The sequence below is a fragment of the Pelophylax lessonae genome (genome assembly GCF_965119305.1).
Source record: "Pelophylax lessonae genome assembly, contig: HAP1_SCAFFOLD_613, whole genome shotgun sequence".
NCBI classification, from domain to species: domain Eukaryota; kingdom Metazoa; phylum Chordata; class Amphibia; order Anura; family Ranidae; genus Pelophylax; species Pelophylax lessonae.
This window is the reverse complement of record NW_028119732.1, coordinates 8,368-75,000: the sequence shown is the minus strand read 5'-3', so window position 1 is coordinate 75,000 and position 66,633 is coordinate 8,368. Positions and strand designations below refer to the sequence as shown.

Sequence of the window (66,633 nt, the reverse complement as noted above, 5' to 3'; positions counted from 1 at the left end):
ACATTTTTTGTCCATATGTTGACCAAGCAAAACCAACACCTATGTATAAGAAAATAAAATGCTGTGGGTGGAGGAGCACATAGACAATGCAGAACTCCAGGGGAGGAATGCTAATCAAGGATGGGATGGTGTTATGTGGTCACTAATCATGTAGACCTTTTGTGTTAAGTAAAACCCAAAACATTTACACATTTAATCCCATTGAGAACCCTGCAGGGATGGTCTGGCTAATACCAAAAAACAATAGTGTGCAGTGGCCTACATAGTAAGGTTATAGTCATGGTCAAATGTAATCCACATTGATTTAACCACTTAAGGACCAAGCCTATATTTTTTGCTTGAAAATTACTTAAACCCCCAAACATTATATATATATATATATATATAATATATATATATATATATATTTTTTTTTTTTCAAGCAGAGACCCTAGAGAATAAAATGGAGATCGTTGCAATACTTTATGTCACACCGTATTTTTTCAGCTGTCTTACAAATGCAGTTTTTTTTGGGGAAAAAATACTCTTTTTTTATTTAAAAAAAAGAAAACCGTAAAGTTAGCCCAAATTTTTTCATATATTGTGAAAGATAATGTTACGCCAAGTAAACTGATACCGAACATGTCATGCTTTAAAATTGAGCATGCTCATTGAATGGCGACAAACTTTGGTACTTAAAAATCTCCATACGTGACACTTTAAAAATGTATACAGGTTATCCGTTTAGAGGTACAGAGCAGGTCTAGTGCTAGAATTATTCCCCTCGCTCTAATGATCTTGGCAATACCTCACATGTGTGATTTGAAAACCGTTTACATATGTGGGTGCGACTTGTGTATGCCTTCGCTTCTTTGTGCGAGCTCGGAGGGACGGGGCGCTTTAAATTTTCTAAAGGTCACCAGTTTAGAAACACAGAGGAGGTCTAGTGCAAGAATTTATGCTCACGCTCTAACGATCGCAGTGATACCTCACATGTGTGGTTTGGACACTGTTTACATATGTGGAAGTGACTTGCGTATGCGTTTGCTTCTGTGCGCGAGCTTGGACAGATGGGATGCTTTAAATTTTTTTTTTCCTATTTATTTTACTTTTTATTTTTTACTTTTACACTGTCCCTCTTAAAAAAAAAAAAAAAAAAATTTAGATCACTTTTATTTCAAGGATGTAAACATCCCTCTTTAACCACTTTAAGACCGGAAGATTTTCCTGCTTAATGACCAGGCCCTATTTTGCAATTCAGCACTGCATTAATTTAACGGACAATTGCGCAGTCGTGTGACGCTGTACCCAAATAAAATTGACGTCCTTTTTTTCCCACAAATAGAGCTTTCTTTTGGTGGTATTTGATCACCTGTGCAATTTTAATTTTTTGCTCTATAAGCAAAAAAAGAGCAACAATTTTGAAAAAAAAAAAACAATATTTTTCACATTCTGCTATATAACATTCCCCCCCCCCCCCCCCAAGAAATGTAATAATCACATTTTTTTAACATTTTAGGCCAATTTGTTTTCCGCTACATATTTTTGGTAATAAAAAACTCAATAAGCGTATTTTGATTGGTCTGCACAAAAGTTATCGCGTCTACTAACTATGGGAAAGATTTATGTCATTTTCATTGTTTTTTTTTTTTACTAGTAATGGCGGCGATCTGCGATTTTTTGTGGGACTGCTACATTGCGGCGGACAGATCGGACCCCTAACTGACATTTTTGACTCTTTTGGGGGTACCAGTGACATTACTACAGTAATCAGTGCTAAAAATATGCACTGTTACTGTAATAATGCCATTGGCAGGGAAGGGGTTAATACTATTGTTGATCAAGGGGTTAAATGTAAGCCTAGGGGAGTGATTCTAACTGTGGGGGGGTTGGGCTTGTGAGATGATCAAAGAGACCTGCGATCCTATATAGCAGGATCGCATAGCCTCTGTGATCATTGCAGGGAGAAGGACGGACGGCTGTGTTTACATCAGCCGTCCGTTCTTCTCTGTCAGCGGGGAGAGATCGCCGGTGTCAGGCGGCAATCAGACACCATTGATGGGGCACTATACCTCCCACTGACACCAATGATGGGGCACTATTCCTCCCAATGACACCATTGATGGGACACGATGCGATGCGATGCTGTACAGAAATAAAATTGATGTCCCTTTTCCCCCACAAATAGAGCTTTCTTTTGGTGGTATTTGATCACCTCTGTAATGTTTATTTTTTGCGCTATAAACAATAAAAGAGCGACAATTCTGCGAAAAAAAAAAAAAACAATATTTTTCACATTCTACTATATAACATTCCCAAAAAAAAAAAATTGAAAATCAAATTTGTTCATCCTTTTAGGCCAATTTGTATTCTGCTACATATTTTTGCCAAAAAAAAAAAAATCACTATAAGTGTATTTTGATTGGTTTGCGCAAAAGTTATCGCGTCTACAAACTAGGGGAAAGATTTATGTCATTTTTATTTATTTTTATTTTTTATTAGTAATGGCAGCGATCTGCGATTTTGCGGCGGACAGATTGGACCCCTAACTGACATTTTTGACACTTTTGGGGGGACCAGTGACATTACTACAGTAATCCGTGCTAAAAACATTCACTGTTACTTTAATAGTGAAACTGGCAGGGAAGGGGTTAACCCTAGGTGATCAAAGGGTTAAGTGTGAGCCTAGGGGAGTGTTTCTAACTGTGGGGGGAGGGACTTGTGAAATGACCATAGAGACCTGCGATCCTATATAGAAGGATGATTGAAGTGATCATTTCAGAGAGAAGAAAGATCTGCTGTGTTTACAACAGCTGACCGTTCTTCTCTCCCAGCGGGGAGCGATCACAGGTGCTCTGCAGCAATCACGGCTGCCGGCCTTGTGCATCAGCATCCCTGCTGCCTAGTGGGGATGGGAGCACACTGGCGGTGGCATGTGCTTGCCCTCCAGCACCACGTGCGTGACCGACATAGTACTACGTCATTTGGCGCAGCCGAGCCAGCCTGCTGCAATAAAACTGCGGTGGGCGGTCAGCAAGTGGTTAATATAGGCTGGCTGTAGAAAAAACTTATATATTTCTGACTAGCCATCTTAGGTTTTACTTTTGACCTCTCTGTTTTTTGTCTGCTTTAAGGCCCGTACACACGATAGGAAAATCGGAAGTATAATTTCGTCCGATGAAAGATCTGCTGATTTTCGGATCGTTATTATAGTGCTTTCGACAGCCAATTCCGATTTTTGGGACGACAAAAACCGGAAGTGCAGGCTATAGAATTTTTATTGTAGGTGAACACAGCGTCCGATTTTTGTTTAATTAGTACAGTTTTTGTCTGAAATAAATCGTAAGAACAAGACTAGGCATGCTCAGAAATGAAAGAATACATACAGAACATTTCAACACATGACATCACTTCTGCAGTTGAATTCTGTTGTACGGGAAATTTCGTATGTTAAGTAACCTCTTCACTTTCCATATGAGATTAGCATGCAACAAAAAACGGAAGAAAATTAGTCCGATAATCTGATCGTGTGTACGAAGCTTTACCCTGAAGATGGAGATTCTCATTTTTTTGGAGTCTCCACCTCTTGACACCTATCAGAACCCTTTGAGGAGGGGAGGATTTAGTAAAACTGGCGCACACAGAGTCTGGTGCAGCTGTGCATAGTCACCAATCATTTTCTAGATTTTAGCCCTGGTTCACACCGGCGTGACTTGTCATGCGATTTGACAGGTCCAAAACCCTTGACAAGTCGCACCGTATTGTCGGCAATGGAACCGTTCAAATCGGAGCGATGCCGACTTTGCGGTGCCGCAACAATTTGAAAAAGTAGTTCCTGCACTATTTTTGGTGATTCATGCGTCCGGCCCCCTAATCTACATGCAGGGCCCTGGACACATGGAGTTCAATGGGGCTCTAATAGGCTAAAAAAAAGGGTGGGTTGGGGGCGCAGTGAACCCACCCAGTTGTGTGACAATAGCGAATGAATATTCGCTATTGTCACACGGATCCTCCTCCTGGCCAATCAGGGAGCGGGTCCTGACACCCGTTTCCCGATTGACCGAAAGGAGAAGCCATGCCATTCGCCATTGAGGAAAACGAAGCAGCCGTTTGCTGCTGCTCCCTGCCTTCCCTCTATATGTCCAGGCAGGGTGAGTGAGCCGGCGCCGGGGGTGGGGGGTTATGGTGTGTGGCCTGGTGTGGTTCGGGGGGGTAGTATGTTGCGGTCCGTCTGACGCCCCCCCCCGCGCCCATGGAGCACCAGCCGCCACTGCTCCTTGACATCTATCAGGACTCCTCTGCCTGGCCTTTTATGTGCTAAACATTTTTCCAACTGAACACCGGCTGGCAGGATCTGATACTACTAGCTGCAGGTAGATTTTAAATCCTGCGGTCTTTCCTCTCCCATTGCAGTAGTGAGTGCCAACACTTCAACCATCAGCCTGATTTGACATTTCAACAGGTGTGCAGGGGGTGATAGGAAATGAAAGATGAGTTCCAGGCAACCAACTAAACACGGTGTTGAAATACCGTTTTAACTGTAATTCAGTCGGTCTTGTAGACCAGACATCGCAGTGGCCTTACTTTGCTCTACTGCAATTACCCAGTTTAGGTTCGCCCTATAGCAATTATACTGCTACAGGACGGCACCTGTGTGCCGAATCACGTATATATACAGGATCCGACACTTCCAGGTATGGGACGCACATGCACGCCGCCGGGGGCTTGCTCCCTCTTACACACAGCGAAAGCTGATCAGCATGTATCCCAGACTCGATCTCCGCCGGAACCCACATATTGTGAGAAAGTGCCGGTTCACACATATACCATGTGATGTCTGTCATCGCATTCGCAGTGCACTGCTCTGCAAATCACATATAATATCTGAGCGTTGCAAATTCAGCCATACAGATTGTATGGCTGAATTCCCATTGCATTTGGACCAAAGTCACACAGGACACTTTTTTTGGTCCGCACCAGAATCGGATCACATGGGTGTTCACACTTATGCGATCTGATTCATGTCCGAATTGACAGTTCGCACTGCCATATGCGAACCAATCTGGGGGTGTTGTTAACTTCGTATTGACACCCCCAGCGATTCGCATATGGCAGTTTGAACTGCCTGTGAGTTGAGTGCGATGCGGGAACCCTCAGCGGATTTGCAGGGTTCCCGCATTGCATATTTGTCAACCGACACGAAAAGACACAGAACTGCGATCTTCTATGTAAACAAGGCAGATCGCCGTTCTGACAGGAGGGAAGGGATGGAATTTGAGTCCCTGCATAGCATTTCTTCCCCTATTAACTTCCACAGTTTAGAAAAACACCAGCTAGGCACACTGTTAACCCTTTGATCGCCCCTGATGTTAACCCCTGTCATTAGTACAGTGACAATGCATATTTTTAGCATTGATCACTGTATTAGTGTCACTGATGCCCAAAAAAATGTCAGTGTCAGAATGTCTGCTGCAATATCGCAGTCCCACTATAAGTCACTAATTTCCGCCATTGCTAGTACAAAAAAAAAAAAAAATTGCATAGTTTGTAGACGCTATAACAAACCAATCAATATACACTTATTCAGATTTATTTTTTATTTTTAACAAAAAATATGTAGTAGAATACATATTGGCCTAAATTTATGAAGACATTTGATTTTTTACAATGTTTGTTATTGGATATGTTTCATAGCAAAAAGTAAAAAATATAGTTTTTTTTTTTTTTTTTTAAATTGTTGGTCTTTTTTTGTTTATAGTGCAAAAAATAAAAACTGCAGACCCTCAAAAGAAATCTCTCTTTGTGGGGGAAAAAGGGACATACATTTTATTTGGGTACAGTGTTGTCAGTTAAATTAACGCAGTGCCATATCTCAAGAAATGGCCTGGTTAAATCTTCCGGTGGTTAAGTGGTTAATACAACTTGGTCACCAGCCCATCGTCAAGTTGCGATTAGAAACTCTACAAAAATATATATTTAGCCCCGGTTCACACTTGTGCTTGTGCGGGGTTCGCATGTAATGTCGGAGCGCACTGCTCCGACATTACATGCGATTGGCTGTGCGGTGCGAGTTTAGCCATACAAACTGTATGGCTAAATTCGCATCGCACCCGCAGCAAACACGCACAGGAGGCATTTTTGCAGCCGCATCAGGATCGGATCGCACAGCAGTTCACACTTGTGCGATCCGATCCTGTGCGAACTGCACGATCGCACTGCGATATGCGATCAAACTGGGGGTGTCGTTAAGATTACATTGACACCCCCAGCGGATCGCATATGGCAGTGTGAACTGCCGGGGGTGCGTGTGCGATGCGGGAACAGGCTGCGAGTTCGCAGCCTTCCCGCATCGCATCAGTGTGAACCGGACCTAAAGCTTTTATATTTTCCTGCATTTTTAATTGTTTCATTACTGATACAAACTTGGATACCTTTAAAAACAAATAAAGTAATAATTATTTTGATGCAAACAAAAATCTGGAAAAATCTGATAGAAACATTTATTCGGAAGTATCTGTTTGTGCCGTTGGGATGCTGATAACTGGGATTGTAGTATGAGGGGCTGTAAAGGTACCAGATTTTTTTGTTTGCTCTTTGCCAAATTCATGGACAGGACTTTTCATTTCAGGATTCCCAAGCATTGGAGATGACCATGATGAATTTATGACGTGTGAACTCACGTTGTTGTGTTCTGTTGTCTTGTCTGGGAGAAGACGTTATCTTCTCTGCTTGGTGAGTCTGGATTTCGACTCCCTGTGGATGTATTTCCTCTGGCAGGTAACTTTGTCTTCCTTTTCTGGCCTCCAACACCAGGGGTCTCGTGGTAAGAGTGTTGGGAGAATTATCACATCTTCTCCCAGATCTTGGAGAATGTTTCATAAGGTGAGACTCTACAGCTGGAAATAAACTGCCAATCTCTGAAGAGCCTTGTTGGTGTCCTGGTGGCGATAGAGGTTTTGAGATAGTTATGTAGCTCCATCTTTGCATTTCCACCACACTGTTCGGCCTTGGCATGGATCATCTTGCACTGCTTGAGCCAGAAGGCTTTGAGACTTGCTGTGGCCTGGAATGGGAACCTCGGTCATAGTCTACTCTCTTCTTGGGGTTGACTCCATTTATGACTGTTCCCAGCTGACTAAGCTGAGCCCTTTCCTCCCAAGCCAGGCCAGGTTTTGGGCATTGTTTGCTTTCCTGCCAAATCTTTTTGACTTCTCTATACCTGAACTGTCTGTCTGTAGGCTCTTTCTCTTCCCTCACTAACTCAGCCTTCTGTTTTGTCCCATCTGAAGATAAAAATTGTATATTAAACTTCACATTAGCCGACAATGACCTTTTAACGGTTTTGTTCTTTAAAGTGGAAGAGGGTGACTTAGTTTGTCTATTAGTCATTAGGTCCTTGGAATAGTTCGTATTGTCCTGAGTAACTGAACTCGTTCCCGTTGTAGGCCTTACACTATCTGCTGGCCATTGGCTGCTGAAGAAATGGATTTGCTTTGCAGGAACAAGCTTTTGTAAGTCAGACACTGTACTGTGTAAGATCCTGGTACCTGCGGTACCCTTCCAGCCTATTATTTGTACATTACGTTCCACCATATAGATAGGTGGAACGCATCTAGTACCTGTCCCTTTTAAATTCCATGACCTCATCAGTGAGTGCCGCTCTGAGCGGCTATTTCAACCGCCGGCATTCACTCACATGTGTTCGTGCTACAGCATTACCTAACGCTGCCGAATCCTCCAGCTATTCCCTAATACCTGGATTGACCGAAGACTTGCTACAACATCTTGTATCTCGCTACAAGATCATTACCTCACCGCCGGAACCCTCTCCTTACAAACCTACCAGTGATAAGTACCCCACAGGGGAATACCTTCCTAATCTACTTTCACTACTACTCTGCTTACTAAAGACTATTGCTACTATAAGAACTATACTGTTACATCTAACATCTGCACCGCTACTTAGATTGCAAGCTCTTGAGCCTATTACCATCTTGTCACTGCACTAGCCTAGCATCTCCTGTACACTTCATCTGCTCTTCACTACCACCTGTTACCTGTACATGATTGCTATCCTAAGTGCTTACTATCACCATCTGTTACCTCTTACCATTACTATCACTATCCACGCCTGTCCCCTCAGTATCACCTCTATACTTTCACATATAAACATATCACTCCAGGAACATCTTTAATGAGTGTCTGTGTTTGTGTATGTGCTTGCTGAGACAGGCTGATGCACAATGATGAGTCTTGAGAGTTGGATATGGTAGTTCAACACATCTCTACATGACTACTGAGTTTAACTTCCCCAGCTGCAAATCCACACCACACAAATAAACGCCGGAGAGTTACATACTGAAGAAGACAAACATGTTTTCCTTCTGGTATGTTTCTGGCTTTGTGTCAATTGCAGTCTGGAAAATAAGGATATACGTAAATAAAAGTATGATTTCAGTGAGCATTTAACAACCTCAATATCAATTCTGACACTTCTCTCATACATGTGAATATTTGCATTTTTTTGTTTTGCTAGAAAATTACTTAGACCCCCAAACTATCTATTTCTAAGCAGAAGCCCTAGAGAATCAAATGGGGTTTTGCAATTTTTTTATGTCACACGGTATTTGTGCAGTGGCTTTTTCAAACGCAAATTTTTGGGAAAAAATGCAAATTAATGAATTCTAATGTACAAAAACACAATTAATAGCCATTTTTTTTTATAAACTATGAAAAGATGATTTTCCACTGAATAAATAGATACCAAACACCCGTTGAATAGCGACAAACTACAGTACTTAAAAATCTCCATAGTTGAAACTTTTAGATGCCAGATCTCTCATCTGCCCTTAAAAGCATCTGGTCAAACTGAGATGAGTTTAATCAGATCCTGTTAAGCTGGTAATGGTTTGAAAACCTCAAACCAAAACTGGAAAAGCATCCTGGTCGTTTCCAGTTTCATAGACCATAAAGATGATTGAGGAAGTTTTGGTCCTCCTTCATCTCTATGGTCAGCCGGTGGCTTCAGTCTCTGGCTTCCTGGTGGAATGGGAGAGCCCAGAAAGGCAGCGGAAGGTGGTGGGGACCCTTTCCACCACATGTAAAAGCAATTAGATTGCTTTTACATGATTCAGCATTACCGGCTGAAAAGCATTGTAAGTATACATATTCCATACCTATGGGACTGCTGTGGAAGCAGAGAATCACAGTAGTACTCATTGCTTTTACAGTGTTCAACATTATTTTCCAGGTCCAATACTGAGCAATCCTCTCTTTTGCATAGTGAACAAGGGTTGTTGCTCACTCAGCACGGCTGCTATTCACAGAACACTGTTTATTTTCAATGATAATAAGGCGTTCTCTGATTGGTTAGGTGGAGAGGTGGGGTGCTAACATCATGATCCCCACCTTGTCAAGTCAGAGAATGCCTTGTATTTATTGAAAAAACACAAGGTTTTCTGTGAATGGCAACCATGCTGAGTGTTTACTATGCAGAACAGCAACCAATCGGCACAGGACCTGGAAGACCACAGTAAACAATGAAGTGGCGGAAAATACAACAGTAGTTCTCAGCTTCCACGGCGGTCCCACACCTATGAAATATTGCTATTACAGTCTGGAAAATAGTTATTTGATCCCCTGCAGATTTTGTAAGTTTGCCCACTTGAAATTAAGAAATGAAGGGTCTATAATTTTTTTTATCATAGGTGTATTTTAAATCATACAGACAGAATATCACAAATAAATCACATGATACAAATGTTATGAATTGAGTTGCAGTTCAGTGAGTAAAATAAGTATTTGATCCCCAAGCAAAACATGACTTAGTACTTGGTGGAGAAACCCTTGTTGGCAAGCACAGAGGTAAGACAACGGCTTGGGGGCCACAATGTATTGCACTCGGAACAAGATTAGAGATTTTTTTTGTATAAATTGTGGTGTCTCTTTTGCAGACTTTGGATAGAAGTAGCAGGTGCAGAAAAATTGGGCTTTGGGTGTTGGTGGTGCCTTTACACTGTAACCCTATGGAGGTACTCTTGATTAATGCAAGAAATGCCTTGCTGTAAAGAATTGAAATGTGATGGCCCCGTCAAAAACAGTTGTGGAAAAATTGGTCTTTGGTGGTGCCTTCATCCCACAACCTTCTAGAGGCAGAATAACCTGCTCTGGCAGCTGCAGTGGACTGCGCACTAGTGTCAACTTGGGTCATAGAGGATGAGGATGGTTTAGTAAGCCAGTCCACCACCTCCCTTGCATGCTGTGGCGGGATAGCATGGGCAACATCACTAAACAGAGGAAATTATGCTTTGTCTGAGGACAGACCATGTCCACCTTTGCCTGTGGACACAGACACTGCTGGGCCCCTCATAGTGGCATGGGAACATCTGCCTCTCCTGGTTGGCCTTCCAGACATGATGAGGGGGGAGGGGGGGAGGATCTTATTACCCACATTTAATAGAAACTGGGAAATGTATGATTGTATGCACTTTATTGAATGAAAAGTGGTGTTTGGTGCACTTTAAATTGAGGACTGACGCTGACAGAAATGAAAAAACTATTAAAAATAAATAAATAAATAAAAGGGGAACACCAGCGTCATAGTCAGAAAACTCTGGCTGACAATTTAAAAAAAAGGGGGCAGGCAGGGGACAAAAAAAAAAAAAAACATGCAGCTACCAAAAAAATAAAGGTGTATAAAGCACTGTATATAGCACTAAAACACTGCACTACACTAACACTATACTGACAACACACTATACTGACACTATAATAGCACTACACTAACACTCTACACTCAGAGTCACAATCAGTGTACACATTAACTCGCTAGTAGCAAACTGAGCCCTGCTCTATCTATCTTCCACTCCAACAATGCACTGCAAAAGCTTCCCTTGGAAAGGATCCTTTTATAGTGTGGGGTGGGACTATAATCACTGAGTCGTGATTGGATAAAGTCATCATCACTTTGTCCAATCAGGGCTCTGACATTGCTCTGTGCCCTTATCAGTAAAGCGGTGCAACACTTCATCCAATTAAGGCCCTAGAATGCACTGTGCAGCACGCAGTGCATTGTGGGTCGCTCGGCGAGCAAACAATCTGCCAAGCACCCCGAAAATTAAGGTGTTTGCCGAACAGGCTGAACTATCGCTCGGCCCAAACCATTCGCCTAACACTAATGATGACTAATTACCAATAGGTGTGCAGTTAGAAGCATCCCTCTGTGATATCCTATCAGTACCAGAATGCATACCGGCGATGTATAAGTACCTTTAGTCTGCACTTATATAAAAAACTCAAAAAAGAGCTTTTAAACAAATACAAAAATGAAGGAACACTATCATCATTTAAATGTTACAAAGAATATAATAGAATATGTAAAAAGGAAATCAAGGATGCAAAAATTCTAAAGGAACGACAGATTGCAAAACATAGTAGGACAAACCCTCAAAAATTCTTGAAATATATTAACAGTAAAGAAAATCAAGTTTGAGCATGTAGGCCCTTTACAAAATAATCTGGAGTGGGTGACTGTGGACAAAGAGAAGGCACATTTATGAAATACTTTCTTCAGCTCTGTGTATACAAAGGAGCATGGGGGAGTTTATAACCATAATGGGGATGGTATTGACACAGCCCTAAATGATCCATAATGGCTCAAAAGTGATATGGTCTAGAATTATTTAGACAGAATAAAGCACCTGAACCTGGATGGCATAAACCCACGGATCCTAAAAGAATTGAGCTCTGTCATTTCAAAGTCATTGTTTCATTTTTAGGGACTTTTTAATGGGACTTTTCATTTGACTAGAATAGTACCACTGGATTGGCGTATGGCCAATGTGGTGCCTATATTTAAAAAAAGGATCACAGTCTTTATCAAGTAACTATAGACCAGTTAGTTTAACTTCTAAAGTCGGGAAGATACTGGAGAGTTTAATAAAAGCCCACATAGATGAGTTCTTGATGGAAAAAGTATTTTACATAACAGACAGCATGGATTCATGAAAGACAGAAGTTGTCAGACAAATCCGATTTCTATTTATGAGGAGGTAAGTAAAACCTTGGACAGAGGGATGGCTGTGGACGTAGTATACTTGGATTTTGCAAAAGCGTTTTACACAGTTCCCTACACACGGCTAATGTGTAAGGTAAAGTCTATAGGCTTGGAAAGATCAGTTTGTAAATGGATAGAAAACGAAATACAACTAAAAGTGTATTCAGAGAGTAGTGGTTAACGATTTTTATTCTGAATGGTCTAAGGTTATCAGTGGTGTACCCCAAGGTTCAGTATTGGGACCCTTACTTTTTAATATCTTTATAAATGATATAGGGTCTGGGATTAAAAGTACCATTTCAGTCTTTGCAGATGACACCAAGCTTTGCAGTGGAATAAATTCCTTACAGGATGTCTCCAACTTACAAGTTGACCTCAATGCATTGTTTCATTGGGCAACTTTATGGCAAATGAGGTTTAATGTTGATAATTGTAAAGTTATGCACTTGGGGGCTAAGAATATGTATGCATCATACATACTAGGGGGAGTGCAACTGGGGGAAGTGAATGGTGAAGAAGGATCTGGGTTTTCTGGTAGATCAAGCGCTGCGCAAACTGTTGGCGCTATATAAATCCTATATAATAATAATAATAATAATCATAAGCTTAATAATAGCATGCAATGTCAAGCTGCGGTTTCCAAAGCAAGCAAAATCCTTTCTTGTATTAACAGAGGCATGGACTCCAGAGAGAGATATCATTTGGTCCCTGTACAAATCATTAGTAGGACCTCATCTGCAATATGCAGTTCAGTTTTGGGCACCAGTTCTCCAGACATCGGGGAGCTGGAGAAAGTGCAGAGAAGGGCAACCAAACTGATATGAGGCATGGAGGAGCTCAGTTATGAGGATAAATTTGAGGAACTGAATTTATTCTCTCTTGAGAAGAGGAGTTTAAGAGAGGATATGATCACCATGTATAAATACATAAGGGGTCTACATAGTCCCATCGGGGGTGTTTGAAATCTTGTCTCTTTCAACCAGGGACTTTTTACAAGCGCTTGCCAAGGCGAGTATGAAGAATAAAAGCCTTAGAAATTCCCTTTCCTCATGCCTTAACTAATATGCGTGGCAATCATTGTAAAAAACAAGCCCCAGTGGCCTAATGGATAAGGCACTGGCTTCCTAAGCCAGGGATTGTGGGTTTGAGTCCCATGTGGGGTGTTTGAAATCTTGCTTGTCTCTTTCAACCAGGGACTCTATACAAACACTTGCCAAGGCGAGTATGTGGGTTCAAGTCCCATCTGGGGTGTTTGAAATCTTGCTTGTCTCTTTCAACCATGGACTCTATACAAGCGCTTGCCAAGGCGAGTATGAAGAATAAAACCCATACCGCTTCTATTGAAGCATAAGGATGTTCAAATGTTGAACAGAGCTTTCTCAAAATTTATTTGGCAAGGCAAACCCCCGCGAATCTCGCTGGAAAAGTTGCATCTCCCGAAGAATATGGGGGGGGGGGCTGGTCTTTCAAATGTTAGACTGTATAATCTTGCATGTTTGTTGAGGTATGGGCTGGACTGGCTTGGGGAGGGAAATTGTTACACTAACAACACTTTGGAGGAGCAAATAGCTCATCCTCTGAGTTTGGCGGGCATTCTGCATAGCAAATTCTCATCTTTACCAAAAACTATACAACAACATGTTTTGCTAGGAGATACTTTTATAGCCTGGAGGGAAACCCGCAAGAAATTACATGTTCCACTAGGCATTTCAAAGTATCTATCATTGATGGGAAATCCAATGTTTCCCCAGGCAAGGGACCATCTAGCCTTTGAATAGTGGAAATCTAAGGGCTTGGTGAAAGCATACTCTTTGATACAAATGGAAAGCGGGACCTCCAGACTTAAATTTAAATCTTTTCAGGATCTTGCTGCAGAATATGATCTTCCTAAATCTCACTTCCTGGCCTACCACCAAGCAACTTCGTATATATCTTCATGTGCGCCAAGCCTGTTAGAGGGCTTTCAACATACAATGATTGACAATCTGATACAACAGAGGTCCTACTCAATATCAGTGTTGCCAACCCCAGAGAGGGAAATTTACTGGCAGAACGTCCAAAATTTACGGACGGCACCAATTTTTTACTGGCAGTGCAAAAATGTACATAAACAGGCTGTTTTCAGTGCTAAACCGTGCAAATATCAATACTTAAACTATAAACATGTAGATAGAGCTATTAGCAACGTGTTTAGGTTAAACAAAAGTCAAAAACCATATTTCTCCATTAACATGAAGATCAGGTTAATATAACCCAGCCAGCACAGCGTTCCCCCATATATCAGAGTCCACTGCATTCTCCTTTACATCAGAGTTCCCTTTTAAATCAGGGTCCGCAGAGTTCCCTCTTCGCACTGTAAGGGGAGAATCCTGCAGACTCTGATGTAAAGGGGAACGCCAGGAACTCTGATGTGGGGGGCAATCTTGTGACCAGAGACCACCTTACACAGTGGAGTGAATACATTAAGATATGGGGGGGGGGGGTTACTAATATAGAGGGATCTTTATATCAGTGCCCCCTTACATCAGTGACCCCCCCCCCCCATCAGACTGGTCTGGCGGCTCTGTCACTGACCTCCTCTCAGGTGCACTGTGCAGGGCTCAGTCAGATGGCCCCTGTCTCCACTCCGCAGGCCCCGCACATCTGACTTCTCCTGTGACCCCCCATCCTGGCAGCGCTCTCACTCTTGACTCCTCTCCAGAGTCCAGACTCCCCTGCAGACATGATAAAAGACAAGAGATGGTCAAAGACTGCGGACATGGTACAGGAGGTGGTCAGAGACTGCGGACATGGTACAGGAGGTGGTCAGAGACTGCAGACATGGTACAGGAGGTGGTCAGAGACTGCAGACATGGTACAGGAGGTGGTCAGAGACTGCGGACATGGTACAGGAGGTGGTCAGAGACTGCGGACATGGTACAGGAGGTGGTCAGAGACTGCGGACATGGTACAGGAGGTGGTCAGAGACTGCGGACATGGTACAGGAGGTGGTCAGAGACTGCAGACATGGTACAGGAGGTGGTCAGAGACTGCGGACATGGTACAGGAGGTGGTCAGAGACTGCGGACATGGTACAGGAGGTGGTCAGAGACTGCGGACATGGTACAGGAGGTGGTCAGAGACTGCGGACATGGTACAGGAGGTGGTCAGAGACTGCGGACATGGTACAGGAGGTGGACAGAGACTGCGGACATGGTACAGGAGGTGGTCAGAGACTGCGGACATGGTACAGGAGGTGGTCAGAGACTGCGGACATGGTACAGGAGGTGGTCAGAGACTGCGGACATGGTACAGGAGGTGGTCAGAGACTGCGGACATGGTACAGGAGGTGGTCAGAGACTGCGGACATGGTACAGGGGGTGGTCAGAGACTGCGGACATGGTAAAGGGGGTGGTCAGAGACTGCGGACATGGTAAAGGGGGTGGTCAGAGACTGAGGACATGGTAAAGGGGGTGGTCAGAGACTGAGGACATGGTAAAGGGGGTGGTCAGGGACTGCGGACATGGTACAGAGGGGTGGTCAGGGACTGCGGACATGGTACAGAGGGGGGGTCAGGGACTGCGGACATGGTACAGAGGGGGGTCAGGGACTGCGGACATGGTACAGAGGGGGGGTCAGGGACTGCGGACATGGTACAGAGGGGGGGTCAGGGACTGCGGACATGGTACAGAGGGGGGGTCAGGGACTGCGGACATGGTACAGAGGGGGGGTCAGGGACTGCGGACATGGTACAGAGGGGGGGGTCAGGGACTGCGGACATGGTACAGAGGGGGGGTCAGGGACTGCGGACATGGTACAGAGGGGGGGTCAGGGACTGCGGACATGGTACAGAGGGGGGGTCAGGGACTGCGGACATGGTACAGAGGGGGGGTCAGGGACTGCGGACATGGTACAGAGGGGTGGTCAGGGACTGTGTACATGGTACAGGAGATGGTCAGAGCTCTCCACATGAGTGTCCTCCTCCTAAGTCCCCTTCACCTCTCCACAGCCACAAACATCAGTGACATTACTAGTGCAGAGTGAAGCTGTGACACTGCCTGTGGAGAGGTGAAGGGGGCACAGGAGCAGGACACTGATGTCCTCTGCCCCCTGACTCATCTCTCTACTCCAGTCTGCTCCTGCTAGCTGTCGGAGGCTCGGAGCCCCAGCACTTACCAGTCCTCTGCCTCGGCTGTCAGTCTGTGACTGCTCTGTCCACTCCACCAGGCATCCATTTAGCGGCAGCATCTCCTAGTCCACTCCAGATAGAGTGACTCTGCATGGCCGGTGCGGCGGCGGCGGCGGCGGGAAAACTTAAATTATGGCGGGGGCGGACTTAGGGGCGGGCGCAGGCGGGCAGTGCAGTGACACTCGTCCAACGAACAGTGCGAGTCTGGCAGTCTGCATCGTTGCGAGTGCGAGAGTCGAGAGAAGAACTCGGGGATCTCCGGAACTGCGCGCCGCGCATGCGCAGTTCTGACAGTGCCGCCACCGCAGTAGATTTACGGGCACTTTTCTCCTGCTACGGGCATTTACGGGCAGGAGAAAAGTGCCCTTTTTTTACGGGCTGTCCGTAAATCTACGGGCGGTTGGCAACGCCACAATATTTAAATTATTGCAAGATGAACTGCTCCCCCCCTCTACAGATAGAATGTTTGAAAAGTGGCATATCGATTTTCCTGGATTAGAGTTTTCACATCTGATATTTCAGGGCTATAGGCTTATCAGGACACTTACGGTGAACGAAATATGGAGAGAGACTCAATTTAAATTTATTCATAAAGCCTATATTCCAACCCTCTTCACCAAAGATAAGAGAACTAAAGCTATATGTTCTCTCTGTAAGTCAATCAGGCCTACACTGGCTCATAGATTTTGGCACTGTCCTAGAGTGATTCCGTTCTGGGATAGAGTAGTGCACTATGCCAATGGGGTAATGAATACCGACCTACGGAAATCTCTGCATCTTATGCTATTCGGAATAAACTTGCCAAATAATACCTCTCAGGCAAACTTATCATCCACTGTCCCGCCGTGGATACATCTATCTTTTTTGGGGGCTAAGAGGACCATCCTAAAATCATGGATCCAGCCTAGTCCCCCTACTCTATCTGCTCTTAAAAGGGAGATTTGGTCATTATTGCATAAGGAACGAACGGATACGGTTTTACATTATATCTCCACAAAAACGTTCTTTGACAAATGGCAATCCTTTATAGATTAAGTATGGAATATAACTGCGCTAACTATTGTATTCCAGCAGCGACTTAAATTGAGACAAACAATCAAAAACGTATGAAATGGGTAAGTCGCGCTAATGAGTGATGTTGTCAAATATTTACATAAATGTCAAATCATATAAATCGCGAAGAAGTGTCCACATGGACTATTTAATGGTCAACTAAATGTCCCAAAACTCAGGAGTTCTTCCAAACTCTTCAACTTGAAATATGAGCCACCAGATGAGTGATCTCCTTACCAGATAGATAAAGGAAATTAGCCCTCAAAACACCAGATGAAGTGGATCTGCAGCCTCGAATCCAAAAATTGAATCGGTTCCCGGATATTGTTTGCATGTGGAGAGAAATTAAATATCCATAGCGTGACACTGTATGACAATCTCTCAAACACCCAATATGTGAACCTTCACTAAGAAGGTGAAAGGAAAGGCCACCACACCAGTGCAATTAACACTGCCAACGGCCAGGTGATACGTGAATAAGACAGCCCAATAACCACCAAGAGGATATAGAACCGCCACCAAAATCACTGCCTCTTACCAGAGTCTGATTAATACAAGCCAAACAATCAATGACTTCAGTGTGTGCCAAACGCCATATGGAAATAGATGCAGAAATGTGAAGAGACACTCAGAGGTCTGATGATCTAGACCAAAATCACTGCCGCTTACCAGACTGTGACAGGTGACAAGCAAAGTACCTTGAAAACGTCATATTTGACGAAACGTGCGTCGGTCGCGGCGTGCTGACGTCACTGCTTTGAGTTTGAGGACGGGCGAAGGAGCCCGACCGGCCGGCGGCTCGCATCTTATCCACGCTTTCTCCATCTACATTTTTGTAAGTTGCTCTTCTTTTTTGAATTAAAGTTTGTTTGGTTTTACACTATGGAGTGCTTTTTTGTCTCCCTTTTTGGCTTGGTCGGCTGGACTTGGAGCAATTGACATCAGTTATCCAGAGGATTGTTTGAGACCCTTTGCTTGTCACCTGTCACAGTCTGGTAAGCGGCAGTGATTTTGGTCTAGATCATCAGACCTCTGAGTGTCTCTTCACATTTCTGCATCTATTTCCATATGGCTTTTGGCACACACTGAAGTCATTGATTGTTTGGCTTGTATTAATCAGACTCTGGTAAGAGGCAGTGATTTTGGTGGCGGTTCTATATCCTCTTGGTGGTTATTGGGCTGTCTTATTCACGTATCACCTGGCCGTTGGCAGTGTTAATTGCACTGGTGTGGTGGCCTTTCCTTTCACCTTCTTAGTGAAGGTTCACATATTGGGTGTTTGAGAGATTGTCATACAGTGTCACGCTATGGATATTTAATTTCTCTCCACATGCAAACAATATCCGGGAACCGATTCAATTTTTGGATTCGAGGCTGCAGATCCACTTCATCTGGTGTTTTGAGGGCTAATTTCCTTTATCTATCTGGTAAGGAGATCACTCATCTGGTGGCTCATATTTCAAGTTGAAGAGTTTGGAAGAACTCCTGAGTTTTGGGACATTTAGTTGACCATTAAATAGTCCATGTGGACACTTCTTCACGATTTATATGATTTGACAATCCTTTATAGAGCAAGAACTTGCAGACGTGGACATTCAATACTTTATGAAACCTTTCAGATACACGGACTGGTACTTAAAAGCAGAAATAGAACGAACTTTGGGAAAACTAAAGATAAGTGATTCGTAGGCCTGAATAATGCAACCACCTTCTTGTTTAAATTGATTTCCCCGACTTATTCTCTGCCTATATTAAGGTATTATATGGACGTATGCAGTGTTGACGGACCAACATTTTAGGATATATATGGGAACACCCATCTCCAATAGCAATAGTAAAAAATAAAAATTAATCAATCGGACCAGCCCATGTTAATATGTTAAGATGTTGAGAAACGATATTCTTTCCCCCCCCTTTTTTTTTTTTTCTATTCTTTATATTACTATAGAGGATAGATTTTGATATTATGATTATTCTTCTTTGTTATGTTTGTATGACTTGTTGGCTATAAATTTTTTTTTTATAAAAAGAGATTTAAAAAGGAAAAAACAAAAAAACAAAAAGAAAAAAAAAAGAATAAAAGCCTTAGAAATTCCCTTTCCTCATGCCTTACCTAATATGTGTGGCAATCATTATTAAAAACAAGCCCCAGTGGCCTAATGGATAAGGCACTGGCTTCCTAAGCCAGGGATTGTGGGTTCGAGTCCCATCTGGGGTGTTTGAAATCTTGCTTGTCTCTTTCAACCAGGGACTCTTTACAAGCGCTTGCCAAGGCGAGTATGAAGAATAAAAGCCTTAAAAATTCCCTTTCCTTATGCCTTAACTAATATGTGTGGCAATCATTATAAAAAGTCCCCATTACAACAACACTCTTATAGGGGAAATCATTCTCCTTACTTTGATGATGAGGTCGATTCTAGAAATATGTCTCCTTATAATTACAACCAATCCCAACCTGGGCCGAGTCATCATTGGGATTTTCCCAGAGAAAATCAAAACGGGAAGAGAGGTCCCAACCAAAGAGAGGCACCAGAGGGGGGAGGCGCAAAAGGAAAAAGACAACGAACCTAACTCAATCAGGTATATTCAATCTAAGTAAGGTCCAATTGTCAGAATAAGAACTATATACTTTGGATAGAGGACTTAAGTTTGTTCCCCCTAGGTCCATGAACAAATTTAACACCTTCATAGATATTCAAAAATTTATAAGGAAAATTAATGTTCAAAGATACATCTTGACCAACCCTCGCCCAATTACTTCCAACAATCATTCCACAGAGATTGTCCATTCCGGATTGTCTAACCCTTTATTATTTAATCCCCCAGGGAAGATAGCACCAGCTGTCACAGTTTTTAGGGATTTAGTATTAAAGGATTTGGCTTCATTGCATCTTAACCACTTGCCGACCGCCGCAAGTACATTTACTGCGGGAGTCAGCCCCGTGCAGGCAAAGTGACGTAGTACTACGCCGCTCGCTCCCGACGTTCTGGGGCGCGCTCCCGTGTGCCCCCACCGCCGCCGATGACCTGATTGGGTTCAGAACCAATCAGTCATCAGGTCCAGGCCAATGATTTTTGCCCTGGACCTGTTGATCGGTCCTGCCCAATCAGATTCCATGCTGAGCCGGTGTAATGTAAACACAGGCTCAGAAAAGACCCGCTCTCCCCTCCCATGATCCTTTTTGGATACATTGAGAGGAGAGAGCACATCTAACTGTGAGTACTGCACCAAGCACACATACACACACTTAGATAGGCACATTTAACCCCTGATCGCCCCCCCCCCAGTTAACCCCTACACCCCCTGTCACAACACACTGTATACTGTATATAGCATTTTCCTATATACCTGTATAATTGTGATTTGTGACCAGGTGTAGCGCTTGCGGCCCTCCCTTTTACACTTAAAATACCCGCCACCCCCCCATAAAGATTTAACCCCCTGATCCCCCTAATCCCCCCCCTGATCACCCCCAGTTAACCCCTTTCCCCCTGTCACATTGCACACGAATACAAACGTAATATACTGCTTTTCTGTATTTTGTACTAGTGCGATTGTAACTTGAGTTAGCGCTAGCGACTTCGTTTCTATCCCAAGTAGGTTTAGAGTCCCCGCCACCCCCCCTTAAAGATTTAACCCCCTGATCACCCCTACACCCCCTGTCACAACACACACTGTATACAGTATATAGCATTTTCCTATATACCCGTATAAGTGTGACTTGTGACCAGGTTTAGCGCTTTTGGTCGTTCCTTTTATCCTTAGGATACCCGCCACCCCCTCCCAATAAAGATTTAACCCCCTCATACCTCCTGACCCCCCCTGATTACCCCCAGTTAACCCCTTCCCCCCTGTCACATTGCACACTAATACAAATGTAATATACTGTTTTTCTGTATTTTGTATTAGTGCGATTGTGACTTGAGTTAGCGCTAGCGAATTCGTTTCTGTCCCAAGGAGGCTTAGGGTCCCCGCCACCCCCTCATAAAGATTTAACCCCCTGATCCTCCCCTGATCACCCCCAGTTAACCCCTTCATTGCCCTGTCACAGTGTCACTTTTATAGTGTAAGAAGAAGCAGCTTGGTATGTATATTGTCTTGTCTCGTATGGCGGAGATCCAGGGGAGATCTCTGAGTTGAAGCTTTTTCTTAGGAAGCGTCAATACAACCAAAATGCCTCCTTGGTTCTGGAGAGAGATTATGGGAAATATTACTCCCCTGATCCTTACCAGAACTGTAAGCAAGGCATAGCAGTTAAGATGGTCATAGGGCTGAGGGATAGTATGGGTTCCCTGGTGAAGTCTAGATCAGGGATCCTGAAGATCTTCAGGTCATATTACACAGACCTTCTGGGAAAAAAGGACCTTAATCGGGACAGGATGCAAAGCTTTCTGGATTCTACTCCAGGATTGGGTACATTGCATTTGATGGATTTGACAAAGTCAATTTCAGCAGATGAGGTAGTTTATGCTATAAAAAACTGGCTACCAAAAAATCACCTGGGCCAGATGGGCTGACAGCTGAATTTTATAAGTGTTTTAAGTCCATTCTGGCTCCCTTTTTAGCAGAGGTTTATAACAGCTGTCTAGAAGAGGATTCGCTCCCTCCCTCCAGAGGCAATCTGCTGTGATTCTTCAGTCAAAAGGTAAAAAGACCCCTCAATGTGTGAGTAGCAGGCGATTTGTTGTCCAATCATCAGCACTGCTCGGTCCAATGCAGAAGTACCTTTTCAGCAGTTTTAGCCATCGGGGAGGCTTGGAGCAATGCAGGGCTGCTGGATGAAGAAAGTATTTGCTGACATTGGATCAGGCGAAGACTTTTGATTGAGTCAATCTGAGTACCTGTATTTGCTACTTGGTAGATATGGCCTGCAGGGCAGGTTTATAGATTGGCTGAAAACATTATATAAAGGAGCTGAGGGCTTCCCACGTGTTAATGGTTTGGTTGGACAGCCTTTTGAGGTTGGCTCTGGTGTGCACCAGAGGTGTCCTTGAGCCCCCTGCTATATGCATTCGCAATTGACCCCTTCATAAGAAAGTTACAGGGTGGATCATTGTGCGGGATACCTTTGGGCATTGCTGGTGTGCTGCCTTTAAAGGTCGCGGCCTATGCCGCTGATGTGTCTGTTATTATCTCTGGGATGAAGGAGGCGCAGGAGGTGGTCTCTGGGATAGAGCAGTACATGGAGGCTTCTAGCTCTAAAGTTAACCATGAAAAGAGTGATGATTTTTGGATGGGCGAGGAGGGTGAAAGCTTCGAACTTCTGAATGCCTTCCCAGAGCCCCAGCAGGAAATTAAAGTTTTGAGCATTAAATTTGTCCTGGTGACTATGGTCATCGAAATTAGGAAGGCAGGTTGGTGGATGCCAATGCCAAAGACTTGAACAAAACGTACCTGATCCTTTTTATATGTCAGCTTTGTCTGTATCTTGCCAGAATCTCTCTATGCAAGGGCATAAAGCTGCTTTTTCCAACTGTTATGGGGAAATAGGCTGAACCTGATCAAACACAATGTAACTTACCTGTCCAGGCAGGAGGGTGGCCTAGGAATGGTCAAACCTATAGTTTTCCTTTCTCTGCTCCATTTAAAGTACAATCTTGGTAATATGTTAGCAGAGACTCCACCGGATTCTGGGTTTTGGGCTTTGTTGTAGTGTGTCATTGGCCTTAAGGGATTGCCCAGGCTCCGTAAAGAAGGACGGGTTGTGTTTAATCAATTTGGGAATGCCCCCCACAAATAACTAAAATTATAACTGTGGCACAAATACTTCCCTAGAATCTCTGATGTCTGCTGTATGTGCCACCAGGACACTGGCACATTGATACATATTTAGTGACAGTGCCCAGTGTTGCAAACATCTTAGAGAGATCCATCGCATTATGGTGGCGATCTCGAGTCTTCCTCTGGAATTTACTCCTGCTCACTATTTACTCTATCATTCCAAGTACCTAAGCGCCTATATTTTAAATTGTTAGACATGCATATAGTCAACGTAGTCTGATTACTTGTCCCTGTCTGTTGGCGGACAACCAGTCATTTTTGCGGAATGGTTCTGGTGCCTGACAAAATCTCAACCATGGAGGAACTAATCCATACTTTTCAGAACAGACACATCCAATTTCATAACACCTGGTTCTTTTGGATCCACTATAAAACCACAAAAGAGAATGCTGCTCACATGGTGTGACTGTGTATACAGGAAGGTCAGGTACTGTTGTTAGAGGGCGCTAGGGCTGACTTGATGGGTCTCTGGGCTTACAGTCAGGGTCTCTATTTGGGCTACTCCTTGATTGAGAGGTACTTTGTGAGGTTGTATTGCTGCTCTCTATAAGGCAACGTAGCCTTGGAAAGAGCTTCGAGTGAGGGTCTCCCCCCCTCCCCCTTCTCTATTCTGTGTGCTTTTGGTGGCTTCTCGCCCTCCCCCTCTTCTCTTCTCTTCTCTTCTCGCCTTCCCCTTTTTTGTCACCCTGCCATCTTTAATTGCTGCTTTTTGGGTTCCCCCTATATTTCCTATGTCTGACATGACACTTCAGGACAGCATGTATGCTGGTGTAATGTTAAAAAACCCTACCCCGTGAAAATTCCCTACCCTCGTAACTTCCTGTGCACATACGTCATTCAACAGCTGAGCAGCTTCCCACTGCACATGCTCACAGCTGCGGAGGGTAGGGAATTTTCATGGGGTAGTATTTTTTAACATTACACCGCGTCATATATCAGTTGTTGCCGTGCTTCCCACGGCATATGCCCAGACACTACATTAAATCATCTCTGCTCCAACCCTGAGATTTCCCTGCGGGTGCGTGTCATTCATCAGCAGGTGCGGCGTCCCACATGATCTCGGCTCTGTGATTTATATTTTCATAGACCTGCCACCGCTTTTACATTTTGGAGCCGAGATCAGGGAATTCTGACGGGTTGGAGCGGAGATGATTTAATGTACGCGCGGCAACAGCTGATGCGGTGTAACGTTAAAAAACACTACCCCGTGAAAATTCCATACCCTCCGGAGCTGTGAGCATGCGCAGTGGGAAGCTGCTCAGCTGTTGAATGACGTACGTGCACAGGAGGTCACGAGGGTAGGGGATTTTCACGGTAGGGTTTTTTTCACGGTACACTGGCTACGGCTGTCTGTGTAACTCTTGCAGCATGGATGATCGTGGGAGGGACCAGGCAGGCACCACAGAGTCTGGGAGAGACAGACAGGTCACAGACTGTGACCTGTCTGTCAGTGTCTCTGATCATAGAGGCGCGGGCTGCCTCTTTCACTGTGTGTCAGGTCAGGAGGAGATAGAGAGAGTGACTCACTACTGTCAGTCAGGACAGATGAGTCGGGCAGTGTATTTTTGCAGCCGCGGTGCCTACACTCAGTGACACAGTGATGGTCCTGAGCGGCGCCGGCTGTACAGTAAAGGAGGTGGCGAGAGAGGGGAGAGGTAAGAAGTGACGAGAAACGGCCAGGCGCCCTAGGCGACTGTTTAAATTGCCTAGTGGTAGTGCCGGCCCTGTCAGGTACTCTTTACTCACCAGCTGAATCCGGGTTCCCGGCCTGGTCCGCAGAGGCTGGGTTGGGGAGAGCTGGGAAAGCTTGGTTGGGGCTGGCAGGGGGAGGAGAGTCTCCAGTGGGACATGGAACCGGCCTCTGCTCAAACACAGTTTACACCAACCATGATGGGGGGGGGGGCTGCACTATGGCCTTGTCTTCATCCCACACTTAGTAGGTCAGCGGCGGGGGCTTTTTACTTCCCTTCACCAGGAATCCTTTAGGCATGTCTGTAGCAGAAGCCCCCCTGCCCCCTGGCCCAGTCCTCCCCTGCCTGTGACATCACTTCTGGGTCGGGTCAGCCTCTAAATGTCCCCAGATAGCATAGCCAGGAAGCAATGTTTTGCAGTACAATCTGCATTGCAAAACATTCAGTGGAGCACAGAGGAGACATCCAGGGTCTTTTAAGAGAACCTGTTACCTAAACATCATCAAATAGGGGACTTTTTGTCCTCTTTGTGATGGAAAAAGTTAAGAAAAAAATAAAGTTACACACAAGCACATAAAATCCCTCACCCTAAAAATTTTTGAAGCCTCCCCCACCTTCACATATATGTACGTACAAACGTAAACGCATGCGTGGGGGGCGCCTATGCGTGAAAACATCAATTGAGATACTGTAAGATCCTGGTACTTTCAGTACCTTTCTAGCCTCTTACTTCCGCATTGCGTTCCACCATTCAGGTAGGTGGAACGCATATAGCTGCATGTCTCTTTAACATCTGATGACGTCATCACTAGGCGCCGCTCTGAGCGGCTATTTCAACCGCCGGTGTGCACTCACAGCTGCGGAGGGTAGGGAATTTTCATGGGGTAGTATTTTTTAACATTACACCGCGTCATATATCAGTTGTTGCCGTGCTTCCCACGGCATATGCCCAGACACTACATTAAATCATCTCTGCTCCAACCCTGATATTTCCCTGCGGGTGCGTGTCATTCATCAGCAGGTGCGGCGTCCCACATGATCTCGGCTCTGTGATTTATATTTTCATAGACCTGCCACCGCTTTTACATTTTGGAGCCGAGATCAGGGAATTCTGACGGGTTGGAGCGGAGATGATTTAATGTACGCGCGGCAACAGCTGATGCGGTGTAACGTTAAAAAACACTACCCCGTGAAAATTCCATACCCTCCGGAGCTGTGAGCATGCGCAGTGGGAAGCTGCTCAGCTGTTGAATGACGTACGTGCACAGGAGGTCACGAGGGTAGGGGATTTTCACGGTAGGGTTTTTTTCACGGTACACTGGCTAAGGCTGTCTGTGTAACTCTTGCAGCATGGATGATCGTGGGAGGGACCAGGCAGGCACCACAGAGTCTGGGAGAGACAGACAGGTCACAGACTGTGACCTGTCTGTCAGTGTCTCTGATCATAGAGGCGCGGGCTGCCTCTTTCACTGTGTGTCAGGTCAGGAGGAGATAGAGAGAGTGACTCACTACTGTCAGTCAGGACAGATGAGTCGGGCAGTGTATTTTTGCAGCCGCGGTGCCTACACTCAGTGACACAGTGATGGTCCTGAGCGGCGCCGGCTGTACAGTAAAGGAGGTGGCGAGAGAGGGGAGAGGTAAGAAGTGACGAGAAACGGCCAGGCGCCCTAGGCGGCTGCTTAAATTGCCTAGTGGTAGTGCCGGCCCTGTCAGGTACTCTTTACTCACCAGCTGAATCCGGGTTCCCGGCCTGGTCCGCAGAGGCTGGGTTGGGGAGAGCTGGGAAAGCTTGGTTGGGGCTGGCAGGGGGAGGAGAGTCTCCAGTGGGACATGGAACCGGCCTCTGCTCAAACACAGTTTACACCAACCATGATGGGGGGGGGGGGGGCTGCACTATGGCCTTGTCTTCATCCCACACTTAGTAGGTCAGCGGCGGGGGCTTTTTACTTCCCTTCACCAGGAATCCTTTAGGCATGTCTGTAGCAGAAGCCCCCCTGCCCCCTGGCCCAGTCCTCCCCTGCCTGTGACATCACTTCTGGGTCGGGTCAGCCTCTAAATGTCCCCAGATAGCATAGCCAGGAAGCAATGTTTTGCAGTACAATCTGCATTGCAAAACATTCAGTGGAGCACAGAGGAGACATCCAGGGTCTTTTAAGAGAACCTGTTACCTAAACATCATCAAATAGGGGACTTTTTGTCCTCTTTGTGATGGAAAAAGTTAAGAAAAAAATAAAGTTACACACAAGCACATAAAATCCCTCACCCTAAAAATTTTTGAAGCCTCCCCCACCTTCACATATATGTACGTACAAACGTAAACGCATGCGTGGGGGCCGCCTATGCGTGAAAACATCAATTGAGATACTGTAAGATCCTGGTACTTTCAGTACCTTTCTAGCCTCTTACTTCCGCATTGCGTTCCACCATTCAGGTAGGTGGAACGCATATAGCTGCATGTCTCTTTAACATCTGATGACGTCATCACTAGGCGCCGCTCTGAGCGGCTATTTCAACCGCTGGTGTGCAGTCACAAGGTGTTCGTGCAACCGCTCGTTATACATCCCTGTCTGACGCTGCCGAATCCTCCAGCTATCTTCCCTATACCTGGATTGACCGGAGCCTCGCTACCTGATCCTATACCTCGCTACCTGATCCTTTACCTCGCTTACCAGCTAGTGATAAGTACCCCGCAGGGGATCCCTTCCTATCAAACCACATGCTATCTATTCCTGCATATTAAGAACTGTTGATAAGTCTATGATACATGCTCTTCAATACCTATCACCTGCAGCGTTACCTAGATTGGTAGCTCTTGAGCCTACTACCACCTGTAACTTATATCTTTGCATTAACCTAGCATCTCCTGTACACTTCATCTGCTATCACCTACCACCTGTTTCTTGTACCAATTATTTTGGGCTCACGGAACCAAAATAGAATCACTACCAAGGCTATGATCGACACAGGATCTTGTGGGAACTACATTGACACTAGTTTTGTTGCTTTGAATAAAATACCTATTATTTCAAAACCTATTCCTGTTTCGGTTAGTTTAATTAACGGTATTCCGTTATCTTCTGGTCCAATTACCAATCAAACACAAGCACTTCTTGTTACTACTAACGAGTCTCATGTTGAGACCACCACCTTTGATGTATTACCATCACCACATTTTCCCATTATTTTGGGGCTTCCCTGGTTACACATACATCAACCAAACATTGATTGGAAAACGCGGACACTAACCTTCCCCTCTCACTATTGCGAGACCACGTGTAACCTCCAATCTCATAAAAAAATCCTGTCCATGGTGTCAGATGAAATCACACCACCACCATGCTATCAGGATCTATCTGAAGTCTTCCTTGAGAAAAATGCTCAAGTATTGCCTCCCCATAGGGACTATGATTGTTCTATTGATCTACTCCCTAACAGTAAACTACCTTTCGGACATGTTTATCCTCTATCTCAGGATGAACTTTCTCATCTTAAGGAATACTTGGATGAGAATTTAGCGAAAGGGTTTATTAGACCCTCTACTTCTTCCACAGCTGCAGGACTTTTCTTTGTCCGCAATAAGGATCAGTCTCAGGCCTATCATTGACTATAGGCAGTTAAATACTATCACGATAAAGGATCGCTATCCTTTACCTCTCATTCCGGAACTCATTGAACAAGTGCGCGGAGCCACCTACTTTTCAAAGTTGGACCTAAAAGGGGCATACAATCTCATCCGCATCCGTAATGGGGATGAGTGGAAGATGGCTTTCAGAACTAGATACGGACTATTTGAATATCTAGTGATGCCCGTTGGATTGTGTAATGCTCCCGCAGCATTCCAGCGGTTTATAAATGACATCTTCAGAGACCTACTCGATGTTTGTGTTGTGGTATATCTGGATGATATACTCATTTACTCTCAATCCTTGTCTGAACATGTAAGACATGTAAGACTTGTGTTGTCCAGATTACTCGCACACAATTTATATGTAAAGCTGAAGAAATGCCTATTTCATAAGGAAGAAGTATTATTCCTAGGATACATCATATCAAAGAATGGCATCAAGATGGATATGAGCAAGATATCGTGTATTCTGGATTGGCCTGTACCAACAACTCGTAAGGCATTACAACGATTCCTTGGGTTCTCAAACTTTTATAGGACGTTCATCAAGAACTTCTCTTCTATTGTAAGACCGCTCACACAACTCACAAGTGTGAAAAAAACATACAAATGGTCTGAAGAAGCAAATAAAGCTTTCCGCTTGTTAAAATCAAGCTTCACTTCTGCTCCCATACTACGCCATCCAGACCCATCCCTCCAATACATCCTAGAGGTGGATGCGTCAAATATGGCTGTAGGAGCAGTTCTTTCCCAACGACCAACGAATACTTCACCACTCCACCCAGTTGCTTTCTTCTCTAAAGCACTAAGTAGCCCAGAGGTGAACTACCCAGTGGGTGAAAAAGAGCTGCTTGCCATAAAACTGGCACTTGAAAATTGGCGACATTTACTTGAAGGTACCCGGTTGCCAATACTCATATATACAGATCATAAGAATCTCCAATACCTTCAGACCAACAAGACCCTTTCCCATCGGCAGGTACGTTGGTCATTATTCTTCCTAAGATTCAATTTCTTAGTGACCTACACACCTGCAGATAAAAACAAGAAGGCGGATGCGTTATCACGGTTAACCGAAGATAACTGTGCTGAAATCCCTTCACTTCCTATAATACCCCATGATCGTATTATTGGTGTTGTTCGTTCCTTAAAGGAAGAGATTCTGCACAGTCTAGGACTGGATTCACCACCACCACAACTAAGTGCTGATGCAGAAGGCTTCCTCTACTTTGACAACAAACTTTACATACCTCCTGGTATGCATACTAAAATCTTGGAACTATCACATGACGTACCTATGGCAGGACATATGGGTATGACTAAGACATTTAATTTGCTTACCAGGCAATTTTGGTGGCCTGGAATGAAGACGTCTGTACAGAAATTTGTTTCCTCGTGTGACATCTGTGCAAGGTCCAAAATTGACACTACAAAACCATTTGGTCTACTTTGCAGTCTACCAATACCCAAAGTTCCATGGGAAGTTGTGTCTCTAGACTTTATAGTAGAATTACCACCTTCCAAAGGATTTACTACCATCCTAGTGTCAGTGGACCATCTGACAAAGATGGCACATTTCATTCCTATTCGCAGACTAGACTACCTTCATCTAAGGAAACAGCGGAATTACTAGTGAAACATGTGTTTAAACTACATGTAATTCCAAAGACTCTTCTATCTGACCGGGGTTCACAGTTCATCTCTAAGTTTTGGCAAGCTCTATGTCGTATACTACGTATTGAGCGGAAACTTACTTCCCCTTATCACCCACAGACCAATGGACAAACTGAAAGAGTCAACCAGTGTATTGAACAATATTTGCGTTGCTACACCTCATACCTACAGGATGATTGGGTGGACCTCCTCCCTTTGGCGGAATTTGCTTATAATAATGCAACCCACAGTACTACTAAGCAAAGTCCGTTCTACCTAAACTATGGGTTTCATCCCACACTTCTTCCACCACGCATCCTACCATCAAGTAATCCAGTAGCCTCTGACTATCTCACCCAAATAAAAGACTCTCTGGATTTACTTAACATCACCATCTCACATGCTCATAGCCAACCAAAAAGGTACTACGACCTTCGTAAAAGACCTTCTCCTCAATATACTATTGGGGATCTTGTTTGGCTATCTACAAAAAACTTGAGGTTAAAAATCCCCAGTAAAAAGCTTGGACCTCTGTTTTTGGGACCTTTCCCAATCGAGAAACTCATTGGAACAGCTGCAGTTCGACTCACTTTACCGGCAGATCTTAAGATACACCCCATTTTCCACGTATCTCTACTAAAGCCACATATACCCAACCAAGGAATTAGACCTACCATCTCGCCTCCACCTCCAGTACAAGTTGAAGGGGGAGAAGAATTTGAGATTAGGGAGATTTTGGATTCTCGTATCCACAGAGGAAAACTCCAATATCTCATCAGATGGAAAAACTATGGACCCCAAGACGACACCTGGTTGGATGCTTCTGACGTTCACGCATCCAGGCTTATAAAAAGGTTCCACTCTAAATACCCTGAGAGACCAGTGCTATAGGCCTTCTGGAGCCGGCCTTATGGGGGGGGTACTGTAAGATCCTGGTACTTTCAGTACCTTTCTAGCCTCTTACTTCCGCATTGCGTTCCCCCATTCAGGTAGGTGGAACGCATATAGCTGCATGTCTCTTTAACATCTGATGACGTCATCACTAGGCGCCGCTCTGAGCGGCTATTTCAACCGCCGGTGTGCACTCACAAGGTGTTCGTGCAACCGCTCGTTATACATCCCTGTCTGACGCTGCCGAATCCTCCAGCTATCTTCCCTATACCTGGATTGACCGGAGCCTCGCTACCTGATCCTATACCTCGCTACCTGATCCTTTACCTCGCTTACCAGCTAGTGATAAGTACCCCGCAGGGGATCCCTTCCTATCAAACCACATGCTATCTATTCCTGCATATTAAGAACTGTTGATAAGTCTATGATACATGCTCTTCAATACCTATCACCTGCAGCGTTACCTAGTTTGCCAGCTCTTGAGCCTACTACCACCTGTAACTTATATCTTTGCATTAACCTAGCATCTCCTGTACACTTCATCTGCTATCACCTACCACCTGTTTCTTGTACATGATTGCTAGCTCTCCTGCATACTAACTATCACCATCTGCTATCGCTCCTGCAACATTACTACCTGAGTGTCTATCATTAATTGCTATCACTACTCAAGCCTATTCCTTCAGTATATCACCTCAATACTATTGCATAGATATCTATCACTCCAGCAACATCTTATCTGAGTGTTTGTGTATGTGCATACTGAAGCAGGCTGAGCCACTATGATGAGTCAGGAGAGTTGGATAAGGTGATTCAACACATCTCTACAAGACTACTGAGTGGAAATTCTGCAGCTGCAAATCCAGTTCACTAAACCAAACCCCAGAGCGTTACAGATACACATGTTACAAAGCGTCGCCTATGGAAAATTTAGGGTACTGAAGTTTGTCGCCATTTCACGGGCACACACAAATTTAAGGATTGACATGTTTGGTATTTATTTGTTCGGTGCAACCTCATCTTTTATACACTACAAAAAATATGGGTAGATTATTGTGTTTGTTTGCCCTAATATTCATTTTAGGGTGTTTTTTACTGAAATTTTGCGTTTCTTAGACCTTTGCAGTAATATCGTGGGCCTTAAAAAATTGCAACTACCACTCATTTATTCTTTGGGGGTGTCTGCTTTAAGAAAATATATCATGTTTTACAAAATCACGTAGTACTATGTGATTTTGTGCACGAGGCGTCGGCAGCGGGCTGTGGGATGAGCCATGCGATTGCCGCTGCCCTCCTGCGATCCTTGGAGAAACCGACAGAAGACCCGCCTGCTTATGTAAACAAAGCAGGCGGCTCTTCTGTCAGACAGGCAGGGAGAGATCTGGAGTTTCAGCTAAGCTACAACCCCGATCTCTCTGTGCCTGTCACAGAGCCCTTCCCCCACACAGTCAGTAATGACAATTAGGCATACATTAACCCCTTTGATCACCCCCAGTGTTAACCCCTTTCCTGCCAATGTCATTTTTAAGTAACAGTGCATATTATTTAGCACTGATTACTGTATTAATGTCACTGGTCCCCAAAAAGTGTCAAAAATGTTAGTTAGGAGCCTGATCTGTCCGCCGCAATGTCGCAGTCCCGCTAAAAATCGCTGATCGCCGCCATTACTAATAAAAGAAAAAAAATTCCAAAAATCTATCCTGTAGTTTGTAAACGTATAACTTTTGCGCAAATCAATTAAAATACGCTTTTTTGGATTTTTTTTTTAACCAAAAATATATAGCAGAATACAAATTGGCCTAAACTGATCAAAAAAATTAGATTTTTTAAAATTTTTTAATGGGAATATTTTATAGCAGAAAGTAAAAAATAAGGCGTTTTTTTTCAAAATTGTCACTCCTTTTTTGTTTATAGCACAAAATCTAAAAAAAAACCGCACAGGTGATCAAATACCACCAAAAGAAAGCTCTATTTGTGGGAAAAAAAGGACATCAATTGCATTAGGGTACGTCGTCGCATGACGGCAAAATTTGTCGTTAAAGTAACACAGTGCTAAATCGCAAAAAAAGGCCTGGTCATTAAGAAGGGGGGGGGTAAAACCTTTCCGGAGCTGAAGTGGTTCTGTAAATTTTAAATATCAATTAAAAAAACTGTCACTTTGATTTAAAAAATAAATAAATAAAAAAATTAAAAATAATATAAATATATATATATATATATATATATATATATATATATATATATATTGGTATGTGAGATTTGTATACTGAGCCCAGAGGCTGGATTCACAAAGCTAATACAAAAGGAGAAAACTTCCTTTAAAAAAAAAAAAAAAATGTCAGTTATTGGCTGAGTGCCAGAAACAACAACAGCAGTTAGGTCACATGACCATGTTGTGATGTCATCAGCCGCCCCTATATAAGGACGCTGACAGTTGGATCCTGCCAGTCCCCAGAGTGGTCAGCATACTGTGCAGACGTGTTTTTTTTCTCTGGCGATATTTTGCTTGTGATTTCATCCTAGCAATTTACTGTGATTCGATTCAATCGAATTGTAATTTTTTCTCTTGAATACTTCAAGTGTGCTTGAATTATTCTTCAGAATGAGATTTTTTCAGTGTAAGAAGGCTGTTTATCACATTAACACCGAAGATAAACAGAGCACTGGAACACCACCTATGGATGGTATCATTGCACAACCTGCAGATACCCCAACCAAGAAGCCCACAAAAATGAAGAGGGCTCGAGCTTTTCTCCGCGGGTGCTTTAGAGCGGCCGCTGGATGCTTTGGTGTCGGCTATAAAGTCGATGGCTCAGACTACAAGACAGACTGGAATGGTAAGTATTGTGGATATTGATAGATTCATTTTTTTACTTTTCCCCATTGATGACGGGTGACATTCCTATATGTACATACCGTATTTCCCGATGTATAAGACGACCCCCTAATTTTTTCAGTTAAAACATAGGTTTTGGGCTCTACTCTCCGTATAAGACTCCCCCCCTACAACATGATGATGGGGGGTCTTGTCTAGCAGCCATTCCTTTACACCCACTAATCAGACAGGAGTATAAAATGTGAACCTTAAGAGGAAGAGAACTCCGGGTTTAGGACTACCAAGCTGGCCCAAAACGAACGTTCCTAATCTGTCAGCCCGCTGGATGTGCGGTAATACTCTATGTACCGTAGCTATGGTTACATACAGTATACTGCGCTGAGCCAATCACAACAAGCAATGTATTCTATTAATGAATACAAAGCCTGCTCAGATTGGCGGAGTCAGAGAGGCGGGCTGATAATGTTACAACCTCTGACTCAGCCAATCCGAGCCGTCTTTTTATTCATTAATAGAATACAAAGCAGGCGGCTCTTCTGTCAGACAGGCAGGGAGAGATCAGGAGTTTCAGCTAAGCTACAACCCCCGATCTCTCTGTGCCTGTCACAGAGCCCTTCCCCCACGCAGTCAGTAATGACAGTTAGGCATACATTAACCCCTTTGATCACCCCCAGTGTTAACTCCTTCCCTGCCAGTGTCATTATTACAGTAACAGTGCATATTATTTAGCACTGATTACTGTAGTAATGTCACTGGTCCCCAAAAAGTGTCAAAAATGTCAGTTAGGGGTCCGAACTGTCCGCCGCATTGTCGCAGTCCCGCTAAAAATCGCTGATCGCCGCCATTACTAATAAAAACAAAAAATTCCAAAAATCTATTCCGTAGTTTGTAAAAGCTATAACTTTTGCGCAAACCAATTAAAATATGTTTTTTGGGATTTTTTTTTTTTTACCAAAAATATGTAGCAGAATATAAATTGCCCTAAACTGATAAAAAAAAAATGATTTTTAAAATTTTTTTATTGGGAATATTTTATAGCAGAAAGTAAAAAATATGGCGTTTTTTTTCTTCCAAAATTGTCACTCTTTTTTTGTTTATAGCGCAAAATCTAAAAAAAAAACGCACAGGTGATCAAATACCACCAAAAGAAAGCTCTATTTGTGGGAAAAAGAAGGACACAATTGTATTAGGGTACGGCGTCGCACGACCGCAAAATTTGTCGTTAAAGTAACACAGTGCCGAATCGCTAAAAATGGCCTGGTCATTATGGGGGGTAAAACCTTCCGGAGCTGAAGTGGTTAAGCCATGGGTCTGTAAATTTTAAATATCAATTAAAAAAAACTGTCCCTTTGATTTAAAAGAAAAAAAAATATATATATATATATATATAAATATATTGGTATGTGAGATTTGCGCAAACCAATTAAAATACGCATTTTGGGATTTTTTTTTTTACCAAAAATATGTAGCAGAATACAAATTGGCCTAAACTGATAAAAAAAGTTTGATTTTTTAAATTTTTTTATTGGGAATATTTTATAGCAGAAAGTAAAAAATATGGCGGTTTTTTCAAAATTGTTACTATTTTTTTGCAAAATTTGTCGTTAAAGTAACACAGTGTCGAATCGCAAAAAAAATGGCCTGGTTAATAAGGGGGTAAAACCTTCCGGAGCTGAAGTGGTTAAGCCATGGGTCTGTAAATTTTAAATCTCAATTAAAAAAAAAACTCATTTTGATTAAAAAAAAATAAAATAATATATATATTGGTATGTGAGATTTGTATACTGAGCCCAGAGGCTGAATTCACAAAGCTAATACAACAGGAAAAAACTTCCTTTAAAAAAAAAAAAAAAATGTCAGTTATTGGCTGAGTGCCAAAAACAACAACGGCAGTTAGGTCACATGACTGTGATGTCATCAGCCGCCCCTATATAAGAAGCTGACAGTTGGATTCTGCCAGTCCCCAGAGTGGTCAGCATACTGTGCAGACGTGTTTTTTTTTCTCTGGCGATATTTTGCTTGTGATTTCATCCTAGCAATTTACTGTGATTTGATTCAATCGTATTGTAATTTTTTTCTCTTGAATACTTCAAGTGTGCTTGAATTATTCTTCACAATGAGATTTTTTCAGTGTAAGAAGGCTGTTTATCACATTAACACCGAAGATAAACAGAGCACTGGAATACCACCTATGGATGGTATCATTGCACAACCTGCAGATACCCCAACCAAGAAGCCCACAAAAATGAAGAGGGCTCGAGCTTTTCTCCGCGGGTGCTTTAGAGCGGCCGCTGGATGCTTTGGTGTCGGCTATAAAGTCGATGGCTCAGACTACAAGACAGACTGGAATGGTAAGTATTGTGGATATTGATAGATTCATTTTTTTACTTTTCCCCATTGATGACGGGTGACATTCCTATATGTACATACCGTATTTCCCGATGTATAAGACGACCCCCTAATTTTTCCAGTTAAAACATAGGTTTTGGGCTCTACTCTCCGTATAAGACTCCCCCCTACAACATGATGATGGGGGGTCTTGTCTAGCAGCCATTCCTTTACACCCACTAATCAGACAGGAGTATAAAATGTGAACCGTAAGAGGAAGAGAACTCCAGGTTTAGGTCTACCAAGCTGGCCCAAAACGAACGTTCCTAATCTGTCAGCCCGCTGGATGTGCGGTAATACTCTATGTACCGTAGCTATGGCTACATACAGTATACTGCGCTGAGCCAATCACAGCGAGCGATGTATTCTATTAACCACTTAAGCCCCGGAGGATTTGGCTGCTAAACGACCAGAGGGTATTTTGCGATTCGGCACTGCGTGAATTTAACGGACAATTGCGCGGTCGTGCGACGCTGTACCTAAACGAATTTGGCGTCCTTTTTTTCCCACAAACAGAGCTTTCTTTTGGTGGTATTTGATCACCTGTGCGATTTTTTGATCACGCGCTATAAACAAAAAAAGAGCGTCAATTTTGCAAAAATAGCAATATTTTTCCCTTTTTTTTATATGAAATTCCCCCAAAAAAAAATGTAAAAATCAAAATTTTTTAATATTTTCGGCCAATTTGTTTTATGCTACCTATGTTTGGTAAAAAAAATCGCAAAAAGCGTATTTTGATTGGTTTGCGCAAAAGTTATTGCGTTTACTAACAAAGGGAAAGATTTTTGTCATTTTTGTTGTTTTTTTTTTTAACGCGTAATGGCGGCGATCTGCGATTTTTTTGCGGTACTGCGACATTGCGGCGGAAAGATCGGACCCTTGACTGACATTTTTGACACTTTTGGGGTTACCAGTGACATTTCTACAGTAATCAGTGCTATATATATGCACTGTTACTGTAAAAATACACTGGTAGTGAAGGGGTTAACTTTATTTGAGAGGGAGGGGCTGTGTGTGTCCCTAGGGGCGTGATTCTAACTGTGATTGGCTGTGGCTTCAACTGTATGCAGAGTGATCAATGGATCTACATAGTAGATCCATGTGATCAGCTCTCATACAGAGAGGAGAATGACAGGCAGCTTGTTTACACAAGCTGCCTGACTTTCTCCCTCTCCCCCGCCGATCGCAGCGTGGCCGGCGGCGATCGGGTCCGCCGGTCACACGCGCGGGGGGGTCCGTGACCACGCGGGAGCGGGAGCGCGCCTCCGGCGGCGCGCGCTCGCTCCCTAAACCCTCACAGGCGAGCGACGTAGACCTACGTCACTTTGCCTGTGAGGGGCTGACCGCCGCCGTAGATAGTCGTGCGGCGGTCGGCAAGTGGTTAATGAATACAAAGCCTGCTCGGATTGGCGGAGTCAGAGAGGCGGGCTGATAATGTTACAACCTCTGACTCAGCCAATCCGAGCCGTCTTTTTATTCATTAATAGAATACAAAGCAGGCGGCTCTTCTGTCAGACAGGCAGGGAGAGATCAGCAGTTTCAGCTAAGCTACAACCCCCGATCTCTGTGTGCCTGACACAGAGCCCTTCCCCCACACAGTCAGTAATGACAGTTAGGCATACATTAACCCCTTTGATCACCCCCAGTGTTAGCCCCTTCCCTGCCAGTGTCATTTATACAGTAACAGTGCATATTATTTAACACTGATTACTGTAGTAATGTCACTGGTCCCCAAAAAGTGTTAGGGGCCCGATCTGTCTGCCGCAATGTCGCAGTCCTGCTAAAAATCGCTGATCGCCGCCATTACTAATAAAAACAAATAAATAAATAAAAATGACCTAAATATTTCCCCTAGTTTGGCCTAAACTGATAAAAAATTTATGTTTTTTTTTATTTTTTTTATTGGGAATATTTTATAGCAGAAAGTAAACAATATGGCGTTTTTTTTTTTTTTTTTTCAGAATTGTCACTCTTTTTCTGTTTATAGCGCAAAATCTAAAAAAAAACGCACAGGTGATCAAATACCACCAAAAGAAAGCTCTATTTGTGGGGAAAAAAAGGACATAAATTGTATTAGGGTACATTGTCGCACGACCGCAAAATTTGTCGTTAAAGTAACACAGTGCCGAATCGCAAAAAACTGGCCTGGTCATTATAGGGGGGGGGGGGGGAGGGTTAAAACCTTCCGGAGCTGAAGTGGTTAAGCCATGGGTCTGTAAATTTTAAATATCAATTTAAAAAAAATGTCACTTTGATTAAAAAAAAAAAAAAAAAAATATATATATATATATATATATATATATATATATATTGGTATGTGAGATTTGCGCAAACCTATTAAAATACGCATTTTGGGATTTTTTTCTTTTTTACCAAAAATATGTAGCAGAATACAATTTGGCCTAAACTGATAAAAAAAGTTTGATTTTTTTAATTTTTTTTATTGGGAATATTTTATAGCAGAAAGTAAAAAATATGGTGTTTTTTTCAAAATTGTTACTATTTTTTTGCAAAATTTGTCATTAAAGTAACACAGTGTCGAATAGCAAAAAAAATGGCCTGGTTATTAAGGGGGTATAACCTTCCGGAGCTGAAGTGGTTAAGCCATGGGTCTGTAAATTTTAAATCTAAATTTAAAAAAAACTGTCATTTTGATTAAAAAAAAAAATATATATATATATATATCTATTAATATATATTGGTATGTGAGATTTGTATACTGAGCCCAGAGGCTGAATTCACAAAGCTAATACAAAAGGAGAAAACTTCTTTTAAAAAAAAAAAAAAAAAAAAATGTCAGTTATTGGCTGAGTGCCAAAAACAACAACGGCAGTTAGGTCACATGACTGTGATGTCATCAGCCGCCCCTATATAAGAAGCTGACAGTTGGATCCTGCCAGTCCCCAGAGTGGTCAGCATACTGTGCAGACGTGTTTTTTTTTCTCTGGCGATATTTTGCTTGTGATTTCATCCTAGCAATTTACTGTGATTTGATTCAATCGTATTGTAATTTTTTCTCTTGAATACTTCAAGTGTGCTTGAATTATTCTTCACAATGAGATTTTTTCAGTGTAAGAAGGCTGTTTATCACATTAACACCGAAGATAAACAGAGCACTGGAATACCACCTATGGATGGTATCATTGCACAACCTGCAGATACCCCAACCAAGAAGCCCACAAAAATGAAGAGGGCTCAAACTTTTCTCCGCGGGTGCTTTAGAGCGGCCGCTGGATGCTTTGGTGTCGGCTATAAAGTCGATGGCTCAGACTACAAGACAGACTGGAATGGTAAGTATTGTGGACAGGGCCGGTATTAGGGTGGGGGGGCAGCTGCCCTGGGCGGAATGATTTACTGTGGGGAAGAGGGCGGAGTTTGCCCTGCACAGAATATTCTGCCCAATGTAAGACAGAGGGCGGCTCTGTTCCTGCATGTAGAGTAGATGGTAGCCCCGCCCCCTGCCTGCACAGCGCGCTGTACTATTCCCCCAGTGACAGAGTGGAGGAGGCGGGGCATGTGAGGGTGGGAGGGCTAACACTATCAGCGCTTCCTGATTGGCTCCAGAATAGACCAACACTGCACAACTTTCCTGCTTCTTAACAGCGGCTTCCCCCTCCCCTATCTAATCCTTTCTATCACTCCTGCTTTCTCTGTCACAGCTTCCCGATGTTTGGGGGACATCACCACCCTCCCCCCCAGACTTCTGTTTTTATCCCTCCCTGCTCTGGGCGATCTCAGAGCCAATTTCCTTCTCTATGTAGTGACTCCTCCTCCCAGACCCGGATTGGCCAATCGGGAGCACCCGGTGGGCTGGATTGGTCATTTCTCGGTGAAGAGGAAGTCACTTACTAAACTCACTGCGTTCCATGCCTTGGTCCCACTCCATAAAACACGCCCACGGGCCGATAATTGGCACGCAGGAGATACACTTCTGGTGGGAGGCGTAGAAGAAGAGATGGGCACCCTATCACATGGAGCTGTGTGAAGATGATGGGAGGGACAGGAGCTCTGGCCACTCCTCCCTCTGGGGAATTCAGCTGAGGGGCGGGGCTACACATGACTGCCTCGGGTGAGGGAGATGGAGGCTGTAGAGTGCAGAGCCGAGCAGAGTCACCTCGGAGCTAAACCAGCCTGACCTGCCGTGTGTGTAGCAGCAGCTCAGTGTGTGATAATGACAGCAGTCTAAGGTGTTCTGTGTGTCCAATCACCATCAGGACTGACTGAGCGTTCCTTCCTTCTTCCCCAGTTAAAATCAGGAAGACTGGGAATATCCACACCCAACTGCCAGCATAACAGAGGGAAAGTACAGAGAAAACTTTTTTTATGAAACATTATATGATCAGCCTCTCCTGTCTGCAGCTCTGATAGTGTCATATTACAGGCACTGATGGTAATTATTGAGTTTAGACTGCACACAAAGAGCTCAGACTGATGTCAGGGGGCGGGGTTTGAGACTGCTAAAGAAATATTGGAAGATCAGAAATAAAATGTAAAAAGTCAAATATTTAGACTGGACAGAAATAAAAATATCTGATCTGTTAGAAAGCTTTATACAAAGAGATAAGACTCAATTCACAGTGCTAACAGGAATAAAGATCTTTATTTAACCACTTAAGCCCTGGAAGATTTTACCCCCTTCCTGACCAGGGCCTATTTTGCGATTCGGCACTGCGTGACTTTATCGGACAATTGCACGGTCGTGCGACACTGTACCTAAACGAATTTGACGTCCTTTTTTTCCCAGAAATAGAGATTTATTTTGGTGGTATTTGATCACCTTTGCGATTTTTTTTTTTTTTTTTTGCACTATAAACAAGAAAAGAGCGACAATTCTGAAAAAAAATATATTTTTCACTTTCTGCTATATACAAACACAATTTTTGGGGAAAAAAATTCACTTTTTTAAATAAAAAAATAAGAAAAAAGTAAAGTTAGCCCAAGTTTTTATAATGTGAAAGATAATGTTATGCCAAGTAAATAGATACCCAACATGTCATGCTTCAAAACTGCGCACGCTTGGGGAGTGGCGACAAGCATTGGTACTTAAAAATTCCCATCGGTGACATTTTAAACATTTCTACAGGTTACCAGTTTAGAGTTACAGAGGAGGTCTAGGGCTCCAATTATTGCTCTCGCTCTAACGATCGCGGCAATACCTCACATGTGTGGTTTGAACGCCGTTTACATCTATGGGCGCGACTTGCGTATGCGCTTGCTTCTGCGCGTCAGCTAACAGGGATGGGACAATTTAATGTCTTTTTTTCCTATTTATTTTATCTTTTATGTTTTATTTTTACACTGTTTTTTTTTATTTTTTTATTTTGATCACTTTTATTCCTATTACAAGGAATGTAAACATCCCTTGTAATAGAAATAAGCATGACAGGACCCCTTTAATGTGAGATCTGGGATCAAAAAGACCTCCGATCTCACATCTACACTAAAAAAGAAAAAAAGTCATTTATTTTCATCTTGGAAAAAAAATGGGCTCTTTAAATCGGTTGCTAGGAAGCGACGTATGATGTCGCTCCGGTCCTCCAAGGCCATAGAGTAAAGTGAGGACCATCTTGCCCTCACTCGACTTCCTGCCTGAGGGGACAGCAGATCGGATCATTTTCCCCACCACCGATGGGTCCGGTAAGCAGGGAAAAGGACCGGGAAGCGGTGGGAGGGAAGGGGGCACCTCTCCCGTCACCCATAAGGGTGATCCCGCGGAGAATCTGCCGCTGGGACCACCCTTATGTCAAAGCTGACTGCCCGCAGTTTCAAAAAATACCGGGGTTATGGCAGCAGATATGTAACGTCAAAGTACCGACGTAAAACTGCGGCGGCGGTCCAGAAGTGGGTAACTGATACATTTGCAGGACAACTTGTTCTGTCGATAAACAACAGACTTACTGGCCGGTTCACCAGGTGAAAATAAAGGAAAGCCTAAAGAAAGAAAACGAATGCAGCTATCACATCTACTAATGAGTAAGCTGCAATATAATAAATGTTTGCTTTTGGGTTAAATAGAACTTTCATATATACTAATAAAAGAGACATTATGAATATCTATATAAACCAATGATAGGAACACCATACATAAATATTCCTACTACATTCGTCTCTCTCAGCCAAAAGAAACATATCAGCGGAATGTCAGGCTGGTGTAAGACCCCCATAGTGGGTGGCTGGTCTCCTGTCTGATTTCAGGGATGACATATGACACATTTTCTGAACAATACTGCCAGTTCAAAAAGCCCTTCCTTTTCACTTAAAATATATTTGCCATTTTTCTCAGCTGGTCTGCCACACTGCACAGCCAGGCAGGTGACAGCAACTTCTTGTTGCAGTTTTACAACTTCCTTTGTGACCCGCCCACTCATTTTCAGTGGCGGTTGGTGCTCCATGGGCCTGGGGGGGGGCAGCAGACGGACCACACCAGCCCGCACACCATACCCCCTCCCCCGGGTCGCCGGCTCACTCCCCATGTGGAGGGCAGGCAGCGGCAGCTTCCCCTCAGTCTCCTGCATTTCCTCCCTCCTCCTCCTCCTCCTTGGCCAATGGCATGGCTTCTCCTTTCGGCCAATCGGGAAACGGGTCTCAGGATTCTGATTGGCCAGGAGGAGGATCCGTGTAACAATAGCGAATATTCATTCGCTATTGTCACACAACTGGGTGGGCTCAGGGCACAGTGCTCTGCGCCCGAGCCCACCTTTTTTTGAAGCCTATTAGAGACTCTGGCTCTAATCACGTGCTTCAAAAAAAAAAAAACCTCATTGGAATCCATGCGTCCAGCGCCCTGCATGTAGATTAGGGGGCCAGACGCATGGATAGGAGGGGCGGCACCCCTGCGCCCCCACTGGACGGGCCGCCACTGCTCATTTTACTATAAAAGTCCATCACCACATCATTGAAAATACTTGTTGCCCGGCTTCTTGACTCACTGACTAGCAGAAAGCATCACAGCCAGTGGGTTGGGATAAGTGTCAGGCAACCAGCAGTTTTATATAAAGACCAACAGTGGCCGTCCCTGTGTCCCTGTCATAATGGGTTTAGTTCTTGTCCCTGGCACTGCAGTTTTGAACTTTTCTCTCTATAACTTGATGTTCTACAATGAAAAATCTATTAAAAGTAGATGTAGTTGCTAAATCTGATTCCTTTTTTTTTTTTTTATTGCAGATGTATACGGTACTTACCGCAGAGTCAGCTCACACGGCAGGCCTGCCCCAGTGAGCGAGACTGAAGGTGAAATCCACACCAAGACTCCACCAAGATGTTACCGCCGGTCCCCTAGCACTAGGGAGATCATCCCAATAAGATTGGATGGCTTCAGATTCCATTGCCCTCTCGGAGAGGGGAGTTTCGGAAAGGTAAGTGGTCAGATCTTTTCTCTGATTTAAAATATTTAGGTAGAGTGGGGAAGGATTTGAACCCCTGTCTGGCCTTATCACTATCCAGGACTACATTAGAGAGATTTCCCCTCACTTCCTGTCCTGCTGAGAACGGTTTCACAAGACAGGAAGTGATGGAAAATCTGCAACAAGGACACAGACAGAAATCCCCTCACCCTAAGTATTTTGATTTCTGTCTGTGTGGCTGTTGCAGAGATAAATGTAGCACCCTCCTAGGTAGGTGGTAATGAGAGAGTATAGTTTTTGGCTCTGTCTGCCTATCAGAAGAGCAGCAGGCAAATCTATTTTGCTTCCTGTCTAGCAGAGAGCAGGATCTGTGAGTTAGGTCAGCTCAGTGTGCTCAGTATGTGATTCATTGGGTCTAGAGAGTGTTTCACACTAGTCCAATTGGGAGGCATGTTGGACAGTGGGAGGAAACCTTTGATACAGTCCTGGTGATTGGCAGAGACTGGCTGTCTCTGTGCATTTTGGAATCCTGTATAAAAGCCAGGAGCACATGTGCTGTGGGGTCTTTGGCTGGTGAGTCCTGGAGGGAGGGTGGCGGCTGCCTCCTTCTCTGTAGCAGTGGCACATGGCATCAGGAGGTCGTCCTTAGGGCCAGAGGAACGGAGCTGAAGCCAGAGGTCCAGGAAAGCTGACTGAGGGGGAGACACTGGAGACCGTAGAAAAACAGTACCGTGATTACAGGGGATTGTGTCAAGAGGCCTGACCTGAGGGGGGCCACCCCGGAGTAGGATAGTCAGAGAACAGGTGTCAGTGGTCGAGAAAGAGGATGCTAGGAAAGTCTCCTGAAGAGAATTTAGTTAATCATTCATCTGGATAGAAACTTAACCCCAAATTCACCTAAGTGGCAGGGAGAATCAACAGCCTGGCTGTATTGAGAATTAGAAGTCCTCCATCTTGTGAATAGTTAATTTGGAGTATCCCACAATTATATTCTCCCATCCCTATTTAAAATAAAACACCAAAAACAACTACATATCCCTGGACTAATCATTGACTGAGCCAAGAAGTAAAGTGTTAAATTGTGAATGCCAATATTGTGAACGGTAACCCAGGGGGACCCGAAAGTGTAATATCCAGCAGTCCTCAAGGGGGCAGTGCTACATAAACATACACTTAAAAGCCCAATTCTTTCCATTTCATTCAGATAAATCAGTTCCAGGTGCATTAACAAACACAAAAGGTGATCATAAATAATGTTTTCTTTAGCAGCTAATGCCAAAGTGGAAAAACCTGTTCATTGCCAGCATGTTATAGAGTGGGGCGCTGGCTCTCTCTTGGGAAGCAGTGGTCTCTCTACAGTGGTTCGACATGCCCCCTGATGAGTCAGAGCTACAGCTCTCCAATCAGCAAAGCTCATGTTCCATGCTGATTGGAGAGCTCTGGGCTCTGATTCAGAATGGGACGTGTCAAACCTCTGTAGGAAGACCACTGCTTCTGGGGGAGAGGCCAGGGGGGCAAAGGACAGGCTTTTCTATTCAGGTTGTTGCAGCTTTTTATTTAAAACAATCTATAAGACTTGTATTGTACATATTTGATTTTGATGCATCTGAAATGTATTTAGCTGTTTTCAACTCAATCTTCACTCAGGCATCTAACTTTATATAACATAGAAAGAATCAGGGTGGTGAAGAACAACAGCTTCTTCATGAAGGTTTGAGTAGTGAAATGGGATGATCTCACCTTTGTTGGTGGTTTTTATTGAGGTATATCTCAGTGCACTGTGCACCAGGATGAGTGAGACTCCAGCCAAGAGTGAGAGAAGATCCCAGAATTTCAGCTGTTTCACCGGCGTAGACCCTTGTAGTAAATAATAGACCATTATGGTGATTCTACCATCAGGGCAGCCATCAGAAATGTTGGGGCCCCTTACACAGCTTTAGGACTGGGCCCCCCGGTGCTTGACCACCAACCTTCCCCATGGCCCGCCAACTGGCTGCCCCAGCAAATCTGCCCACTGGCCATCTTACCAAGTAAAGTAGATTTTAAGAAAAATCAGAAGATGAAGGGGGGGGGGGGGGGGAGAACCACTTTACAGTAAAGGTGCAACAATGGTAACATTTCCAAAATGTAAACCACAGTTCCCAGTCCACCACAGTGCCCCGTACATCACCGTGCCGCTTACATAACAGTGCCCTGTACATCACTGTGCCCCCTATACATCACTGTGCCCCCTATACATCACTGTCCCGCTTACATAACAGTGCCCCGTACATCAAAGTGCTCATACATCATGGCCACTTACATCACAGTGCTGCTTACATCACAGGGCCCATATATAAAACAGTGCAGCTTACATCACAGTGATCTGTATAACAGTGCAGCTTACATCACAGTGATCTGTATAACAGTGCAGCTTACATCACAGTGATCTGTATAACAGTGCTGCTTACAACAAGGTGCCAATAAATCAATGCCACTTACATTACAGTGCTGCTTACATCACAGTGCTGCTTACATCAATGCCACTTACATCAATGCCACTTACATCAATGCCACTTACATCAATGCCACTTACATCACAGTGCTGCTTACATCAATGCCGCTTACATCACAGTGCTGCTTACATCAATGCCACTTACATCACAGTGCTGCTTATATCACAGTGCCAATACATCAATGCCACTTACATCACAGTGCCCATAAATCAGTGCCCCATACATCACAGTGCCCGTTCATCAATGTGCTCCTTTATGACACAGTACCCCTTTTATTGCAAGCCTTCCCTGCAGAGTACCACCTTGGTAAGTCATAGGCACTGATCAGCCTGGGTGTCCTCTCCCTTCTGTCTCAAGCCAGCAGCCGCTACAATGCTCACAGTGGACGGAGACTGGAGGTGCTGCAGATCTGGAAGGAAGGCGAGAGCTGGCCAACTTAACAAGCGGGTACTTATCCACTTGTTAATTTTAAAAGGCTCCCGCACTCTCTGCAGATAGTCCTGCAGCACCTCCCACTCCCTGTGAGTATGGCAGTGGTGGCTGGCAGGAGACCTAGCAAAAAGGACACAACTGCTAAGTGGTGGACCGTGGCCCTGACAGGACTTTCATTTGGCATGGACCGTGGCTCCATTTAGTGTTCCCTACGAAGTACCAAGAGCCTCTCATGGGCCCAAATGTCAGTCTGCCCCAATCCCTGTCCACAATGTATCCCCATCCCCACCCGGATTATCCATCCCTGTCCACAATGTATCCCCATCCCCACCCGGATTTATCCATCCCTGTCCACAATGTATCCCCATCCCTGTCCACAATGTATCCCCATCCGGATTTATCCATCCCTGTCCACAATGTATCCCCATCCCTGTCCACAATGTATCCCCATCCTCACCCGGATTATCCATCCCTGTCCACAATGTATCCCCACCTGGATTATCCATCCCTGTCCACAATGTATCCCCATCCCCACCCGGATTATCCATCCCTGTCCACAATGTATCCCCATCCCCACCCGGATTATCCATCCCTGTCCACAATGTATCCCCATCCCCACCCGGATTATCCATCCCTGTCCACAATGTATCCCCACCTGGATTATCCATCCCTGTCCACAATGTATCCCCATCCCCACCCTGATTATCCATCCCTGTCCACAATGTATCCCCATCCCCACCCGGATTATCCATCCCTCTCCAGGATTCTGGTTGGGGATGGGGATACATTGTGGACAGGGAAGGATAAATCCGGGTGGGGATGGGGATACATTGTGGACAGGGATGGAGGAATCGGGCCTGGATGGGGATGATGGGAGTTGCAGTGTGATAATGGATGAGGATGATTCTGAGTGGGGATGAGAGTTACTAAGTGAAGAGGCTCACCACAATGTAATTCCTTTCCCCACTTACAATCACCCCCAGCCATTTTTACATTGCACCTCCATCATGTCTGGAGTTCTGTGTCCCATCAGGAGTGCAAACAAAGCACTGGAGGAACAGCAGCAGGCTGCAGCACATCACACATAGAACACTCAGTGACTTTTACCCTCCAAGCCGATCTTCATTCTGCTCCATGGCATGCACCTGTGAGGGCTGGAGCCACTTCCTCCATTAGGCAGATAACCACACCCCCATGCTGAGTGCTGGCCAATCAGCTACTGCCCAAACGTTTTTTTAAGAACCAGGCTCCACCTCAGGCACAGAGGTTATTGAAGCTTGCCAGGATCTACCCGCGGTCACTGGGAGGAGAAGAAAGCCTGTATGTAGGTATTTCTTCTCCTTCGCTCCTCTGTCAGAGTACTGCAGCGAGAGGGGGGAGGATTATTACTGACTAGAACACCCCCACCAAGCAAACACACGGCACAAACCCCAAGCTATATCTAACCCCCCCCCCCCCGTGGCATACGAGCGGGGGGGGGGGGTGGTGGTGAAGATCAGAAGCTATTGTTTTTAATGTGTGTAAGGGAAGCGGTCCCCGGGCCCCTGTAGAGGCTCAGGCCCCTTACACCAGTACTGCCTGTACCCCCCTGATGGCGGCCCTGTCTACCATTATTGGTGACCCATAAATAAAGTATTAAATGTGAATAAACTTCTCTGATCGTCAACTAAAATTTACTCTCCCTCTGTTCCCTCCAGGTGGTTTTAGCATCACACACCTCCAGTGATCAACCGCTGGCTCTCAAAATTATGATCAAGAAGAAGAGAGACTACAAAGAAACCCTCAACGAGAGCCACATTATGAAGGAAGTTCATGCCAGCCCATTCTGCATTCATGCATATGGTACCTTCCAGACAAAGGTAAGTGACTCTACCTTATACTTTTGTGGGAGAGGTTGGTGTTAAATGGTTATCCTTATAGAATGCCGCTGTAAGTGACGCCTACTTTTCTCACAACCTAGCCAAAGTTGCTTATGGATTCATAGAGCGAATAATTTCTAAAACCTGGATCTTTCTTTCATCTTTTACAGGATCTTTTATTCTTTATCATGGAATACCTGAGTGGTGGAGACCTGCAGAACTTCTTCGTAGAGAGGGCCCCAGTAGATATTGTGACAACAAGGTAAGGCAATAGGGTATTATGATAATAGGGATGGGGTAGAATATAGTACTTAACATAGATCACATCAAGGCAGCATAGACTTTTCCTAGATACAAGATAGATGATACAATAGGGTATCACAATAATAGGCATGAGAGTAGACTGTCTGACTTTCAGTACATCTGTCCTTCCAAAGATCTACCTATACATGTACAATCACACACTGAACAGACATCCCAGGCACTGGACATAATTCATTTTCTACTGAGACTAATTCCAGACAATCTATTTTACCCGGAGAGTAATCTATCACGATGTGTCTACAGATGTCACCGAGGGGGAGATTTACTAAAACTGTAACAGTAACTTCAGCATGTTCAGTTAAGCTTTGGCAAAAAAACCTAGAAGCTGGTTACTGTGCTGCACCACTTTTTGTGTACACCAGTTTTAATAAATCTCCCCCAGTGTGTCCATGTAGATACTGTTCTAATCCATTCAACCATTATTGGCCAGTTCATCATCCAGTGGAAGCTTCCAACCCTTCATCTGATTGGGCAATCTCTAACCTATCGCTTCTCAGATTTCTAAGCAAATAGATCGTATGGAGGTCTGCCAATGAATCAATTTGATTTCCATCTAACGGGTCCTTGTACAATGTCATTTTTGATAACGTTTGTCTGTAAATGTAAAACTTTTTTTGTAGTATTGGATGGAGCAGTAGCGGCTGGTGCTAAAAAATTTTTTTTTGGGGGGGGGCGCAAACAGAAAAATGTAATAGGCATTGCTTCGCGGCAAAAAAACACGGTAAAAAATTGCGTGACTTTGAGGTCACACAAGAGTGAAAGGGGCCTTCAGTAATCAAGGTACAGTGCCTTTAAAAAGTATTCAGTCACCCCTTGAAATAATCCACATTTTGTCATGTTAACTTACAACCAAAAACGTAAATGTATTTTATGTGATAGACCGACACATAATTGTGAAGTGGAAGGAAAATGATAAATGGCTGATTCCGGGCAGTGTCCCCCCTCCCCCCCATACTGATCCTGGTCAGTCCCCAGTTTACTCCCCCCATTGATAATGCATATGGAGATGAGGGATGTGTAGATATGGGGGGGTTGTGATTTATATGAAGATAAGGGAGTGCAGTAGGAGAAGTATGGAGATTGGAAGGGATATAGATAAAGATATATATCACTAAGAGGTTAAGGAGTTATATATTGCAATGAGGGGGTGCAGTGAGGGGTAATGCATGGAGAGAGCAGTAAGACTAATGTATGACAATAGGTGGGGGAAAGAGCAGGGGTTAATGATGTACACAGATGGGGGGTGGTGCAATAAATGGTAATTCATGGAGATGGAGGCGAGTAAGGGGTTAATGTATAGAGAGGTGCAGCAAAAGGTTAATGTTGTACACAGATGAAGGGGGTGCAATATGTGGTAATTCATGGATATGGGGTGTGAGTAATGGGTTAATGCATAAAGGGGGGTTGCAGTATTGGGTTAACGTCATAGGCGTGCACAGCCTATTGCATTAGGGTGTGCACCCCAAAGCTCAAACACACATGCTTGTGTGTGTATATATATATATATATATGTGTGTGTGTATATATATATATATATATATATACACACACACACACACACTCTCTATATTGTCAAAAGTATTGGGATGCCTGCCTTTAAACGCACATGAACTTTAATGGCATCCCAGTCTTAGTCCGTAGGGTTCAATATTGAGTTGGCCCACCCTTTGCAGCTACACCAGCATTAACTCTTCTGGGAAGGCTGTCCACAAGGTTTAGGAGTGTGTCTATGGGAATGTTTGACCATTCTTCCAGAAGCGTATTAGTGAGGTCAGGCACTTGATGTTGGACGAGAAGGCCTGGCTCGCAGTCTTCGCTCTAATTCATCCCAAAGGGGTTCTATCAGGTTACATAGTTGCATAGTTACATAGTTTGTGAGGTTGAAAAAAGACATCAGTCCATCCAGGTCAACCTATGATGTGTGTGTGTGTGTGTTTGCTGTTAACCGTACATTGTATACCCCTGTATGTTGTGGTCTTTAAGGTGCCCATCTAATAGTTTTTTGAAACTATCGATACTCCCTGCTGATACCACTGCTTGTGGAAGAGAATTCCACATCCTTACTGCTCTGACAGTGAAGAACCCCTTACGTATTTTAAGGTTAAACCGTTTCTCCTATAGTTTTAGTGAGTGGCCACGTGTCTTATTGTATTCCCTTTCTCTAAAAAGTTTGTTCCTTATGCTAGGGTCACCAGTACAGTATTTGTACTTTGATATCATATCCCCCCTCACTCGTCTCTTCTCCAGAGAGAATAAGTTCAGTGCTTTTAGTCTTTCCTCATAGCGGATGCCCTCCATTCCCCTAATTATTTTTGTTGCCCCTCTCTGGACTCTCTCCAGTTCCAGCACATCCTTCCTGAGGACCGGTGCCCAGAACTGGACAGCATTCTCCAGATGTGGCCGGACCAGAGTCTTGTAGATTTGGAGAATAATCTCTTTATTTCTGGAGTGAATCCCCTTTTTTATACATGCCAGTATTCTGTTGGCTTTGCCTGCAGCGGCTTGGCATTGCATGCCACTGCCAAGCCTGTTGTCCACTAGTACCCCCAGGTAATTTTCCATCCTAAACTCACCCAGAGGTTTCCCCCCAGTGAGTAGCTTGCTTTCGTGTTTCTGATACCCAAGTGCATTACTTTACATTTTTCAACATTAAACCTCATCTGCCATGTAGTTGCCCACCCCATTATTTTGTTCGGGTCTGCTTGTAAGGTTTCCACATCCTGCATAGAAGATATTGGCATGCTTAGTTTAGTATCATCCGCAAATACTGAGATTGTACTAGATATCCCCTCCTCTAGATCATTTATGAATAAATTAAACAGGATTGGTCCCAGGACAGAACCTTGGGGGACCCCACTTTCCACACCTGCCCAATCCGAGTACTCCCCATTTATCGCCACCCTCTGGACTCTCCCCTGGAGCCAGTTCTCTATCCAGGTACTCACCCTATGGTCCATACCTACATTCCTTAGTTTGTACAGTAAGCGTTTGTGGGGAACGGTGTCAAATGCCTTTGCAAAGTCCAGATACACCACATTCACAGGCTTTCCTTTATCTAGGTGGCAGCTCACTTCATCGTAGAAGGATGATAGATTGGTTTGGCAAGAACGATTTTTCACAAATTCATGCTGATTACTACTAATAATACCGTTTTCATTACTAAAGTCTTGTATGTGGCCCCTTAACATCCCCTCCAAATACTTACAGACTACTGATGTTAGGCTGACCGGCCTATAGTTACCCGGGATATATCTCGGCCCTTTTTTAAATATTGGTACCACGTTGGCTTTTTTCCAATCAGCTGGCATCATACCCGTCTGTAGACTATCCTTAAAGATCAAGAATAATGGTCTGGCAATCACCTGGCTGAGCTCTTTAAGAACCCTCGGGTGCAAGCCATCCGGTCCCAGTGATTTATTTATGTTAAGTTTCTCTAGTTTAGTTCTAAGTCTATCCTCTGTTAGCCATGGGGGTATTTCCTGAGGTGTATTCTTTAGTTTAACATTACAAGCTGGGTTAGTGTAGCCCCCCCGATTCTTTTGTGAAGACTGAAGAGAAGAAATTATTTAACACTTCCGCCTTTTCTCTGTCCTCTGTGGCCAAATTTCCTTTGTCATCTGTTATGGGGCCAATGTGTTCTGGCCTCGCTTTCTTACTGTTTATATACTTAAAGAATTTCTTGGGGTTCTTTTTACTCTCTTCCGCTATATGTCTCTCGTGTTCTATTTTAGCCGCCTTGATTTCGTCTTTACATTTCTTATTACACTCTTTGTAATGCTTGAATGCTGCCAATGACCCCTCAGCCTTGTATTTTTTGAAGGCCTTTTCTTTAGTATTAATATGCATTTTTATGTTTGAGTTTAGCCACCCAGGTTGAGGTCAGGACTCTGTGCAGGCCAGTCAAGTTCCTCCACCTCAAACTCGCTCATCCATGTCTTTATGGTCCTTGCTTTGGGCACTGGTCCAAATCATTTGGTGGAGGGGGAATTATAGTGTGGGGTGTTTTTCAGGGGTTGGGCTTGGCCCCTTAGGCGTCAGCATACCAAGACATTTTGGACAATTTCATGCTCCCAACTTTGAGGGAAGAGTTTGGGGATGACCCCTTCCTGTTCCAACATGACTGCACACCAGTGCATAAAGAAAGGTCCATAAAGACATAGACTTAGCATGGGTGGTGGAAAATTAACTTCAAGTGCAATAATTTACATTATAATAGTAACTAAAACATATAAAATTAAGTGTAAGAATCTAAAAAATAAAAATTCTAAAGTTCTCTACTGGTGTGAACCTTCCAACTAAAAAGTTTTTGCACTTAAATTGAATGACAAATATCTGTAGAGGGGTTCCACCATCCCTGCTAAGTTTTGAAAAATATATATGCCTTATTTTCCTTTTGATGTGTATTACATGTGAAATCATATATCTCTGGAATTATTGCACTTGAAGTTAATCTGTATGGCAAATATCAATAAGAGGAGTTTCCACCTTCATGTTTATGTCTTGTTTTCAGTTTGATGCATGTTTTATGTGCAGTTACATATTACAGAGACAGGCATTGTGGTAATGTTTAACTTTATTAAGAATGTGGGAACACCTAACAGTGCTTAGCAGAAAGCTTTTTACTGACACTTTTTATTTTACTAGTAGTTTATTGTAAATAGTGGTGATTAGCTATTATACTAAAGATCGGCATGTGGCATTAATAATCATCAACAGATTTCAGCTGTGCCCAACCAGGCCAGCCCCCCCATGGACAATGTGCCTGGTTACTGAGTTCATCTCCTCATCCCTGCACTCATGGGCATTGATAGGCAGCACTGAGTGGCAGCACTGATAGGAGGCACTGATAGGGACTGATAAGCAGCACTGATGGGAACTGCTTGGCAGTGCTGATTGGCACTGATTGGCATTGATGGGCACTGATGAGGCTGCACTGATGGGCACTGATTGGCAGCACTGATAGTCGGCACCGATTGGCACCGATTGGCAGCACTGATGAGTACTGATAGACAGCACCGATAGGCAGCACTGATTGGCAGCATCGCTGGGCACTGATAGGTGTCACTGATGGGCACTGATGAGGCGGCACTGGTGGGCACTGATAGGTGGGGCTGATGTGCACTTATAGGTGGTACTGTTGGGCACTGAGGTGGCACTGGTGGGCACTGATGAGGTGGGAGGCGGCACTGGTGGGCACTGATAGGTGGGGCTGATGTGCACTTATAGGTGGTACTGTTGGGCACTGAGGTGGCACTGGTGGGCACTGATGAGGTGGCACTGATAGGTGGTACTGATGGGCACTGATGAGGCGGCACTGGTGGGCACTGATAGTCGGGACTGATAGGCACCACTTATGGACACTAACAGGGGAGAGTTTCACATTCAGCAGATAGTGAGGCTTGTCAGAGCCGCTCAGTGTGTGTGACACTGTCAGGTAAGGTAACTGCTTGCAGGGAGAAAGACCAGCTGTCAAAACTCAGTGGTGATGTCGGGGGTAGGCAGGATAGAGCAGCTGTCAAACACCAGCCAATGATTGGGCTGCTCAAGAAAGGGGCAGAGCCACATAAACGAAGAAGCCACCCAGACCCATCCCATTGGCTGGTGTTTGATATCTGTTCGGTCCCGCCCACCCCCGACATCACCGCTGAGTTTTGACAGCTAGTCTTCCTGCAAGCAGTAACATTACCTGACTGTGTCACACACACTGAGCGGCTCTGACAAGCCTCACTATCTGCTGAATGTGAACCTACCTGCAGGCTACACACTACTTGGATGCAGCATTTCAGGGTCCAGCTTGGTGCTATGCTGCCAGGCTGGACCAATCACAAGACGGCAGACAGAGAGTGGGAGTGTTCGGGGCGCATCGCTCTGCGACCCGAGGACACTCTAAAAGGCCGCCAATCACCTTACAAGTAAAGAGGCACGTGATGCCAAAGCCCCACCCCTCCCATAGCCAGCAATGTGTCCGGCGCCCCCGCTGCCATATTAAAGGTACACTTTTTTATGCTGATTTTTACACAGTGACTAGCCTTGGGGGGGGGGGGGGCGCCCCTGCGCCCCCGCACCCCCTATTGACCAGCCGCCACTGGGATGGAGAGAGGAAGCTTTTTTATTGCTTTCTGTTTTGGTCTTGCATACACTTTAGGAGAGATTGTAAAATCACATTCAATCATATTTGGACACCTTTACTATCACAACAAATTCGCAAAGCATATTTACTACAAATTAATTAACAATTTCAAATATCCATGTAAAACACTTCTATGTATACATTGTGCTATGATCTACCTTTTACTGATAATGTTTTATTTCAACCTGATTTAGTTATTACATTCATACATGACAATGCCTGATAATTAAAAATAATTTAAATTAAAGCTTTGTGATAAATGATTTATTATTTTGTGGCCTAGATTACCATATAAAATGTTTATATAATATAATAACCTCATATATAATCTTTTTTATCTCTCCATCAGATTCCTCACTGCGGAGATCCTTTGTGGACTGCAGTTCCTTCATAAACGGGGGATTGTACACCGGGATCTCAAACCAGAAAACATTCTGCTGGATAGCGTCGGACATGTGAGAATCGCAGACTTTGGCTTATCAGCAACAGAGGTGCATGCATCCCGAACGCTGACTTCCAACCTCGGCACTCCACAATACATGGCACCAGAAGTGAGTATTGGATCATTTTGGTTTTCCTGTCTTCTTGTCAGTAATGTAAAACACTGTGCAATATATATGCAATGTGCAATGCATTCCAAAGTGCTCAGAATAAATGCGTAGACGTGTTTAGATTATTGCATATCAAAAACTGAAGAATTGTTGCGATAAATTAGATTAATTAAGTGCAAAGTGTTGTGACTTTTATGAAGTCACAACTCTTTGCACTTAATTAATCTAATTTATCTCAACAATTCTTCAGTTTTTGAGATGCAATAATCGAAACATGTCTACACATTTATTGTGAGCACTTTGGAATGCATTGCATATATATTGCACAGTGTTTTACAAAACAATGGAATGATATAAGTGAATGTTTAATTAAGACATCTGGATACCTTATTATTTTATTTTATGCACTTTGGAAACCATTGCATATTTCACACATCCATTGCATGTCAGAAGCACTTTTTTGCACTTTTTCAACACTGTAGCAACTTTATATATATTTTATTCATTGTATTCAAAATGTCTGTTTACTAAAGGGTAATAGCGCCTCACCATATACAACACTTAATTTAAGCACATACATAAAATGACGGCGAAATTACTATACATATAGAACTAGAGGGTAGGTGCTGTATTTCAATATTTTTATATTATTGTAAGTAAAACAATCAGTACTGACCATTCTACTCTTTTTAATATTTCCACAGATCTATATGGAAGAGCCATATGGATTTGCCGTTGACTATTTCTCCCTGGGAGTTATAGTGTATGAGATGGCGATTGGAACTTACCCATTCAACAGCTCCGACACTGACTCAGGCAGTGATTCAGACGATGATCCAGGCTGGGATTCAGACGATGATCCAGGCTGGGATTCGGACGACGATCCAGGCAATGATTCAGACGACGATGCAGGCAATGATTCAGACGACGATGCAGGCAATGATTCAGACGACGATGCAGGCAATGATTCAGACGACGATGCAGGCAATGATTCAGACGACGATGCAGGCAATGATTCAGGCGACGATGCAGGCAATGATTCAGACGCGGATCCAGGCAATGATTCAGACGACAATCCAGGCAATGATTCAGACAGCGGTCCAGGCAATGATTCAAACGACAAGCCAGGCAATGATTCAGACGAGAAGCCAGACAATGATTCAGATGCCTACACAGACATGTATTCGGAGGAGGTGTTGGCATACTACATCCTCAACCATTGTCCAACTTTCCCTGAGGATTTCGATACGGATCTCAAGGACCTCATAGGGGACAAAGTAAGTAAACTCCATCTCCATCTGTAATCAGCAAAAAAAGGGCTATTTTATTACTTTGTACCATGGATAACCTAATTTTTTGTATATTTTTACAGCTCCTATGCAAATGCCCAGAAGGACGAGAGATTCTTGTTAAAGATCTGCGAAGCCACCCATTTTTTAAGAGCGTAGACTGGAAGGAACTGGAGGCTGGAGAAGTAAGCCCGCCCTTTACCATGAGCATAGTAAGTATATGAACCACACATAGGTCAATGGCAGCGCATTGTCCAATGTTCTGCTTTCTATATCCTCCCCCGTCATCTGAGTGTGTATAACCATTTCTAATAGAAAGGTCATCAATGTACATAATCTTCAGTAATAATGTTTCTTCTCTTCACAGTGCCCCCCAGACCTGACGACAGTGATGACAATGGAGGAAATCATAGATCCTGCCAAACTAAAACAGAAGCCCAAACTAAAAGCAAAGGACCAGAAGCTTTTTTTTGGATTCTCTTTCACCAGCAGCAGATGGGGAGAAATGGCAAGACCACAGGTGCCATCAGCTCCCCCTACAAACATTGCAAGACTTTAGATATTATTTTTTCTGAACTACAGAAAAGATGCAAAGCATGTGACCAGTCTGAAACCGAGAACATACTGAGGTTTGCCCCCCCCCTTCTTATCCACACGGGGAGGTTTCAGGCTGGTACTTTTATTTAGGTAAGTATTGAACTTCCTATAGAGGGAGGTTGGAGGCCAGTATTTCTATTCAGGCGTGTGTTGGACCAGCTATATGGGGAGGCTGGAAGCTGGTCATTTTATTTAGGTGTGTGTTGGACTGGCTTTAAGGGGAGGTTGGAGGCCAGTAATTTGTTTGACGTGAGTTGCATTAGCTAAAAGAGGAGGTTAGAGGATGATACTTTTTCTCATTCAGGTGTTGGGCCAGCTATTGGGGGAGGTTAAAGCTGGTATTTTTTTAACCATGTATTGGACTGGCTATAGAGGGAGTTTGGAGGCCAGTATGTTTTTAGGTGTGTGTTGGATCTGCTATGGCTGGAGGCTGGTACTTTCATCTAGGCGTGTGTTGGACTGGCTTTAAGGGGAGGTTGGAGGCCAGTAATTTGTTTTTAGACATGTGTCGGATCAGCTATAGAGTAGGTTGGAGGATAGTAATTCTTTTTTTTTCAGGCGTGTGCTGGACTGGCTTTAAGGGAAGGTTGGATGCCAGTATTTTTTAGGTGTGTCCTAAATCAGCTATAGGACTAGGTTGGATGCTGATTAGAGATGTGCCGGTTTTCAGTAATTCGATATATCGCGGTATTGCATACCCACGGTATTGATATTGTGGTCATTTTTAAATACCGTGTTTCTCTGCTCCTCAAGTCTTCCTTTTGAATTGATACTTTCAGTGAGCTGGATGACTTTCACTCACTCAACAGTTCACTCACTCAATAGAAACAGCTCTGGTAATATGATCCTAGAGTAAGAGAGCTTAGCTCCTCCCTGTAACCAGACGGCTCCCAGCACACACCCACATGCTTCTTCCAGGGCTCAGACACAGACAGAAACTGCCTAATACAAGCAAGTCTCTGCAGATAGAATAAGATGATAGTTAGATAGATAGAAAGAATAAGATAGAAAGAGATAGATAGATAGATAGATAGATAGATAGATAGATAGATAGATAGATAGATAGATAGATAGATAGATAGATAGATAGATAGATAGATAGAATAAGATAGATAGAATAAGATAGATAGAATAAGATAGATAGATAGATAGATAGATAGATAGATAGATAGATAGATAGATAGATAGATAGATAGATAGATAGATAGATAGAATAAGATAGATAGATAGATAGATAGATAGATAGATAGATAGATAGATAGATAGATAGATAGATAGAATAAGATAGATAGATAGATAGAAAGAAAGAATACGATAGATAGAATAAGATAGAATTAGATAGATAGAAAGAATAAGATAGATATAGAGATATATAGAGATATACACACATACATACAGGGGCATAGCAGCATATTTATAGATGCACAGGCATAGCAGCCCACATTACATTATTATATAGCCATCAAGCAGTGTCCAGTCTACCTGGGGATGACTGGTCCTGGCGCTCGGCTCTGATTTGATGGCCTGGTCATTAAGGGGGCAAATCCTTGCAGTCCAGAAGTGGTTAAACCTGCAGGAGGAAAAGTATTTTTATTTATAAATTACTTTGCTATTGCTTTAGGCCTGGTTCACATGCATGCGGGTTGGCGACCCACATTTTCTGAGCCAGCTATTGGGGGAGGTTAAAGCTGGTATTTTTTTAGGCATGTATTGGACTGGCTATATGGTAAGGTTGGAGGCCAATATTTTTTTAGGTGTGTGTCTGATCAGTTATGGTCGGAGGCTAGTACTTTTATCTAGGTGTGTGTTGGACTGGCTATAAGGGGAGGTCGGAGGCCAGTAATTTGATTTTTAGTCATCTGTTGGATCAGCTATTGGGTGGGTTGGAGGATGGTATTTTTTTAAGGCGTGTGTTGGACTGGCTAAAGGGGAGGTTGGAGGCCATATTTTTTTTTAGCTGTGTCTTAGATCAGCTAAAGGTGGAGGTTGGAGGCTGCTACTTTCATTTAGATACGTGTTGGGCTGGCTATAGGGGGAGGCCAGTATTTTTTTTCAGACGTGTTGTATCAGCTAAAGGGGGATGTTGGAGGCTGGTATTTTTGTTTAGGCATGTGTTGGATTGGTTAAAAGGGAAGGTTGGAGGCAAGTAATTTGTTTTTAGGCGTGTGTTGGATCGGCTATAGCGGGCATCACTAAATGGTGGCCCACGGTCCGCGTCCGGCCCGAGCTGCTGCTCTATCAGGACCGCCGCGATCAGCTGTTGGTTTTCTTACCAGAAAGGAGCAGTGGTGTGGAGGGATGTGAGAGAGACAGTAATGTCAGGGGATATTTGAAGGGGGCAGTGGTGTGGGGGGGATGTGAGAGGGACAGTGCTGTTGGGGGATGAGAGAGGGACAGTGCTGTGGGTGGGGGAAGGGGCAGTTCTGTTGGGGGGAATATTAGGGGGGCAGTGCTGGGAGGGAGGTGAAGGGGCAGTGCTGTGGGGGGCATATTAGGGGCAGTGCTGTGGTGATATAAAGGGGGACAGTGCTGTGTGTGGGGGGGTGATGATGTAAAGAAGGACAGTGCTAGGGTGGGGAAGATGTGAAGGGGGATAAGCAGCTGCACAGAAAACATGCAGGGTACCAATGACTCTTAAGCGCAGTGAAATACAAGGTGTGATTTCCCGCACATGGAAATTGCATGGTATAAACGCACCATACAGTTTCCATGCGACTGCATTTTTAAAAAGGTGCCAGGGCTTTTTACCAGCTGAAAACGGAGACACAGCAGCCCATTCAAATGAATGGGATGTCATGCCTGCACACCTGGGCTGTGATGTAAAGAATCCGAGTCATCGCACAAAAATGCAATCTGGACCTCTGTTGGAAGAAAATTTTCCTAATCGGACCTCCATGAATTTGAATTCAATACCCTTGAGCTATAGGATATGTTGGAAGATGGCATTTTTTTTCAGGCGTGTGCTGGACTGGCTATAAGGGGAGGTTGGAGGCCAGTATTTTTTTTAGGTGTGTCTTGGATTAACTGTAGGGGAGGTTGGAGATTGGTACTTTTATTTAGGTGTGTGTTGGACTGGCTATAAGGGGAGGTTGGAGGCCAGTATTTTATTCTTAGTTGTGTGTTGGATTAGCTAAAATTGGAGGTTGGAGGCTGCTCCTTTTTTTTTTCTCAGGCATGTGTTGAACTGGCTATAAATGTCTATTCACACATGTACGACTTGTCATCCGACTTTGGACATGAAAGTTGGATGAAAAGTCATACCTCATGTTTTTCAATGATAACCATTAATATATGTTCGACTTAACCACTTTACCACCAGAGGATTTTGCTGTCTTCCGTCCAGGCCACTTTTTGCGATTCGGCGCTGTGCGACTTTAACTGACAATTGCACGGTCGTGCGACGCCGTACCCAAACGAAATTTACGTCCTTTTTTTCCCACAAACAGAGCTTTCTTTTGGTGGTATTTGATCACCTGTGCGATTTTTACTTTTTGCGCTATAAACAAAAAAAGAGCGTTTATTTTGAAAAAATAACAATATTTTTAACATTTTTTTATATGAAATTCCCCCCAAAAAAAATGTAAAAATCACATGTTTTTTAAATTTTTGGCCAATTTGTTTTCTGCTACCTATGTTTGGTAAAAAAAAATCGCAATAAGCGTATTTTGATTGGTTTGCGCAAAAGTTATTGCGTTTACTAACAAAGGGAAAGATTTCTGTCATTTTTGGTGTTTTTTTTTTTTTAACGCGTAATGGCGGTGATCTGCGATTTTTTTTGCGGGACTGCGACATTGCGGCGGACAGATCGGACCCTTGACTGACATTTTTTTACACTTTTGGGGGTACCAGTGACATTACTGCAGTAATCAGTGCTATACATATGCACTGTTACTGTAAAAATGACACTGGCAGTGAAGGGGTTAATTTTATTGGAGAGGGAGGGGTTAATGTATGCCTGGTGCTTACTGACGTGTGGGGGGGAGGTGACTGTGTGAGACAGGGACAGATCGGATGTCCAGCTATGCTGAACACTCCGATCTGTCAGTCCCTGTCACTATGGAGATCCGCCCGCTCTGTTTACACAGGCGGGCGGATCTCCTCACTCGATTCCCCGACGATCGGGGCAGAGCAGCGGCGATCGCCGCTGCTCCTCCCCTGGCCCGACTCCCGCTGTGAATGAAAACAGCGGGAGCGCGCTTTCGGCGGCGTGCGAGCGCCGCCTACAGGGGGAGGAGTCCAGCGACGTAGACCTACGGGGACGGGAACGAGCCACTTTGCCGCAGTACGCTCAATGTGAGCGGTGGGCAAGTGGTTAAAGTTGCAGGGACTTCAAAGTAGTTAATGCACAACTTTGGTCAGACTTTCATGCAACTTGAGGGCCATAGACTTCAATGTTAACCCTCATAAGTTGCATGAGAGTCATACCTAAATGTTTTACATGCAGCAGTTGTCCGTTATTTTTAGCCAAAGTTGCATCCAAGTCATACCCATTCAAAGTTGCATTAAAGTTGCACTCCAAAGTCGAGCTGCTTTGGAGTTGTACAAAAGTGAATGGAGCATTACGGAAGATTTGAGGGCTGTATGCATTAGGGCTGCACATCTTCACTTACCTCACGATTCAATGCGAATACGATTATTAGGGTCACGATTTGATAGGATTCGATTCCGCGATGCATCACGATGCATCACGATTACTGCCCAATGCCCATGCCCAGCCCATGCCCAGCCCACTGCCCAATGGTTTTCAAAACTTTATAAAAAAAAACCCAAACAATTAAGCAGTCACAAATTAAAGAATCATTTTTATTTTGCTTTTAAAGGACACTTCCCTGGACCTGGCATGGCCTGCAAGCCCTGCATAGTGAACTGCAAACATATAGGAGGTCTCCTCAGGGATGTGATAAATACATGGCGGTGTATGGAGGTCTCCTCAGGGATATCCAGGATGTGATATATACATGGTGGTGTATGGGGTCTCCTCAGGGATGTGATATATATACATGGTGTATGGGGGTCTCCTCAGGGATATCCAAGATGTGATATAGACATGGCGGTGTTTATTTGGATGAGATTTCCCTGCCGCAACTCTCCTCTTCGGACAGAGAGGCACTGGACTCCCCTTTCACTCAAGAAGAACTGGTGGCGGTCATATCCTCGGCGAAAAAGGGCAAGGCGCCTGGACCGGACGGCTTTACAGTCGCCTACTACCAGACACTTCATCCCTTGTTGGCGCCCCACCTGTTACGGCTTTTTAACGCGGTGGGACCTGAAACAGTGGGTGAGTCTGGAGGCCTCCTTGTTTCCATTATGTCTGTCCAGGGCTCCCCTGATTCTGAAGGACCTCCCGGCCGAAGTTAGACGACATCCCACCTTGGGCCCGACTCTTCGGTCGTGTGCCGTGGTGGTGGCCTCCAGGGGTCTGGTGAACAGTCACTCCCAGCTGTTCCCGGTGTTGGGAAACCCGCGGTTCCCCCCGGGCTGCGCAGGGGATAGATTTGCTGCACTACTGGCGGAGGGAGTCTTCCAGGTCTCCCACTTCAGGGAGGGCCACGAGTGGATGTCTCTCTCCCAGCTGACGTCGATGACGGGACGCTATCGCTTGACTCGGTGGCAGGCGTTACAACTTCTGCACTTTCTGCGGGAACTGGGGCCCCCGACGCGGTTCGGGGGGGACCTTACCTCGTTGGAACATCTACTGGTAACTGCGGGAGCTCTGCCCCATGCCCTCTCCCAGATGTATGAACTTCTCTCCGTGCCGCCGGAGGGCTTTGTCCTCCCGGGCATTTCCAAATGGGAAAGAGAGCTTCAGAAGACATTTACTGAATCGGAGAGGCGCAACATTATCAGGTTTTCTCTCAAGTCATCAATCTGCACCCGCATCCAGGAATGCAACTACAAAGTTCTCATGCACTGGTACTATACTCCAGACAAACTGTGCCGCATCTTCCCGGAGGCGACGGATAGGTGTTGGCGTTGTCTACAGGACAGGGGCACCCTATACCACGTTTTCTGGAACTGCCCCCTGATACGGGGTTTCTGGTCGGAGGTCCGTAGGATCTCCCAGCTGATGACGGAACGCACCATCCCAGATGATCCGGCCTTTTTCCTGCTGCACTGCACTGGCATTGCCCCTAAGCGCTATAAGCGCTCAGTACTTAGCCACCTGGCGGATGCGGCTAAATCCTGTGTAGCCCTCTGCTGGAAGAGCACGTCCCCTCCTACGATCCCTCTCTGGCTGCGTAGAGTCAAATGGCTTAATGAATTAGAGGATCTGGTCCTTACGGCTCAGGGCAGGAAGGAGCAATACTCCAAAACCTGGGCTTGCTGGAATTCTTTTATCATGTCTGCGGAGGGCATGGCCCTGGGCGGGGATGCAGGTCCGCCCGCGGACTGACCGGTGCGGTGGTCACCCGCGCGGGACGACTCTACCCGTTTCCTACAGGCCGCGCTTCCTCCTCCTCCTCCTTTACCACCACCCTCTACTACATCTGTTTACTACTCCATTCTCTCCTCTGCTCCTCTGTCTCCTCCCACCCCTTCGTGAGCCCCCTCCCTCCTGTCTCCCCCCCCCTTGTCCCACCCGCCTCCCCTATCTGACCTGGGTTTTACTTAAGCGTCTCTGTCTGGTACTTATGAAGTGGTTACCCCTATTGCATAAGTGTGCATTACTCCTTTTTTCTTTTTATGTGTCACTTACCTTGTGGTCGGCCATCATGGGACTTATAGTTATACCAGTTTACACCAAGTCATTGTTATGGAGCTCTACTTATGTATGTGTGTTTTGATGATGTGGTTGTTGATGTTAACCTCTGATCCTTCATGTAACCTACATATTGGACTTGTGTTCTAATGCATACTTTGTATGATGGTTATATTACATTTGATCAATAAAAGAAATTTGAAAAAAAAAAAGACATGGCGGTGTATGGGGGGGTCTCCTCAGGGATGTGATATATACATGGCGGTGTATGGGGGTCTCCTCAGGGAAGTGATATATACATGGTGGTGTTACACCACCATGTATATATCACATCCCTGAGGAGAACCCCATACACCACCATGTATCTATCACATCCCTGAGGAGACCCCCATACACCACCATGTTTATATCACATCCCTGAGGAGACCCCCCATTCACCACCATGTCTATATCACATCCCTGAGGAGACCCCCATACACTACCATGTATATATCACATCCCTGAGGAGATCCCCATACACCACCATGTTTATATCACATCCCTGAGGAGACCCCCATTCACCGCCATGTCTATATCACATCCCTGAGGAGACCCCCATTCACCGCCATGTCTATATCACATCCCTGAGGAGACCCCCATACACCGCCATGTCTATATCACATCCCTGAGGAGACCCCCATACACCGCCATGTCTATATTACATCCTGGATATCCCTGAGGAGACCCCCATATGCCATGTATATATCACATCCCTGAGGAGACCCCCATACACCGCCATGTCTATATCACATCCTGGATATCCCTGAGGAGACCTCCATACACCACTTGTGTATGGAGGTCTCCTCAAGAATATCAGGGATGTGATTTATGATATACTAACCCCAGCATGTCTCATCTCTAGTAACAATGTGCAGTGTAACCCCAGCATGTCTGACCGTCTGCAGAGGACAGGAAGAATCACATGACTTCGGGGAGCACAATACAAAGCTGCAGCACAGGTTATAAGCACATCTTATGCAATCTGTAATGTTTCTAATATCGATGTGTGTCTCTTCACTGGCACAGATCTTTCCTAGTTGCTGTGACCATGCCGGATAGTCCGGCTCCCCCTCTCCCTCAGTGTGCTTCCCCTGTCCGCCCCCTCACCTGGCTCTCCCGCTCTCCTGGTTCTCGTCATCCTCCGCCGTCACATCTCCGGCTGGGAAGGCCGCGGCCGCCCCGAATCTTCCTGGGACCAGAGCACTGATAGCTCCGCTCTCCTCTCTCCCGCGAGGCCCGGCCACCGCCGCCGCCACTCTCATCACTCGCCAGGGCCGCCATTACAATCTGTACTGACAGACAACTCCCCCGCCCCCGGAAATGAGGTCATTAGGTAATCGATTTTGCAGTCACCACGAATCGATGCAGAATCGTGAAAGGTCGCATCGCGATGCATCGATTCGGCGATTATATTCCGCAGGCCTAGTATGCATAGTATAGGGAGGTGTCACTGTGACCAACCGTAAGCCATAAGGTAGATCCAATGGCTCTGCTGCCTCCCAATGAGGTTCACAGTGGTGATAGCATGTCCGAAGCTGGGAGTTCTTTGGGACTTCACATAATATTGCAAATATATGCAACAAAAACCTCTGTTTCAACATTCTTGAACTAGTTTTGACTTTAAGTTTATTTATTGCTATTTGTGTCTCAATTTGGAAATGACATTAGAGTAGAGTTAGGGACCGCACTTTGCAGAGGTGCCTTGACGTGGCAGTGAGGCTTCACATATATTTGCAAATACTGTATGTGTATAGATATAGATATAGATACAGTATCTCACAAAAGCGAGTACACCCCTCACATTTTTGTTTAAATTTATTATTTTTTTTCATGTGACAACACTGAAGAAATTACACTTTGCTACAATGTAAAGTAGTGAGTGTACAGCTTGTATAACAGTGTAAATTTGCTGTCCCCTCAAAATAACTCAACAAACAGCTATTAATGTCTAAACTGCTGGCAACATAAGCGAGTACACCCCTAAGTGAAAACGTCCAAATTGGGCCCAATTAGACATTTTAACTCCCCGGTGTCATGTGACTCGTTAGTGTTACAAGGTCTCAGGTGTGAATGGGGAGCAGGTGTGTTAAATTTGGTGTTATCACTTTCACTCTCTCATACTGGTCACTGGAAGTTCAACACTGCACCTCATGGCAAAGAACTCTCTGAGGATCTGAAAAAAAAGTATTGTTGCTCCACATAAAGATGGCCTAGGCTATAAGAAGATTGCCAAGACCCTGAAACTGAGCTGCAGCAAGTTGGCCAAGACCATACAGTGGTTTAACAGGATAGGTTCCACTCAGATCCGGCCTCGCCATGGACGACCAAAGAAGTTGAGTGCACGTGCTCAGCGTCATATCCAAAGGTTGTCTTTGGGAAATAAATATCTTTTTTTATCTCAATATCTTTCTGTATTGTCGCTTCTGGCTCAGTTTTTTTCTTCTCCTGTTTGGGGGTCTTTTGTCACTGTAGCTGTAGCGGTGGGCTGCGCACTCCGCAGCGATCTTAAAGGGACAGTACTTAATTCTTGCGCTGTTATTGGCGACTTTGGTGTCAAATATGGAAATGCTGATGGCTGAACGTGCTGCTAGAAGAGGCCCAGATTGTCTCTCTCCTCTGATTCAGATGGTGATATGGCTGCTGCTGTGGCGAGCGTGCCCTTTTCAGGGTCCCGCTCATCCTTGGACCCCCTGGGGTCCGACGGGGAGGCAGAGGTGGGGCGGGTTGATACCTCCTCCCCGGGGTCGCCTCAA

At 44.4% G+C, this 66,633-nt stretch overlaps 1 protein-coding gene and 1 pseudogene across 2 annotated transcripts; one reads left to right on the top strand and one right to left on the bottom strand.

Annotated features, from left to right (window-relative positions):
• Window positions 1-6,479: 6,479 nt before the first annotated feature.
• Window positions 6,480-42,513, bottom strand: LOC309544017 (annotated as a pseudogene). Its single transcript has 3 exons — window positions 42,349-42,513; window positions 8,335-8,396; window positions 6,480-7,507 (listed from the first exon to the last, which is right to left on the bottom strand). The product of its transcript is annotated as an uncharacterized misc_RNA (transcript).
• A 13,512-nt stretch (window positions 42,514-56,025) lies between these two features.
• LOC309544018 (uncharacterized protein) lies at window positions 56,026-56,768 on the top strand (the record flags this gene model as incomplete). Its single annotated transcript, XM_082276414.1, has 2 exons — window positions 56,026-56,532; window positions 56,628-56,768. 2 exons carry the CDS (start codon window positions 56,026-56,028, stop codon window positions 56,766-56,768), a joined length of 648 nt encoding a protein of 215 aa, XP_082132540.1.
• Window positions 56,769-66,633: the final 9,865 nt, after the last annotated feature.